This window comes from Camelus dromedarius, chromosome 25, assembly GCF_036321535.1.
Source record: "Camelus dromedarius isolate mCamDro1 chromosome 25, mCamDro1.pat, whole genome shotgun sequence".
Lineage (NCBI taxonomy): Eukaryota > Metazoa > Chordata > Mammalia > Artiodactyla > Camelidae > Camelus > Camelus dromedarius.
The window spans coordinates 6,824,843-6,896,931 of record NC_087460.1 but is presented as its reverse complement, the minus strand read 5'-3'; the positions used below and the strand labels follow the sequence as shown (position 1 = coordinate 6,896,931).

The 72,089-nt window shown below is 36.6% G+C and overlaps 5 protein-coding genes and 3 pseudogenes across 5 annotated transcripts; 6 read left to right on the top strand and 2 right to left on the bottom strand.

Moving 5' to 3' along the window:
- Positions 1-3,503: 3,503 nt before the first annotated feature.
- Positions 3,504-4,611, top strand: LOC105094233 (taste receptor type 2 member 42). The gene has a single exon (XM_010986222.3). It carries the CDS (start codon positions 3,596-3,598, stop codon positions 4,502-4,504), a length of 909 nt encoding a protein of 302 aa, XP_010984524.1. The 5' UTR covers positions 3,504-3,595; the 3' UTR covers positions 4,505-4,611.
- Positions 4,612-10,725: 6,114 nt separating this feature from the next.
- LOC105094232 (taste receptor type 2 member 42-like) lies at positions 10,726-11,978 on the top strand. The gene has a single exon (XM_010986221.3). The coding sequence runs from the start codon at positions 10,858-10,860 to the stop codon at positions 11,797-11,799; it is 942 nt and encodes a 313-aa protein (XP_010984523.1). The 5' UTR covers positions 10,726-10,857; the 3' UTR covers positions 11,800-11,978.
- A 7,304-nt stretch (positions 11,979-19,282) lies between these two features.
- Positions 19,283-21,466, bottom strand: SMIM10L1 (small integral membrane protein 10 like 1). The gene has a single exon (XM_031444087.2). The coding sequence runs from the start codon at positions 21,280-21,282 to the stop codon at positions 21,076-21,078; it is 207 nt and encodes a 68-aa protein (XP_031299947.1). The 5' UTR covers positions 21,283-21,466; the 3' UTR covers positions 19,283-21,075.
- Positions 21,467-24,834: 3,368 nt separating this feature from the next.
- LOC105094257 (taste receptor type 2 member 42-like) lies at positions 24,835-26,444 on the top strand (annotated as a pseudogene).
- A 4,112-nt stretch (positions 26,445-30,556) lies between these two features.
- LOC116150357 (putative taste receptor type 2 member 33) lies at positions 30,557-32,245 on the top strand (annotated as a pseudogene).
- Positions 32,246-39,037: 6,792 nt separating this feature from the next.
- Positions 39,038-42,044, top strand: LOC105094230 (taste receptor type 2 member 10). Its single transcript, XM_031444086.2, has one exon. It carries the CDS (start codon positions 39,427-39,429, stop codon positions 40,354-40,356), a length of 930 nt encoding a protein of 309 aa, XP_031299946.2. The 5' UTR covers positions 39,038-39,426; the 3' UTR covers positions 40,357-42,044.
- Positions 42,045-48,415: 6,371 nt separating this feature from the next.
- Positions 48,416-49,361, top strand: LOC105094229 (taste receptor type 2 member 7-like). The gene has a single exon (XM_010986218.3). It carries the CDS (start codon positions 48,426-48,428, stop codon positions 49,359-49,361), a length of 936 nt encoding a protein of 311 aa, XP_010984520.1. The 5' UTR covers positions 48,416-48,425.
- A 19,291-nt stretch (positions 49,362-68,652) lies between these two features.
- On the bottom strand, positions 68,653-69,422 carry LOC116150358 (ferritin light chain-like; annotated as a pseudogene).
- Positions 69,423-72,089: the final 2,667 nt, after the last annotated feature.

Genomic DNA, 72,089 nt, shown 5'->3' with positions numbered 1-72,089 from the left:
TACTTTGACTCCAGGAATGTTTCAGATATAGATTCTTCTGATCCTTGTGGAGGAAACAGGATAAGAACTTTAGAATAGTGCAGTTAGAGATACTTGTAAATGGTCAGATTCCTCTTTTTAATGGTAAGGATGGAGAGCATACCACAGACCCTATTCTTCCTCTTCTGGACAATGTTCTGATCAATGTTTTTCTCACCAACTACGCTTAAGTTGACGTCTAAAGTTTATAATCTGTAAATTCTTACCTTAGGTTGTCTCCCACAGCTAAAGATACAGGCACAAATTTGTTAGGCAAAGAAAATGCAAATGGAGTGGATACCAGTCTGTGTTTACATATTAGCAAACAGGAGATTATCCAGTCACCTACCGCTTCGCATGGAAAATTGCAGCTTATAGCTATGGTGAAAAGAAAAATTATCAAGTGACTGGACTAGATGAAAAGAGCTGGTATTCATGGAGGTAGGAATGGCCACTACTATATTAGGAGTGGTTGCTTTTATTTTATTTTATTTTTCACTTTAGCCAGAAGTGGTTGCTTTTGGATTTCAGACAGATCTATGATCTATATATCAGGCAGGAAGCTGTAATATATCCAACCACACAGTCAGAGAATTTAATATCTTTGGATAACATACCTAAAATGGGAAAGTGTGTGTGATAATGGTTTATATTTTTTAAAATTTTAGTGTTTGATGATATTGAGTATGTATTAATTACAAGCTAATTATATGGCTAAGAAAGCTAAGGCCATTTCAGACTTTTTACTATTCCCTATGAAGTTTTTGCATACTTTTTTTTGTGTATGATTTATTCTTAGATACTTGATATTTGTGGAGATTATAGTAATTTTATCTTTTAAAAGAATATTTCATTTGAACCATTGATTTATGAAGAAATGGAACAGATTTTTGCACGTTTAGTTTCTGTCCCAAAACCTTGATCATATTTTAACAGTGTATTAAAGAACACATTTGGATTTCCATGTAATCTCAATCACAATCTGTGAATAAAGGCAGTTTTATTTCTTGCTTTATCGTTTTATTTATTTTATGTCATTTTCTTATATCACTGTGATTGGTGAAAACCTCCCCCAAATAGACATAGTAAGATGTTTATTCCTGATTTGGTCCCAAACTCAAGGAGAGTGATTTCAGTATATCATTAGCAGGTATAATATTTACTCTAGGTTTTTATAGACAACTTTTTATCAGGAAAGAAAAAGAATATTTCACTTTATTCCTGGTTTGCTAAGAACGTTTATTATGAATAAATACAGAATTGTACCAAACTTCCCCACCAACCCCAGCCTGTGTTTCTCCTTTAATCGTTAATGTATTTGATTATATTAATCGGTTTCCTAATGCTTCACTATTGGGATCTCACTGACTATGTAACAGATGGCAGTTTGGCTTCTATTCAGTTAAACTGTTCTTGCTGTGTTGACTAAGGATCTCCTTGGTACTTCCTTGTAAGTGACTTCTCATTAATATCAGGAAATATTGATTACTCTTTCCTTGTAACATCCCTTGCTCTCGGTTGCTTCGAAACCTTAGTCTCTTGGTTTCCCTCTTCCATCCTGACTACTTCTTAGTCTTTCTTTGGTTTTTTCGTCCTCTGGTGTTCTTCGGGGACCTGGGAGCTCATCACCTCTTATGAAATCGAGTATATGCTGATGATCCTTAAAGGTCTGCTTGGAGTCCAAATTCCTTTTCTGAGCTGCAGTCACAAATACCCAAGTGCCTACCCTCTGTTTCCACTTGGATGACTTACAGATAGTCCAAAATGTTAAAAAAAAGAACTCACCATCTTCCAGCTTTTCTTCTTTCTCCTACCCCATTGGCTTCTAAACCTGTCCCCTCAGGTCACAGGATTCCATGCATCCAGGTGCAAAAGAAGAAGCCTGAATGTCATTGCTGACTTTTCTTCCTTTTTATAGCCCCCAAATCCATCACCAAGCCTTACTGATCCTAAACGCTTCTCATGGCCATGAATTCCTCTCCATGTCTAGACATTAATCCAGTCAAAGCTATCATTGTCTTCTTGAGAATTTCTACCAAATTTCTTTTTCATTTAGCCTTGCTCTACCCAATAAATTCCTTCTTCCTTTCCCTTCTTCCCTCCTTCTTCCATCCTTCCTTCCTCCCTCCCTCCCTCCCTTCCTTCCATCCTTCCCTCCACTTTTTTCTACCTTTCTTCCTCTCTTTCCATAATTTTAAATATTTTTCCTAAATTTAAATATTTTGTTCATACCAAATAATTTACCAATAGTTCATTACACATCACTGTTCTTGAAAAATACACTTTAAAAATTAATAGAATTTAATTGAGGAGTGTGACAGTAACATTGAAAAGGGCCAAGTTTTTTTTTTAAATGATTTTATTCACCTTTTGGATGTTATTTGGCAACATTTGAACACTTAACACTAACAATAGAATATCTGCCTAAATACCAAGACACAAAGTCTATAAAGCTCAGCTCACTTCTGATGCATTAATGGCTTTGGTCAAAATTATTGCTTCTAGGGTGTAGAACAGATAGTTTTGTTTACTATTTTCCTATTTAAACTGAAATGGTTTTCTACTTATTTTCTGTCTATTAAGGCTAAATTAACAGAATTATGTCTCAGGCCAAAACAAATATATCAAGTACAAAGATAAAGAGCAAAACTGGGGAATACGTTTAACTGAGAACGTGTTACTCTGGGACACTTGAGGAACATTTAGGTTGAAATCACAGTAAACTATTAGTTAGGAGACCTGTATTTCAGAAGAGTGGTTTGGGTTTTGGTGTCTTTCTGTGAATTGTTCAATCAGTCCAAAATATGACTTGCCAGGTTCCTTATGAAATTGTGAACATCTGAAAAATCCAAGGCAAATATCACCTCCCATTCTTTCCCTGACAATAATGTTGGTAGTTACCTTTTCTATGTTCACATTACATTTTATTCTTTCTTCTAACTCATTATTTCTTTATGTGTTTTCACTATTTCATGGATTTCTTAATATTTCTTTTTTTTGAAGTAACGTAAGTTGCCTTTGGAAAAAGCTGTGACACACAGTAGGCACTCACAAGGTATAATCATTGAATAATAACTAAATTATTTAGATTATTTCTAGGGTTTCTGTGAAAAACAGCTAAGATACTTGGATCCAGATGGTACACGATTTCAGGTGAGGAGGAAAGTACAAATCAGTGAAAAAGAATCTGGACCATATTTGCATGCTAACATATTTGACTTTAACCTTTTCATTATTACCCCAAGTGGAAAATTTCAGTCTGTGCCAATGGACACACAAACCATTTGGCTTGAAAATTAGTAGCTCTTTGAAAGAAATAAAAGCATTTTCATGACAGTACTTGAGCCCGCGTACCTTATGCGATCTTTTTGGATTAAGAATGACATTACAGTACAAGCAGAAAGAGTTCCTTACAGATATATGAGACTGTAACCAGCAACAAGAGGTTCAGCTTAAGACTGGAATTGCAATGAAAGCAATGAAGATAAGTATCAGAAATGGATGCTGTTCTGCCACAGCTTCATTGTAAATTTTTCATTGAGAGAATATTAGAAATTTGGATTTTTTTCTTGTGGAAATGTTCACTGGGTTGAGTGCAATCTTCCTGATGCTGTCAGTAGTGGAATTCATAATCGGAATGTTGGGGAATGTGTTCATCGGACTGGTAAACTGCTCTGAGTGGGTCAAGAACCAAAAGATCTCTTTATTTGACTTTATCATCACCTCCTTGGCTATCTTCAGAATTGGTCAACTGTTGGTGTTTTTCTTTCAGTCCTTTTTAATGGGACTAGATCCACATTTATTTTTTACTCTTAAACTAGCAAAAACTATTAGTTTGCTTTGGAGAATCACTAATCACTTGGCTACCTGGCTTGCCACCTGCCTAAGCATTTTCTACCTCCTTAAGGTAGCTCACTTCTCCCACTCCCTTTTCCTCTGGCTGAAGTGGAGAATGAACAGAGTCATTCTTGTAATATTTGTATTTTCTTTGGTCTTTCTGTTTTTTGACTTTCTCTTGCTAGAAACATTTAACGATCTCTTCTGGATGACAGCAGATGAAAGTAATCTGACTTTATATTTAGATGAAAGGAAAATGTTCCACGTACAAAGTGAGATTCTTCTTAGCTTGACCTATCTCATTCCTGTTGTTCTGTCCCTGATCTCACTGCTGGTTTTATTTCTGTCCTTGGTGAAACACACCAGAAATTTGCAGCTCCACTTTGTGGGCTCGAGGGACCTCAGCACAGAGGCCCATAAAAGAGCCATGAGAATGGTGATGTCTTTCCTCCTCGTCGTCATGATTCATTTTTTTTCCATGCAGTTGGCAAATTGGATGTTTTTTATGTTTTTTGATAAGAAGTTCACAAAATTCATCATATTGGCAGCATATGTCTTTCCCTCAGGCCATTCGTTTATGTTGATTCTGGGAAACAACAAGCTGAGACGGGGAGCTTTGAAGGTACTGAGTCATCTTAAAATCTCCTAGAAAAGAGAAAATCCATGACCTTTACAGATTCACTTCCCAGAGTCTTCTTGAAGATAAAAATGAGGAGAATTTGAGGATCAATGTTCACTTCTGCTGTTTTTTTGTTTTTTGTTTTTTCTCTTGGAATCCTTTAAGCATTGTTGAGCATAATTGAAACTTTCCCTAGAGCAGGTTGCTTTTGATGATAATTCATACATGGTCAGTCAATATAATTTTTAAGGTAGTCATTTTTGTTTAAAGCATCGGTTACCAATATTTTAAAATCTCAAATATTCTTTCAAAGAGAATCTAAATTATTTAATTTTATATGCAAAAGAGATATGTAATTGCAGTTCATATGGGAGAGAAGAGGCATGTAGTTCTTTAGAAATCAAGATAAATCATAAACTTCACTAGGTAGAAGATGTACAAAATGTTAATTGAGAAACTGATGTCATAGGTGGGAAAAAACATTACCTCATAGCTTAGAAGCCTAACTGTTTTTTGAATAAAAAAGCACTGCATTGTTATTAGAGGTCTTGTTGATAACAAGGGAATGAGATATTTCAGAATAAGAATAATATTCACAGAGCAAAATAACATAAATTATCTTTAAGTAGAAATTGGAAACACGTGCTTGTAATGCTAGTCTTAATTTATAACCTCAAATTTAGAACATTTTTAATGTATTGGGGCCCTTCCTAATTTTGCTAAATTCCAGGATATGCATCGCTATGCCTTTTCAGAGTGGTAGAAAATCTTTCTGTCATGTTCTGTAGTAGAATTAAAACTGTATAGAAAAATTATTCCTTAATTCAAAACCACACTCATTGCTATTGCAAAAAGATGAGAATTTCATTTTGAGAAAGATTACATTTGTGTCTGTGCACATGCATTTCGTTGTAATCTGATCACCAGAGTTCTTACAGAAATGAATGGAAACAGGTCAATAGGGAAGACACAGAGAGCAAAGTTTTTAACAGAACTTCACATGTTTAGTGTACATTTTGGGCATGCAAATGTTTATACAGTGTTGTTTTGACTATAATCTAAATTTAGGTAAGGTGATTACAAATCGTAAATAAGCTTAAGGATAGGAAAGTTTACTATAAAATTTTGAATATGATGGAATGGATTATAATATTATGCAGATGCTTTACGTGTATATGTATGATGGAACTCTTTAAAAACAAATAATTCTTTGTTAGGGTTTACCTTTGGTGTGTTCTTTAGATTGTGATAAAGAAACAAAAAGTGCAATTAAGTGATGATAAACGTGTATGCTGTACGTTTATCTTGGTAAAGCCATAGGTAAGGACAAGGCTCTAGGGCTGTTCCCTGGAGCTGGGAATGATGTTAGAATTAGTAACATTCCTCCCCGCCCTCACACACCATATGTAGAAAACGAAACTAAACTGCAAGTACACGTAGGCTACATGGTGCTCTTGTGTGTCAGTAACAATAATGATGTTAATGATGGTTTTAATGATAAGAAATTGAGTGTCTATTATACTAAGCAATTTGCATTTTATAAAATAAAAGGTACATATATTATTTTGGACACTTAGTATTTTATCAAAGATTATCCTTGTAGTTATCTTGCTTTGGTAAAAAGTAATATGCAAATCAAACTGCATACATTTAGATTCAGATACAGAGTTTGTTTTGTTTTGGATATTTCATATAAATGGCTTAAAAATAATTGTATACTCTTTATAAGATGATAACCAAAAATATTAGTTTTTTAATGTTACTAAACTTTTCTTTGGTAAGCAAGATAAAGCAATTGAGCTCACTAATGAGCAACCCTTGCTTCTGCTAAGTGGGCCTTCATTGTAAATGTCTAACCAGGAGTAAGTGTGTATTTCTGCAGCAACCTTAGGGACATGGAACTCTAAGGAACAGAGTCTTACTCTTGTCAAAGATGTACACCAAAGGACTGGGGAAAGAAGAACAGGCCGTGGGCTGGGGTTATGGCAGCTGATGTATTGTAAGCTGCATGTTTGAGTGGCGGGTGAGATCAAGTTCTGCCCTCCCACTTTCCCCATAACAAGAGCCTTTGTGGGGGACCCAGCAGCAGACAAGCCACAGTCCAAGAAGAGCCGCTCCCAACACGTGTGTTGCCAGCCCCATATGGTCTGGAGGAGAAAGACTGACATGATTATATCCTACCCTGGGCAAAAGCGTTGAGGAAACAGGGAGATTATCACTGGTTTGCTAACCATCCTTTTCTCACCCACCAAATAAATACTCATTTTAAGAATCTGGGTGTGATTGTGGTTTACTTTACTTCAGTTTGTTCACTCAGGAGATTTATGGGACAGGAACAAATAACCTGTTTTTTACTGCTGAAGTCGTCTCATCATTGATCCCTAGGTCTAGTGCTGAAGTCATCTGACAAGACATGAATCAAGCCCATCGAGGCATGTTTTCTTGACCCCTACTGAATGTATTTATCAGATGGACACCCCAAACTTTACTGATCTCTGAGAAGGAGGCATGCAGAGTTCCTAATGTCTCATATGGTTTTTCTGCCGTCTCTCAGTGGTTGGCATCTCCTAGCAAGATCTTGACTAGACCCCATGTCCTCTGAGCCAGGGACATCCTTTAAGGGGCATTTGCATCATCACACAGTCATTCCCAGTTCTGTCATTTAAGACACTGAATATGTTGTCTAGAGCAACCTGCGTCCTATTCAGGACTTTAAGACCAAGCCTCACAAAAACAAATTGATCTGAAAATTTGATGAATTTGAGGAACATAAATAGGCAAGCCTTTTTGTCTCCTTGGACACCAATATAAATGCAGCCTCAGAAGACTAAAAAATGCACAGACATGCTTATTTTGAGCATGAGATGCTAATGCTTGCCAGTGTGGGGACTGAGGTTGGTAAATTAGACTGTTTTAGGTTTGTCATGGGGAAGAACCAGGGGATATATTTGTCCTTTAAGGATTTGTGGGAAGAAAAATCCTGTAGCCCTCAGTTACAAAAATGAAAGGAATATGCTAAGTGAAACAGAAACCTACCATGAAACAAGAAATGTTCATGGACAGCAGTGATTAAACTGGGCAAACATCTTCCAGGTGTGAAAGATGAAATGGTTGTCCCTTCAGTGTGACCCCGGCCGAATGCTTCTTGGCCTAGGGAACTGTCAAAGAAACATTAAAGTTCTCTTCCACCTAAAAAAAATATCACAAAGGCCAGTACTTTAGTTAGTGACTAGCAAAAGAGTTGTTGAGTTCAATAAATTAAAGTTTGATGTTGTGATTCAAAGAGAACTGGAGGGCTGTTTCTTTGATTGCAAATAAACGGAAAATCTTGCCATTAATAGGATCAGTGAGAGCATCACTAGGGGAGTATTTGTTGCTGGCTTCTGAGATTATCGGGAGAGCTAAAAGTGCGGGCTCAGGGAGGGGAAAGAAAACAGAAAGAGAAGTATAGAAAGCTCACTGGTGATGTAGCAGACTCGGGGAAGAAACAGGAAGAATTCAGGCCAAAAAAAGATAGTATTAATGATAGGAATTCATAAGATCTTCAGTTGAATCACCGTGTTTATAGTTACATAAGCAGTAGTTTGTTAACTACATTAGTGTTACTCAGTATCACTCCAGAAATCAGGATAGGCAAAAGTGGACTTCGGAATGTATTTTCTCTCTATTTCTTGGAGGAAACGCCATTCTTTCTACTGATAATTATAAAATCAATGTTCATAAGTTTTCTGATTTCAATTATAGTCATCGTTGTATGTTTAGACTAATTACTTTGGATTCTTACTAAAACCTACAGATAAATTTAATCATTATCTGACTAGGCATTTTGTAACAACATTCCTTTTATTGATACATACAATAACGCTCTTTCCTTACCGTGAATAAATCAACCATTTTAAGAATAAAGCATATAAAGGCAGTTCTGATTTGAACAAGGAAGCAGTTGGTTATTTCAAGGTTAGCACAGAAATCTCTCAAGAATTCATACACAGGTTATAAAATTGTCTCTGGTTTTAAGGGGTTACCATTTTTTTTTTTTGCTCTAATATTAGCTTCACAGTCAAGTCTTATTTCTTTTCTCTTTTATGTGTTCCCCGTAGAATTACCAACCAGCTCAGCACCCACTGACTTGACAAATAGTTATTGAAGGCCTACCATTTGCCAGGCCCTCCCTGTTCTAGGAACTGGAAATAGAAATAGATCAGTGGACAACAGCAACAGAAAAGTAGTCCCTCCCCTCACGGAGCGAATGTGGTTGCCTAGGTGGCTACGGTTGTGTGGTGTAAGTGCCTGACAATAAGCTTTTGATTGCCAAGGCATCCATTTCAAACACGTCCATCCTGAACAGATACATTGCCAGCTGTCTGACACAGCTACTAGTAAAACGCCTGGATAAGGATCCAGATTGACCCCCACCCGTGAAGTTCCCCTTTTAGAAAAATCCCAGGTAACCTAGATAACTGACCGTTCCCTCAAGGGACCCCCCCTTTTCCCTTCCCAAGCCCTAATTCCCACTCTTACTTTTAAGATTCGCCCATAAAGAGTGAAACCACAAGTCTCTAGACACCCTACCCTAAACCCCAGTAAAGACCCTAAACCCCAGGTCTGTGCTTTCCTTCTCTCTCTCTCTCCCTGTGACCACTGTGTGCCCCTGACTGTACCGTGTACCCTCCAGGACCTGTGAGTAATAAGCCTTGTTTTTTTTTAAAAGCTCCCTAATGGTTGTTTGCTGAGGTGGGACTTGTAATCACAAAGGACCACAAGGGCCGGTCCAGCCACAATTCCGGCTCTGGTGGGAAAATGTCTGCAAGGCTCCCACAGTCGTTTGGGCCCCGGTGAGGTCTCAGGCATCCCTGGCCAACAGCATCACTATCGAGAGGCTGAGATTGACATGAAACTGTTAATTTGTCAACCAGAGTCAAAACTGGCAGAATAGGGAATGAATGCATTGTCAGAGGACAGTGGGCAAAATCCTGTCTTGTTCCTGGAGAACCTTCATAGACTTGCAGCTTGTGGGTACACAGATTTTTGCCTGGGCATTTTTTTTTAATGTCTGTTTATTTTTATTTTTTATTATTTGGGGGGAAGGTAATTAGGTTTACTTATTTATTTATTTTTAGAGGGGGTACTTGGGATTGAACTCAGGACCTTGTGTATGTTAAGCATGTGCTCTACCACTTAAGCTATACCCTCCCCCCTTAGGAGATAGATAGGTTTATATATATTTAAAGTTCCCTAGGTAACTCTAGTTTGCAGTCAAGGTAGATCACTACCTGCTTGTTGAAGCAAAATAACCAAGCTAAAATATATTTTTGCTACAAATTAGTTTTTATGAGACAAAGAATTTAACCAAATGGAGAATTAATGAAAAGGGGAACCTCCCTCCTACCCATCCAGCCCCTGCCATTTTTTTGTTTTTTTGTTTTTTTCTACCTTATTTTTTTTCTTACTATTTTTTTCCCTCCCCGCTGACAATAGCTTACTGAGAATCACGTAGGCAGTAACTTATTGGAAACAAAGCTCCAAAATTCAGAGTAATAGCTCAGATAATCAGATGTGAATTTGGTTCATTTCCATATGCTTTTACATCATTCTGGAAAATCATTTTCCTTTTTACCTATTTCTTCAAGAAATCCTACAAAGCTTCAAGACCTAAGCCCATTGTCACTATCTCCAGGAAACTAGAAGTAACTACTGACTGCAGATTTTGTAGCACCCTCCTCCTCAGTGTTATAATTGCATTTTGGTCAAACTTTTGTCATATTCAATAGTAATCATTTATTTAATGTTGCTTTTCCCACTACTCTGTGAGCTCCTTGATGTTGCTTCCCTTTGTCACTCTTGTTTCTTGTATAACATTATGTGAAATGTTACAGATTTTATTAAAGGAAATTGATAAATCGTGCCTGTGTTGCAGAGGTTATTCTTAGAGAATTCTATTAAAATTAAGAAACTTGAATCCAAATGGTACTGAGTTTCAGTTGAAAAAGAAAATACAAATCAGTGTAAAGAAGTCCGTCTCACATTTGCATGTTTGCACACCTGACGTTTCCAGATGTCCTCACAAGTGGAAAATTGCTGTCAGTGCCCAGGATGAGTGGACACGTTTACTGTTTAATTTGGAAATCAGCAGCCATTTGAAAGTAATGTTAAAAGTTTGTCATTAAGAGCTGTGAAGCTGCATCTCCTCGCACAAGTTTCAAACCTATGGCTGGAATAAAAGAGAAAGCTCTTCATGAAAACAAGTGAGATAGTATTGGAGTTTCACTGAGCACTTTTTAGTATAAAAGAGAAAAGTGTCAAACTGGATATCATTCTACAACGTTTTGACAGCAAAAAGAAAAAGAAAAATAGTGTTTGCTTTCCGGATTCTTTCTATAGAGATGCCATCTGGAATTGATAATGCTCTTCTGGCAGCCATAATAGGAGAAGTCATAATTGGAACGTCGGGGAATGGGTTCATTGTACTAGTTAACTGCATTGGCTGGGTGAAGAGGAACAAGTTCTCATCAGTCGACTGCATCCTCACCGGCCTGGCTATCTCCAGAATCAGTCAGCTTTGGATAACGCTGTTTGAATCATTTTTAATGTTGTTTTGGTCACATCTCTATGCCACTGATAAACATTTAATAAGTATTGTTGGCATTTTTTGGACATTGTCCAATCACCTAGCTACCTGGTGCGCTACCTGCCTAAGTGTTTTCTACTTCTTACAAATAGCCAGTTTCTCCCACCCCTGCTTCACCTGGCTGCGCTGGCGAATTCACAGGGTGGTACTTGTCCTTCTGCTGGGGTCTTTGTTCTTACTGGTTTTCAACTCTAAATTAATACATTCGTTTGGTGAATCCTGGACTAGTATCTATAAAATAGATCAAAGAAACTCAACTGCGTCCTCGGGCAAAATGAAAACTCTGTATCTTAATGGGTTGATTGTTTACAGCTTGATTTGCTTAATGCCCTTTCTTGTGTCCGTGACCTCACTGCTTCTTTTATTCATCTCCTTGAGAAGACACACCAAGATTTTGAAGCTGAACCCCAGCTCTAGGGACTTCAGCACAGAGGCCCATAGAAGGGCCATGAGAATGATAATTTCTTTCCTCCTACTCTTCTTGGTCCACTTTTCTTCCATTCTATCGGTGGGCTGGGCATTCATTATACTGCAGAAGCATCAGGTCAACTTGGTTGTCATGTTAACTTCAATAGTTTTTCCTTCAGGCCACTCATTTACCCTAATTTTGGGAAACAGCAAGCTGAGACAAAATGCCTTAGGACTTCTGTGGTATCTTAATTGTCACCTGAAAAGAGTGAAACCTTTAGCTTCATAGACTCTTCCAAAATTTTCTGTGTTCCAAGAGAACTGAATTAGTGAAGAAACATTGAAGATCCATTTTAACTTCTGTTCTCCTCACTGAATTCTTTTAGATACATTGAGCATCACAAACTTTCCCTAGAATGGCTTATAAACTAACAATCAACTCACCTAGGTGAGTAGATTTTTTAAAAAGCAAGCATCATTGTCATCACAATGCTTTTTAGTAACAAGAAACTGTGCATATAAAATATATAATACAGTATGTATTAATTTTACGTGTGCTAGAAAATATTTGCTATAGTCATAAGTAAGGAAAAAACCCCAGGATTATTTAGAAATGAAAATCCTTTCCAAGGTGGAGTAAGTGAAATATTTGTACAATATTAAGTTAAAATAAATCAAGGAATAAGAATACTAGAAGCACAGAATCTTAGAACAGCAGACGACTTTTAGAACAGAGGACTAGGCTATATCATTAGGAGTGCAAGCTAGAATAAACACTTATCTTTGTAGAATGAGAAAAAAATCAACTGAATTTATAAAAAGGAATTGAGTAATTATCCCTCAGTGTAGAATGATACTTATATGTCTACTTTACAAGGATCAAAGTCATACTTTGACACCAAATTTGTGTGTGTGTGTGTGTGTGTGTGTAAGGATTATGTGAACAGTAATGTCCCTGGTCAGGGACGATTAAAAACAATGAACTCACCAGAGATAAAAACATCAAGGGAAGTTTACAAGGGAATTTCAGCCATCTGTAAAAGTTTTAGACATGTTTGTGTATATATAGTGCTGAGTTGACTTTTATAATAATTAAGTCACAGCAGCTGAAAATGTATATCCTTCTTAAGGCTAGCATGTGGCAGAATTGCACTTGCTAATGATATTACAACGTTGAATATGACAGTTTGTAATTTTACTAGTAATTTTAGAGATTGAAACTGTAAACATATTTCAAAAAACCATAAAGAATGAGGAAATCTTTGTTACGATTTACGATTGCCATACTTTTTCGATAGTAGAAGCAAACAAAAAAACCAAACACTAACTAGAAAATAAATTGTTGAAAATATGTGGGTTATAAGTTAATTTTGATGGAGCAGTAGATCTGTCTGGTACTAGGAAGAATATAAGAACCATAAGGACTTTGTAAAGTATATTCTTACTCCAGGGAACTGTGCTATGTATTCATGACAATCTAATATACTCGCCCTATATGTAAATTAAAAAAAAATGTGCCATATATTGTGTATATGTTTTTACATGCAGTATATTGTATGTGCGCAAACTGTAACAAATCTACCTGATAAAACTGAAAAATGAAAAAAAATCTAATGTACTCATGATGATGATGTTAATATATGTATATCCTGACCAATATAAAGATTTAGATTTCTAAACTGCATTCATTATTTTGGACACTACACAAGGAATTTTCTGGATGGGGGTGGAGGAATTAGGTGAAGGAGGTCAAGAGGTACAGACTTCCAGTTATAAAATGAGTAAGTGCTGGAGAAGTAATGTACAATGTGATGGCTATAATTAACACTGCTGTGTGGTATATTTGAAAGTTGCTAGAGAGCGGATCGTAAAAGTTCTCATCACAAGGAAAAAGACCCTTTTGGGGTGGCTATACGAGATAATGGATGTTAACTACAGTTATTGTGGTAATTATTTTGCAGTGTATATGTCATTATGCTGTACACCTTAAACTTATACAGTGATGTATGTCAACTATATCTCAATAAAACTGAAGGAAAAAATTTCTTAAAAATTGTCACTGGGATTATCTTGTTTTAGGAAACTCTAATCACACTAGCTATATTTAGGTTTAATACCAAGGATGATTTGCTTTAGAACGTATCCCTTTCAGTAAAAAAAAAAAAAAAAAAAAAAAAAAAAAAAAAAAAAAAAAAAAAAGGTTAAAAATTACTTTGTGGTTAGAAATAAGCATAGTTTTAGTTTTTAGCTTTATATTTCAATGTTACTAAACTTTTCTTTGATGACCAAGATGACAAAAGATTTAAACAGCTATGTCTAAGCCCTTGGTTCTCAGGAGTGGAATTTAGCAGTAAATGTCTCATTAGGATTAAGTCCTCACTTCTCATGTACTAATTTTGGAGAGATGAAGCTATAAGAAGCAGGGGGCCTATATCCTGATCATAGAAGCACTGAAAATGAGTGTTGAAGGATGAAGGCTGGGTTAAAGGCCGGGCAGTGACTACTGATGAATTTATTGTGTTCTCCCTATTAAAATGGCATTTAGAAATTAAGCTCTGTGCCTCCCTTTGCCATAACAAGAACCTGTGTTACAGACCCCAGACACGATCCAAGAAAAGCTACTACTGTCACATCCTTACCTAATCCCATGCAATCTGGAGAGAACTGGATCCTATTCTGGGACCAAATTACTGAGGACATAAACTAATTATCAATGCTGATCGCTTCCCCCTAAAATAAACTTTTTCTAGTCTTGGATGTAACTAGTTTTATTTTTTTCAGTTTGCCCATACCTGAGACCAGGAGGGTTGCAAATAAAAACCTGTTTCTAATGTCAAAAGAGGCTTGTGCCTGAGCCCTGCCCTAGGCCTAGAACTTAAACTAGAAAGATATTTAAGTGTTTAAGTCATGTCTTGAAGTTTACGGAAGGAAAAGCTCCCAGTGGAAATCTGCATGGAACAATACAGATATCAGAGTGGGACAGTGTGAAATCTCTGATGGCTCAGGTATTTTGTCTGCTGCTTTGACCAATCTCATGTCTTCTGAGCCAGGGGCTCAGGAGGGAATGGGCAAAATCCATTCGTTCACTAGTCCACTCACCTGTGACACTGGTTAATGCTGTCTATGGCGAACTGTGCCCTGTGGATTGCCCAGGATAAACTTTTATTTGAAAAATGGATCAGATGCTTGGTTTGATCAATTCAAAAAAAGATGATTTTTTTGGAGGGCAATTATTTGCAGAAAAAAAATCAAGAGGTGACAGATGCATTATTTTCAATTTTAGTAATTTGGAGGGACACCAATGTAGATACAAGTTCATAAGACAAAGGCAATCCCCCCCTTTTTTATTGAAGTACAGTCAGTTACAATGTGTCAATTTCTGGTGTACAGCACAATGTCCCATTCATGCATATACATACATAGAATGTAGATTTGTTCTCATATTCTTTTTCATTAAAGGTTATTATAAGATACTGAATATAGTTCCATGTGCTATACAGAAGAAACTTTTTGAAATCTATTTTTATATATAATGGCCAACATTTGCAAATCTCAAACTCCCAAATTTATCCCTTCCCACCCACCTTCTCTGGTAACCATAAGATTGTTTATTATGTCTGTGAGTCTGTTTTTGTTTTGTGGATGAATTCATTAGTGTCCTCTTTTTTCTTTTTTTTCAGATTCCACATATGAGTGGTATCATATGGTATTTTTCTTTCTCTTTCTGGCTTCCTTCACTTAGAATGACAGTCTCTAGGTCTATCCATGTTGCTGCAAACGGCATTATTTTATTATTTTTTATGGCTGAGTAGTATTTCATTGTATAAATATACCACAGCTTCTTTATCCAGTCATCTGTCGATGAATATTTAGGTTGTTTCCGTGTCTTGGCTTTTTATGTAGTGCTGCTATGAACATTGGGGCAAATGTATCTTTTTCAATTAGAGTTCCCTCTGGATATATGCCCAGGAGTGGGATTGCTGGATCATATGGTAAGTCTATTCCTAGTCTTTTGAGGAATCTCCATACTGTTTTCCACAGTGGCTGCACCAAACTGCATTCCCACCAGCAGTGTAGGAGGGTTCCCTTTTCTCCACAGCCTCTCCAGCATTTATCATTTGTGGACTTTTGAATGATGGCCGTTCTGACTGGTGTGAAGTGATACCTCATTGCAGTGTTGATTTGCATTTCTCTGATAATCAGCAATATGGAGCATTTTTTCATGAGCTTATTGGCCATTTGTATGTCTTCGTTGGAGAATTGCTTGTTTAGGACTTCTGCCCGTTTTTGTATTGGTTTTTTTAAAATTATTACTAAGTTGTATGAGCTGTTTAGATATTCTGGAAATTAAACCTTAGACAGAGGCACTCTCTTAACTTGTATGTCAGTCAGTACCTCTACTTTTGGTCCCTTGTTTAAATGAGTTAGTTTTAAAAATAACCTTCCATGTGTAGATCTAAACTGACCTCTGAATTTTAAGGCTTCTATTAATTACATTCCTCTTTGACCTCAGTTTGAGATGCTTTTTCTTTTTATCAATTCGAAAGCTAAAATAGTCTTTTGAAAAATAGCTTTTTTTCAGATTAAACATCTTCTTGTTTCTTTACCTGTCGGACATGTCTATTACTGTGCCAGTGATTTCAGAGCCAAGACATTCTAGGTACAGCATTTTGTTAGTTATTTTTGCCTTTCGATTCTGTGATGATTGATTTTTCCTCATTTTGGTTCATATGAAAAGTTATACCCACTCTCCCTCACTCAATATATGAAAGTCCTCCATTTTTCTTTAGTATTCATTGATGTACTCCACCACCAAACTAAGTCCACATATTTGGTGCTTGAAAACATAAGGATAATCAAGAATTTCTAATGTTCACTGCAGATCCCTAATTAGGACAGAAACTGGCAGGAATGCCCTCAGGTATACTGCAACTGAGATGTACTTTACTAAGAATTCCAGTTTCTTCATTTGCTGTAGGCACTCAAGGATGTTCTTTGGCCTTTCTGTTCTCCCAAGAGCATTGCTGAGATTTGTATTGAAGGAGTGGGGAAAGTGAGGACTTGGCTTCAGCTGCAAAAAAATTCAAAACCTGAGCTGGTGGTAATCCTGCTAGGCAACAGGTTATCAAGTGTTCTTGCTAAAATTGCAAGAAAGTTCCCACACTCATGGTAATCCAAGAAGTGGACTGATGTGACTCAATCCAATCCAGCTGTTGGAAATTCTGATAGTTACTGCAGGTTTTTTCCCCTTGGTCCACTTGCCCGGAACCTAAGAAATCTACTTGTCAGACCACCTTTCAGGTTCAAGGTTTCTGACACTTCCTCTCCCTCTCCTTTGTGCTTGTATCTCTAAACTTTCCATTCCTACCCTTTTACATCCATGCCTAAGTCTTACTTTCTTTCTTGACTCAATCAGATGCCACTGATACTCCACCAGGAAAAGTCCCCATTAAAATTAGGCTGCAAAATTTTGTAACAAAAAATTCAATTAGGCCTCCCCAGGACAGCGATGAATTAGCTTCAAAATTCATGATTATGTCTGATCGCTATTCTGTCACACAAAGGAAAGTGTTTTCTTTCCATCTTAGGGAAAATGTTCTTTCCCCTGTCTCCTCCATCCCCTTCACCCCTGTCCCCTGCAAATAAGCCAAATGACTTTTGGTATCAGAGAGTATACAATACTTCAATTTACATGTCAGATCATGTTAAATAGCTATATTCTAATACAAAAGGCCCTCAGTTATTATGTTTTAAAAAAAGATATCAAGTATTACCCAGGTAATATTTCTGTTTGAGAAAAGCAATGGGATTATTCAGAGTTATCTATACATTAAAAAAAAAAAAACAACACTGAATCCCTCATCAAATGTATCATTAGGAATAAACTTGAGATTCACTTGTGGTTTGGCCAGTTACTATGACCTTGGGGAAAGTTACTTAACCTCACTAAATCCTAGTTTCCTTACCTGAAAAATAATGACAAAAGTATCTTAGGGTACACATGAGAATTATGGAGATAATGTAAGTAAAGGACTTTTCACAGTTCTGGTAAGTATTAAAAACTCAATAAAATAAATAAAAATGCTGATAGTGATGATATGCTTTTAGTAAAGTAATCACATGTATTTTTACCTCGAATTAAAGAAAACTCTTAAAAAAAAAATCCTGTCCCCTAAATGTGAGGTTATATGCTACTATGATCACTATTTCTCTTTAAAGTGTAACAGTCACCATCCCCCAGCATTTTTTGGTCAGTTAAATGCATAAACAAGTTTTTCCTTTATTGATCATAATTATGCCACCTCTTTGCTTCTTCAAGTTTGAGATATCTCTGGACCAGTCAAAAGTCATCATGGCCTGAAAAAGCTCGGTTTATGGGTGATAAAGTAGATGACTTCAATATCAGGGGCAAATGTATCTTTATTTCCTTTATTGATTGCTATGTGCAGAAAAACCAACTAATCTGGCATTCATTCAACAGTTATTAACTTATCTACTTTGCATTAGAAAGTTCTCTAGGCTGGGGATAGAGCAAGGAACCAATCTTTGGCTTCATGGATGTGACTTGAAAGGATGCCAAGAGGGATAAAATTACTTGTAAATGAGAGTAAAAAGTGGTCAGTAATAAGTGGTCAAGGCAAAAATCTTGTATTCTGCTGTGGGACGCTCCATTGAGTTGTAGGAGAAAAAAATGCATCTCGTCTTAAGAGCAATGGTGAAGAATAGATGGTAAGTCATGGAGCTTTCTTTAGGTTCCTACTATAAACTTGCTGATACTACAGCCTGTAAAATTTGATAGGATACGGCATCTTCCCTCAGAGAGCTTCTAATCTAGCTGGAAGATGTAACAGTAAATCCGCTGAAGTGCCTTAGTTTCTTCAGTGTAGCAAAAGACTAATGTTAGGGAAAAAGGTTGAAGAAGGCACATGTTCACTAGCCACTCAAACGGAGCATCCCAGCATGTCACCATTCCCAGGCTAACGGCAGCCACATTCTTTCGTGTTAGATTGGGACATTAGTGCTTCTAGGAAATAGGGATGCCCACCGTGTGTCACCCTGTTGGCAATACCACATTATCTCATCGGTCCAATTGCACTTCCAATATTTTAGACTAAAATGTTTTAGTTCTTGTGCTTTCACAGCAATACATAATTACCAAGGAAAAGATGACAGTCCAGGAAACCTGTCTTCTCAGATATTGTTTAAAGTCACATTTTGATAATTAATGCACAATTAGGCACAAATAAGGCAGCCTATGAAAATGGCATGGGTTGATATTAACACAGCTCTTAGAAAGATTAAAAAAAGAACTCTAATATGGTCAGGAGCATCTGTGAAAAACTTAATGAAAAAAGTGGTCTAAGTTTAGCCTTAAAACACAGGTAGAATGACCACAGTGGGGGAAAAAAAGTAAAAAAAAACAAAACAAAAAACTACAGAAGGAAGAAGAAAGGAAGCCTGCAAGCAGGAAGAGGAAGATGTGCTCCAGTTTGGCTGGAGATAAGAAAAAGCCACACATGGTGCTGGAGGGGGCTGCCAGCGGGTGCTGGAGAGGGGCACTTACTTTACAACTCTAGAGAACACTTGTTTGTTGGACACAGTGCGTGGAATACAGAATACTACAAGTAGTTTAAATCTTTACCTTGGCAAATGATTGTCCCTTTAAGCTCAAATGTCTCACATGAAATCTGGGTCTTCCCCACATCTTGAGGGTCAGTACCCTGCAAATCTTCAGGACTAAAACCCTCCACTGGAAAAGCAGGGGCTCCATATGAGAGTTTGTAAGTTTTATTTGCAAGTTAATGAGATATTTTATTACAAGTATTCTTTATTGTGTATATGTCAAGCACTAAGTCAGGTTTATTTTTAATTCTCAGACTGACTTTTCAAGGTGGGTAGTTTTACTCTCACTTAATAGAATTGAGGACACTGGAGTTTAGGCAGATTAATGGACTCACCTGGACCACAAAATTGGTTTGTATTTTAACCCAGGTCTGCCTGATACATACATTACACACATGGCTAAGAAAAATCAAAAAGACTGGTAGTGAAAAACAGCAGTCCTCCACCGGTCTCTGCCCATCCCAGATTTTCCTTCTTCAGAGACAATCACTTTTAACTCTAAGCTGTTTCTTATTGTACTTCTAAGCAAATGTTATACTGCTTTTTAAAATCAACTTTTCTGTATCAAATTTTGATTTGTTTTCCATTACATACACATCTCTCTCCTCTCCAACTCCCCCACAGTGATACCTAGTAATGTTATAATGTGTGTTGTGTTTACATAATTATGACTGACTTTCTGACTAATGTTATTCATGGTTGAGTTAAGCGGGTGTAGTACTTGAAAAGCTTTTTATTTTTCCTGGGGTTCATAATTACCTCAGTTTTGCTCCCTTAATTAGAAAAAAACTTGCAGACGACTAATTTGTCTCCAGACTCTCTAAAATAATCTCTTGACTCTATATTCAACACAGCTGGTAATCTAACATTTTTCTTTTTGAGACATTCCACCTGAACTCTCATCTTAGGCACTTCTTACTGACCTCATGCTGTTCTCCCTTCCTCTCCTTCCTTTCATACAGTTATATTACTATTTTAGCAACTTTATGGCTACTCTTTAAATAATAAAATGCCCTCTTCACCTGTCGACAAAAGACTGTATCTCTCATCTTCCCACTTTATAAGGACTACTACCATTCCATGTACCTTTTCAACCCCCCCACCCCGCCCCACATTCTCACTTGTAAACCGTACTTTTACATCATGAAGGCTGATAACATTTGCATTCAACTTTGTAACCATAATCAAGCATTCTCTTAAAAAGATGAAAAACATAAACAGCATTAACAGCATTATGATAATTTAAACGTTAGTCAGTACATCGCCAAGCTTTGTGCTATGACTGGATTTCCTTCTCTGTGGCTCCAAGGTCTTGAACTGCATGCTACTTACAGGGACCCTGAAACAGAGGCCCCTTTCTTACACTCCAACCCTCTGTTCAAAATCCTGCAGCATTTTACATTGTTTTGTATTTGAAGGTTGTGTTTCCTCTACAGTTTTTTTTCCTACTGAAAGTTTCTGATTGTCATTGTTTTCTTGTGTGGGATGAAGAAATATAAGCCTTCCGCAGCAAATCCTCAAGATCTTCAGCTTCTTACTCATTCAACGTCCTGCTTATTGTATTCCAGTCTCACACTCCCGAAATTGATGGATTAAATTAAAATGGACCATGAGCTCGTTGCACACTTCTGTCTTGAAAATTTTAGTAGCCTTCCCTTTTTACAACGCACCCCGTTCGTCCTGTTTTTATTTCAAGGACGCACAGCTTCTTAAAAAGCTCCCCGTTCCCGGAATCGCGAGTTTCCTCCTCCTCTTTGGGCAGGGTCTCGGTGACAGTCCCGGAGTCGGGCTGGGAGCTGCGAGCGGCGAGCGCAGCCGCGGACGGCGCCCAGGCACTCTCGCGAGACAGCGGACTTCCTCGCCCTCAGCTCCGCCGCGCCGCGGGGCCTCCTGGGAGTCGGCCATCATGCAGGCCCGCCATGCCGGCCGCTTCATCAGGGCGCTAAAAGTGTACCTGCAAGCGGATGTTGAGGACCACGGAGCCCGCGATGTAGAAGTACGGAAAGTTCATGCGCAGCTGCCAGGCCAGCTCGAAGAAGGCGAGCAGGGTGCGGGAGAGCCCCTTGCAGAAGACCCCATACGAGCTGGGGGCCGCGGCCGGGGTCGAGGCCCTCAGGGCCAAGGATGACGGAGCCGCCGCGGTGGCCATGGACCTGGTGTCGCCGCTCGCGCGCCGAGGGTGTCCGTAGACCCGCGGGCCCCGGACTGACGGCCGTGACCGGGAGGGGCCGGGGCGAAGTGGCCGCCGGGCCCACACTTTACGCCTCCCGCAGCCGCAGCTTCTTCCCGAGCCGCGCTGGGAACCGGGCAGCCGCTGGCGCTCCGCCCCTTCCTGTCTGCTGCTTAAAAATGGTGTTCAGCGTTTAGAGTTTAACTCTTGGTAGGTCCGGAACAGGTCATTTATATATACATATGCCAGACAGTTATTTTAACGGCATACACGAAAGCCATACCTTTTCATTTTAAAATGAAGGAAGGAAGCCAAGTAAAATTATGTAATTTGCCCTAAGGCACCACTTAAAGCCTGCATTAAAACTCGGGTTTGTCTGCTTTGTGATCTGGGCCAGGACTCTTACCCTTTTGATTTCGTAACATTAACTCTAGAATTAGGTCAGGATGACCTCCTTGCATAAGCCAGTTTGGGTATAAAGTCTCCGTATTAATAACATAACCTAAAGGATCACAATCTCAGGCAATGGATTTCCTGTGTCTTAGGACTTTCAATTGCAAGTGTCAGAAAGTACACAGTTAAGCAAACACACACATACATACACATATATACTTTTTTTTTTTGCAGTACATATTATACTATATACAGTATCAGATTTCCACCCACATAAACCCATGAAAAATCCAGATTAGGTATGGAGGCTTCTGTCATTTCTGCATGGAGTTTTACCTGTAAAATAGGTGGCTAGGCCCGAAGGCTTGGAATGGTACTTATATTTACTTACAAATTATTCATACCCTTAGGGTAACATCATAATGGATCGTCCATAATCACATACATTTCTGGTGTTTAAATGATGCGTTTCATTAACTTCTGTAATCACCTATGTTCACTAGTAAGCACTGTATTTTTCCTCATACACAACCTGTACATTCATGAGTTATTCAGACATGTGACCTTGATCATAACCTTCAGATTACAGTCTAGTTCTGAAAAGCATTGTTCAAAAATCCCACATCTTACCCAGCACTGATTAAATATAGTTACTATTCAAAGCACATTAATGTATCCAGGAAGACACTGTATGCATCCTACTGATGATAAGACTGGTACAGATAACATGCCAGTGTGCAATTTGTAAAACTCACTTGTGTATCCTCAGCTAGAATTTCTTTTGCTACTTTGCTGTACCAGTACCAACCCAGACACTAGACAGCACTTGGAGAAACTGATTACTGGTCACTTAAGACAACTGAAGTACTGGTATAGAGACTGAAGAATAGTGTAAGATGATTTATCCTTCCTGAAAATTCAAAGAATAATAGAGATATTCAGGGTCACAGAAGTCATTAAGTCCCTGGATCTTCCATTTCCAATTAGATAAAACTATGTGGACTCGTTCTTTTCCACCCTTCTTCTGCTTCCATGTCTCCCCCTCACCTCAGCTTTGGTTAACTCCATGAAAACAAGGTCTTCCTTTGAGCCCATGGGGAAAACAGCAAACATTTACTTATAATGTGGCTACGCTGATGTCGTGTTCCAAGTGGAAAGGAATTAGGCAAAAAAAGAGTAGTCGTGAACTTCCTTATCCATCCTTCTCTGTGGCTCCAGGTTCCACCCTCTGAATGTTCCTCATTATTCTCCTCCTTGGCGACATCTGAAGTGGATGTTGGGGAGGATACCCCCTTGAAGGAGGTACAGATTTCAAGGCTATGTCCCAATACATATTTGGAAGTCAGTCATTTAAATATCACAGCTTTTATTAAGTCAAACTCGTGATTTATTTGACAAATACAATCGCTGCAAAAATTTGCTTCCAGTCAGTTCCATGTTCTACATACAAAGATGTCCATAAAGATTTGCTTTACACAAAAGTAAATGTCTCCTTTAATTAGTTACCTGAGTAATTAATCAATTAATTAGCTTACATATTCCATGACACTTTCTCCCACTTCAATGGCAGCTATCTAGAAGCCATCTGAAGCTATGGACTTATGTTAGAAGCTTCCTCCCTTGATTTTGCTTTTGCTGTAAGAAATAGTCTCATGTTTACCTGAAAAGTCTAAATGGGCCTTTGATAGGGATTTTTCTTCAGTGTCATTACTGTTTCAGACCTAAGAGCTGTGAGATTTTACAATTCTACAAAACACAATTTCTGAACTCTTCCCTTCTTTTTCTATTTGCAAGTCAGTCAGTTTATTTCTTTCTCATCTTGTTAATATACTTTCATAAATGCTTTGGAGAATGACCCTGGCATACCATTTTAGTTCTTATCAACCACTTCCAGTAAGGCCATGAACTCATTAAATGTGGCCTGCCTCAAAGTTGTTGTATGTAACATCTTGAAAGAGTTTGTCACTGCGTCATGGGGGTCTGCATGTTTCCAGCCTTCAAAATCTGTTCATTTTTGCACCATTCAAATGCTTCTAAACAAATCTCACTTTTAGTTCCAATTTTTGCATTAGGTTGGGTAGACAAAGTGCTGCCACAAATAGGCTCCAAAACATAAAATGAGTCATACACAATATATGCTCTTACTATTGCTCTTTGACAAGTACTGATGTGTCTGAGGAGCCTTCTCTGTGATGTTACCCAGAATTCAGGTTGATCAAAAGCTTGCCGTCTTTAACATGTGGCTTCTCAGATTGCCATGGAGTCATCCCCTTTCCAGACAGTCCAGGGCAGAAAGGCATATGGAGGCACGCGCACGGGGAGATTTTGCAGGGGGGACAGACCCATAAAATGGTGCACATAATTTACACTCACATGACATTGTTCAGATTTCAGTCATATTGCCACAACCATCTGTAAGGGAGGCTGGGAAATGTGGCCACTCTATAGCCCAGAAAGAAGAGGAAAGCATGGAATTTAGGACATGGAATTTGGATGGCACTTAGTCACATTTCAATTGAAAAAGCCAATAAGCTACTGTAAAATGAAAGTCCTCCATTTAGAAGTATGGTATAATTTGTCCATGTCACGTTGATAATTTGTATAGGTCCTTACATCAGTCTTGGATTCTATTCGCTATTTCTTCATAAATTTTAAAGAATTCCAGTTCACACTGAATGTTCATTTCTTCATAAAACCGTAACTGATCCTGCTCTGTAGCATTTGTAGACTCCTTATGTATATTGCCAGTCTATTTTGCTTGTAACTTCTGATTTAGCTCCCATAATATTACATACTAATATTTATAGTTATTTGTTGTGGGATGTGGTTGTACAATTTGAACTATAAATAATTTCCTTAAATTATTCCTACAAATCATATTGCATCTACAAAAATACTTGATAGGCAGAAGGATCTTATTAATGAGTGACAAGTAATGACTGAAATATATACATTTTTTCCCTAGCAATTCCTGTTCAAAATCTAAAATATTTGAATTCAAGTGTATGGCTCAGGGGAGATGAAAATATGAAATAGTGGAAACCAGTCTCTCTAATATTTGCGTGTTTACATACCTGACTTCATCCTTTTGGTCATTAGCGCAAATGGGGAACTGCAGCCGGTGTCAAGGATAAGAGAATGTCGTCGGCGTTTACTCTGGAACTTATACAGCAACTGACTGTAAGTAATAAGAAAGAGATTCATGAAGCTTTGTATCTGTTAACAGAACTGTTTTGTTTAGCACTGGAATTTAGTATAAATAGAGTGAACTGTTCTTTTTGTGATGATCTCTGTAACTATATTACACAAGACAATTTTGGCTGTACTTTCTGGAATTATGATGAAAAGACTAAAGAAAGCATCGTGAATGTCAGTTTGTAACTGTTTAACTATACGGTTGTCAGTGAGGCGCAACATGAGAAACATTTTCACTGAAATGTCAGTGGGAATGAAAGTCTCCATTCTGGGAGTGGCAACAGGAGAACTGATCTTAGGAATGCTGGGAAATGGGCTCACTGGACTGGTAGTCTGCATGGAATGGGTCAAGAATGGGAAGGTCTCATCAGTTGATTTCATCCTTACCAGTTTATCTGTGGCCAGAATCAGTCAGCTGTGGGTAACACTATTGGATTCATTTATAGTATGGCATCTCCACACGTGTATGCCACCGGCAAACTAGTGAAAGTGTTCTTTGGGCACTAATGAATCGCTTAACTACCTGGTTTGCCGCCTACCTGAGCATTTTCGTCTTCCTTAATGTGATCAGTTTCTCCCAGTTTTTTTCATCTGGCTGAAGTGGAGAATGAACAGAGTGGCTCTTGTGCTTTTCCTGGGCTCTTTGTTCTTACTGTCTGTTACCCTCCTGATGCGGGACGCTCTTGGTGAGTTGTGGGTGAATAGCTACAGAGGACGTGAGAGAAACACGACTTTGTATTTAGATGGAAGTAAACTTTTCTGTCTTAAAAGCCTTGTTCTTCTTAGCTTGATCTGTGTTATCCTGTTCCTTCTCTCCCTGGCCCCTTTGCTGCTTTTATTTCTCTCCTTGGTGAAGCATACCAAGAATCTACAGCTCCACCTGAATGAATGGAGAGACCCATAAAAGGGCCATGAAAATGGTGACAACCTTCCTCCTTCTCTTCATCATTTATTTTATTTCCACTCTAATGGCAAGCTGGATTTTTCTTAAGGTACAAAGTTATCAGGGCATGATGTTTTGTCATGGTGATTTCAATTCTCTTTCCCTCAGTTCACTTCTATGAATTTCAGTTTTTGGACTAGCAAGCTAGGGTAGATTGCCTTGAAACTACTGTGGTACCTTACACTCTCTCTAAAAAAAGCAAAACCTTTAGCTTAATAGACGTTTTGAAAACATTTTCTGTATTCTATGGGAAAACCCCTGAATAGAAGACCTTGTAGGTTCACTTTTAACTTCAACATTGCTTCCATTGGATCCTTTTAGGTATTGTTAAATAGATGAAGTTCCTCTTACCACATGCTCCTGCCTAATCATATTTTCTCAAAGTCATCTGACATGATAATGTTCAATTAAAAGAAATATCTCTGCTATAATAACACTTGCTGGTAACAAAAAATTATTTGGGGCATGCGGAAGAAGAGTTATAAAAAATGTACTGGAATATTAATAAGTACATGTATAATATACACTGCAATAGGAATAAATGTAAATGAAATCACAGTTGTAGAAATGGAAAGAGCAATGTAATGTAAAGGTAAATTTAAAATTAGAATAGTAAAAGGATTTATAAAATGTTAAGTGTATTGTAAGTGAAATAAATCTTTATATAAATATAGAAGTATAAATGTTAGTCTGATGTTACTAATTTTGGAAAGGATCTGAAACACCAGAAATTTTTATACACTAATAATAGAATTATACATTGGTAAAACAACGTTGTGCAACAGTATGGCATTATGCAATTAAAGTAAAAATGCTTAACCTAAGGTATTCATTGCACTCTTATTTTTATACACTAAGAAATCTTTGGTACATGTGCACCAGGATATATATGCAAAAATGTACATATTACTCTTTTTCTTAATAACTGAAATTGAGAAGTTCTACAAATGTCCATCAGTGATAAAATGGATAGATAATTTGTGGCATCCTGATACAATAGAATACGACACAGCAATGAAAATGGACAAATTAGATCCATAATATGTTTTAGTTCTTTGCTAAAAAAAGTCATAGAGATAGAAAGGTAAAATTTAAAGTCATAGTACACATTTACTGTAATGTTTGGATATACGTATGTATATGTATTGCTTCTTTGACTGATGTAAGAGAATAACTCAGATTCATTTATAGTAAGTGAGAATGCAAATAGGCAGGTGGGAGAATTTTGCTTGCTAATGATGCCATTAAAATATGAAAGACAGATAATGTACTACTGTATTATCAAATAGAGTATATAGGCATACCCTTCTGAAAATTCAATAAATGTCAACTCCTGTTTGTTTACCATAATTTTTAGAATGACGTAAAGAAAAAAATAGCAAGTAAATCATTATAAATTTGTTGGTTTTAATATTCTTGACGAAGTAGTTAGTAAGGGTATTCTTTAAAACTAGCCCTGATGCTGAGAATGATGTTAAGTATTCTAAGAACATGGAGAAGAATAACAGTGTTCTCCTGTGGCAGGGAATTCTGACACTTAGAAACCTGCATGACCACACATCTGTCAGCTAAAGGTCTTCCATTTAGCTACTAACATCATCATCATAATTATCACATTTAATGATTTATGTGGATTACACCATATATAATGATTTGTATTTGAAATGTTTACATACATAAGTGGAAAAATGTCTAAATGATTTTCTAAAGATCATTATGGGTACGTCACCTTAGTGAATAGCAAAGTTCAAATCAAGCTGTATACATTTAGAAATTGAGTGTTCTTTAGTTTAAATGTATTACTTGAGCAAATTATTTATAGATGATCTTAAAATTACAGAGTTAAGGCACAAAGCTCTGTTTCTAACATTAGAAGTAGGGTATAAGGACTCCTGGAAAATAAAGTCATGGAATAGGGACACTATCCTATTCCCAGGTGTAACCTTTTCTCCACATCCTTGCCAGAACTTGTCTTTTGTCATTTTGATAATAGCCATTCTTACAGATGTGAGGTGATATTTCATTGTGGTTTTGATTTACGTGTCTCTGATGATTAGTGATGTTGAGCACTTTTTCATGTACCTAGTGGTCATTTGTATGTCTTCTTTGGAAAAATCTTTGTTCAGATCCTTTGCTTATTTTTAAATCAGATTTTGTGGGGTTTTTTTTTTTTTTGCTATTGATTTGCACAAGTGTCTTACATATTTTGGATATTGACCCCTTACCAGATCTGTGATTTTCTTCTGTTTCATAGGTTACCTTTTCATTTTGTTGATGATTTCTTCTGCTGTGCAGAAGGTTTTTACTTTGAAGTAGTCCCACTTGTTTACTTTTATTTTTGTTGACTTTGTTGGCAATCCAATAAGTCATTGCCAAGACCAATGTTAAGGAGATTATACTTATTACATTTTTCCTAGGAGTTAATGGCTTCAGTCTTTAATACATTTTGAGTTGATTTCTGTGTATGGTGTTATACAGGAGTCCAATTTCATTCTTTTGTATGTGGATGTCTTCTTTCCCCAAAGCTATTTATTGAAGAGACCATTCTTTTCCCCATTGTATATTAATTTCTTTTAAGGGCAGTCTAGTGGTCTTGAACTTCTTCAGCATTTGTTTGTCTGGGAAAATCTTTATCTCTCCTTCAGTTCTAAAGGGCAGCTTTGCTGGGTAGAGTATTATAGGTTGGTGGTTGTTTTATTTTAGCACTTTGTTTTTGTATCACCCCACTCTCTCTGACCTTCAAGTTTTCTGCTGAAAAATGCTCTGATAATCTTACGGAGGTTCCCTTGTACATAACAAGTCTCATCTCACTTTTACTTTTAAAATTCTCTCCTTGTCTTTAACTTTTGACAATTTAATTATGTGTCTGAGTATGGGTCTTTAATTTATCTTTTTGGAACTTTTTGGGCTTCCTGGATCTGGAGATCTGTAATGCACATAATTGGTCTGCTTGATGGTGGCCCACAAGTCTCTTAAGGAATCTTCACTCCTTTCATCTTTATTTTTGCTCCTCTGAGTGGATGACTTCTTCTGCCCTGTCTTTGAGTTCACTGATCCTTTCTTCATCTTGATTAGCTTTCTGTTGAAACTTTCTATTAAAATTTTTAGTTCAGTTATTTTATTCTTCAGCTCTATAATTTCTGTTTGGTACTTTTAAAGTATTTTCTGCCTTTGTGGAAATTCTTATTTTGTTCATGCCTTGTTCTCCTGACTTCAATGAACCTCTTTATGACCATTATTTTGAACTTTCCATCTAGTAAATCACTTATCTCTCTTTCATTAAGATTGGTTTCTATAGATTAATGTTGTTCTTTTATTTGAAACATATTCCCCTATTTCTTCATTTTCCTTGATGGTGTTGGTTTTTACACATTAGGTAAAACTGCCACCTCTCCTAGTCTTGGCAGATTTGCCTCGTGTAGGAGACGAACCTTATCAACCAGCCCTGCCTGAGAACCTGGTTGCTTCTCAAACCTGATAAAAGGTGTATACCAAAAAAAAAAAAAAAAAAAATGCAGGAATATTATACTTAATAGTAAAATGTAGAATCTTTTACATCAATGCCAGGATTAATAAAAACTTTGTATTAGGAGTATTAGCCAATGCATGAGAAAAAATAAAGACATAACTCACATGAGAATTTGAATAAAATGACAAAACAGATTATTTTTTTCTTGTAGGCCACAAATTTACCTGTGGATATTCCACAAAGCAATCTACAAAGAAATGAATAATAGGTTTATCAAATAAAATAAGTAGGCTTAGCAAAATTGCCAAATAAGATATTCATGTTTATCTATTTACCAGTAATAACTAGTTAGAATATGAATTTGAAATAAAAATTTTTCATAGTAGCTACTAAATCTATATAAGGTGCCTGGAAATAAGTCTCAGAAGTTATATATCATATTTGATTGAGATGTTTCTTAAATTGTATTGAAAAACATAAAAGGAGATTTGAGCAAATGTAGATATATTTTATGTTCTTGGGTAGATGGAATCAATTTCCTAAGATAGCAATTATGTCCAAATCCTTATGCTCCATACAATTCCAATCAAAATCACAATGGAGTTTCAGGAATGCTAATAAAATTGCTGAATATTTAATTAAATAATTAATATTTTAATGTTAAATAGACGCAAGAGAGAAACCTTTATAAAAGAACTAAGTATGAGAGATATACCTGATAAATATTAAAAATTGGGTTATAAAACCTGATGTAAGAGAAGGGGATTTAAATCTAGATGACCTCCATAAGATTAATTTTTTTCATTTTGGAAATATGGAACAATAATATGTGTGATACAGTTCCTCAGAATTTTTCAGGAAACCAAGTGAAATATTAGCTGGTGTGTGTGTGTGTTTATGAGCTTGTAAACAATAAAGCTATTTGTCAGTACTAGTTAGCAGCACCCAATTTTAGGAAGTATTAGCCTTTCTGAGGGTCCTAGGGAATGTGAAAAGTTTTTGATAGGAAAAACTTAGAAAACCTATAGATAAAGTCCTTTAAATCATCCTATGAGGATCTAATGTTTTTGTTAAAATAAATCTTCAGTGATAAAGACTTATTACATCATCAATGAATTGCTAAATTCCATCTATCAGTTTAGATATTTGCTGCATGTTCTATGTACTAGATTTAAATTTTTACTAGCTAACATCAAGACTTGATGAATTCAAATTATGTAGAGCTTAGACAAGGAAAACTATTGCAAAACAATGAAAGAGAATATGTCTTTATTTGCATGTTAGCAAATGAGAATTTAGCTCTCATTTCAACATCGTCTATGAAATATTTCAACCTATTGCAAGGGCATAAGTGTTTGAATAAGAATTCTTTTAAATTATTTTGGAAATTTTTTTTGTAAAGACATATTTAAACAAATCCAGCAGCGCCCCGTGGTTTTTTCCTCCTTGACACTGATCTCGGAATTTAAAAGAAAACATGGACTTTACTACACACTAAGAATCCAGGTACTGGTGGAACTTTAGGACACTAAGGAGTCAAAAGCAGTGATATTAAGTTTGGCTTTTTTCCCCTCAGACATGATGAATTTACTACCAAGCATTTTTTCTATCCTGTTAATAGCATACCTTATTCTAGGGAATTTTGCCAGTGGCTTCATAGCATTGGTGAACTGCACTGACTGGGTCAAGTGACCGAAGATCTCTTCAGCTGATGGAATTCACACTGCTTTGGGACTCTCCAGAATTGGCTTACTCTGGGTAATATTAATAAATTGATACGCAAATATGTTTAATCCAGATTTAGACAATTTAAGAGCAAGAATTACTACTATTGCCTGGACAATAGCAATCATTATAGCATCTAGTTTGCTGCTGCCTTCAGCATATTTTATTTGTTCAAGATAGCCAATTTCTCCAGCCTTATTTTCCTTCACCTAAGGTGAAGAATTAAAAGTGTACTTCTTGTGATAACGTTGGGTACTTTGTTCTTTTTGGTTTTTCAGTTTGCGGCAGTAAGCATAGATGAAAATATCCAGACAAATGCATATGAAGGAAACATCACTTGGAGGACCAAATTGAGGGCCATTTGACACATTTCAAATATGACTCTGTTCATGCTAATAAACTTCATACCCTTTACTATGTCCCTGATATCTTTTCTGCTGTGAATCTTTTCCCTATGGAAACACTTCAAGAAGATGCTGCTCAGTAGGAAAGGATCCCAAGATCCCAGCACCAAAGTCTATATAAAAGCCATGCAAACTATCTCTTGTCTCTTGCTATTTGCCCTTTACTTCTGGGCTCTAATTTTCTCAATTTGGAGTTCCAGTAGGCAGCAGAACAAACTAGTTATGATGGCTTGCCAGGCTTTGGAATCATATACCCTGTAAGCCACTCATTTATCCTGATTTGGGGAAACAAGAAGCTAAGACAGGCCTTCCTGTCTTTTCTTTGGCAGCTGAGGTGCTGGCTAAAAGAAAGGAAATAAGTGGGCGTCATGTATCTTCTAGCAGAAAACAAACTGAGTCTTTATAAGCTTTGTGTATGTGTGACTATAAATATAATGACTTGGTACAAATAAGGAAGACTAAATTTAAGACAAGTAGGTGAAACACTTAGAAAATTCAAGTTGTATTAAAACGATGAAGAAGAAAAACAACATGAGGAAGATAAACCATGGCCATTCCCTGTGGTTAATTGTGTTACACATTTCTTTATGATGGGATTCTTATTAAGTGAATATATACAAATTCAAAAGTGAAGAGTTACACAGTATAATCTTGTTTATCTATTCTACATATGCCTGTCAGTATCTACAAATTTTGTACTCCCATTCTATCCCTTCCCACCCCTCTCCCCTTGGCAACCAATTTGTTTAAGGCTTCTTAGAGAAATTTTAACAAGTTGAAGTCTTTTTCTTTTCTGTGACTTAATTTGCTTTTCCAGCCCTCTTCCATTCAGATTCATTTATTTACATTTTAATTATGAAATATGAACATATATGCATTTATGTAAGATTTAAATACAAAGCAGAAAATTATTACTTATTTTGTTGAAATATAATTGATTTACAATGTTGTGTGTTAGTTTTAGGTTGTACAGTAAAGTGATTTAGTTATACATATACACACATATAATCTTTTTCAGATTCTTTTCCATTATAGGTTATTATAAAATATTGAACATAGTTTCCTGTGCTATACAGTAGGTCCTTGTCATTTATCTACTTTATATATAGGAGTGTGTATATGTTAATTCCAAACTCCTAATTTATCCGTCCCCTCCATTTCCCTTTTGGTAATAATAGTTTATTTTCTGTGAGTCTATTTCTGGTTTGTAAATAAGTTTATTTGTATCATTTAAAAAAAAGATTCCACATATAAGTGGTATCATATGATATTTGTCTTCCTTTGTCTGCCTTACTGCACTTAATATGATAATCTCTAGGTCCATCCATGTTGCTTTAAATGGCATTATTTCATTCTTTTGTATGGCTGAATGGTATTCCAGTGTGTGTGTGTGTGTGTATGCCACAACTTCTTTATCTAGTCATCTTCAGTGGACATTTAGGTTGCTTCCATGTCTTGATTATTGTAAGCAGTGCTGCTATGAACATTGGGGTGCATGTATCTTTTTGAATTAGAGTTTGCTCCAGATATATGCCCAGGAGTGGGATTGCTGGATCATATGGTAAATCTATTTTTAGTTTTTTAAGGAACCTGGAAACTGTCCTCCACAGTGGCTGCACCAATTTACATTCCCACCAACAATGTAGGAGGCTTCCTTTTACTCCACACCCTCTCCAGCATTTATTATTTGAAGACTTAAATTATGGCCATTCTGACAGGTGTGAAGTGATACCTCCTTGTAGTTTTGATTTGCATTTCTCTGATAATTAGCAAAACTGAGCATCTTTTCATGTTCCTGTTGACCATCTGGATGCCTTCTTTGGAGAAATGTCTATTTAGGCCTTCTGCCCATTTTTTTAGATTGGGTTGCTTGTTATTTTGATATTAAGATGTATGAGCTGTTTGTACATTTTCAAAATTAGTCCCTTGACTGTCACATAATTTGCAAATATTTTCTCTCATTCTGTAGGTTGACTTCTTGTTTTGTTGATGGTATCCTTAACTGTGCAAAAGCTTTTTAGTTTAATTAGGTCCCATTTGTTTATTTTTGCTTTTATTCCCATTACTCTAGGAGCTGGTTTGAAAAAAAAATATTGCTGTGATTTATGTCAAAGAGTGTTCTGCCTATGTTTTTCTCTGGGAGTTTTATAGTATCTAGTCTTACATTTAGGTCTTTAATCCATTTTGAGTTTATTTTTCTATATGGTGTTAGAGAATGTTCTAATTTCATTCTTTTACAGGTAGCTGTCCAGTTTTCCCAGCACCACTTATTGAAGAGACTGTCTTTTCTCCATTGTATATTCTTGCCTCCTTTGTCCTAGACTAATTGACCATAAGTTCGTGGATTTATATTCTGGACTGTTGATCCTGTTCCATTGATCTATGTGTTTGTTTTTGTGCCAGTACCATGCTTTTTTGATTACTGTAGCTTTGTAGTATAGTTTGAAGTCAGGGAGCATGATTCCCCCAGCTCCGTTCTTCTCTCTCAAGATTGTTTTGGCTATTCGCGATCTTTTGTGTTTCCATACAAATTTTAACTTTTTCGTTTCAGCTCTGTGAAAAATGTCATTGGTAATTTGATGGGAATTGCATTGAATCTGTGTATTGCCTTGGGTAGTATGGCCATTTTAAAAGTATTTATTCTTCCAATCCAAGAACATGATATATCTTTCTATCTGTTTGTGTTGTCTTCAGTTTATTTAATCAGTGTCTTACAGTTTTTGGAGTACAGGTCTTTTGCCACCTTAGGTAGGTTTATTCCTAGGTATTTTATTCTTTTTAATACAATGGTAAATGGTATTGTTTCCTTAATTTCTTTTTCTGCTATTTTGTTGTTAATGTATAGAAATGCAACTAATTTCTGTTTATTAATTTTGTATCCTACAACTTTTCTGAATTGAATGATGAGCTTTAGTAGTTTTCTGGTAGCTTCTTTAGGATTTTCTTTGTATAGTCTAGTATCATGCCATCTGCAAACAGTGACAGTTTTACTTCTTTTCCAATTTGGATTCCTTCTATTTCTTTTTCTTCTCTGATTGCTGTAGTTAGGACCTCCAAAACTAGGTTGAATAAAAGTGGTGAGAGTGGTTTGGCCTAAGGCATCCCAGCACTTAAGCCTACAGGCTGTCAGGTGGGGCCAGGTGGTGCTAATGACCCAAGCAAGACGTCAGCCTCCAGGAAAGTTCATGTGGATGAATACTCCTGGAATGTCTGCCACCAGCTTTTATGTCCCCCAAGTGAACCATAGCCACCCTCCACCTCCCTAGGAGACCTTCCAAAACAAGCAGGCAGGTCTGGCCCAGGTTCCTATGAAATCACTGCCTCTTCTTTTGGTCCCAGCACATGCGAGATTATGTGTGTGCTTCCCAAGAGAGTGAAATGTCTGCCTCCTCCAGTCCCGTGGAGCTCCTGCAGTTAAGCGCCTCTTGTTTTCACAACCAAATGCTCTGGGGCTCCTTCTCCAAATGCCGGAACCCTAGGCTGGGGAGCCTGACGTGAGGCTCAGGACTCCCACTCTTGTGGGAGAGCCTCTGCGGTATAATTTTTCTCCAGCTTGTGAGTCGCCTGCTCAGCAGGTATAGGACGCAATTACATTACGAGTGCACCACCCCTGCCATCCCACTGTGGTTCCTCTTTAGGTTTCTAGCTGAAGAAGATCTTTTTTTGGTAAGTCTGAGTCTTTTTTAATTGTTGGTTGTTTACTAGTCAGTTGTGGTTTTGTTGTGATTGTGAAAGCAGGCAAGCTTGTGGTCCTACTACTCTGCCATCCTGACCAGATCCATATAGCATCTAATCTTATTGTTGGGGACAGGCACTCTTCCATATCCTTTGTGCGCTGCGCACTGTTTCCTCTAATTCTCTTAAATGACCTTTGTTGACTGTCAGGGAGTGGTACTATCAAGTGATGGAGAGGCACAAAATGAGGCCAGTTTATGCCCTGCAGATGATCCTCTCCTCTTTTCAATACTGCCCATATCTGGCTTTAACTGAGAGACTGTTGTGGGGTGAAGACAGAGTTCTATCACTTGTCACAAGCCCTGTAAATGGTTTTCACTGAAGTATTGAATAATACAAAGATTAATCATGTTTTAAAAATATCTTGCTATCAAATATGATTTTTGACATCAAGAGAAGCTTGGTAAATATTAATGAAGGAATGAAAGTCTGAATTATTAGAGAAAAAAGCAAGAGGTTTTGAATCCAGATGATTTCTCTCTGAGCCTCATTTTCTGTTGCCAAAGAGAAGACAATCATTCCTGGATAATAATCCCATAAGGTTGTTCCTCAAGATATATGTTTGTGTGTATGTGTGTGTGTGTGTGTGTGGGGGGCAATTGCAAGAAATTCATTGACAAATAGATATAAATTATCAGCAGCTAGCATTTGGGAGCTGTGGCTTTGCTGGATTCACTCAAGAAACTAGAATGCTTTGGATAGGAAAAGCTTTGGATAAAGTATGGAAATGTCCCTTAGTCTTCCTTCATCACAACTCAGTGGCGACAATTTTAGTGATTACCAAACTCCATCTACTAATGTAGATATTTGCTGTTTGTTAGAGCTCTGTGCATTATATTTTTAAGTGTTACTGGCCCACCTCAAATTGGTGAACAAGTTAAAGATTAAATAAAGCAAGCATTGCAAAATAATGAAAGAGAATATATCTTTATTTGCATGTTAGCAAACGAGAGTTCAGTTTTTCTTTCACCATCAAGTATGAGAAATTTCACTTTATTTTGAAAACACACAGTGAACATAGAGTGCAGCTAGCTGTCTGGGAGAAAACAATTCTTATAAAGAGAGCTTTGTGCTCATCCATTAATACACCTTAGTGTTTCTGCTTTGATCTTAAGCCTACAATTTTTTTTAAAGGAGGAAACTAACTGCGTATCTAATAAATAAGTATATATATATATACATACCATTAAAACATAGTAAATCAAGAAATTGTCAATATTGCAATTTGAGATTGAAACTCTCTCTTTGAGGACATGGTAAATGTCTTGAATATCATCTTCATCATTTTAATACACTCAGAATTAGTAACTGGTATTTTGGGGAATGGATTCATAACACTGGTGAACTGCATTGACTGGCTCAAGACTTGAAGGATCTCCTCAGCTGATCGAATCCTCACCACGTTGGCAATCTTTAGAATTTGTCTGATTTTGGTAATAGTGGTGAGTTGGTTTACAAGGGAAATTTCTCCATCTTTATATTTGAATAGAAAGAATGTTATACTTATTACTATTATTTATTACCATTGCATGGACCTTGGCCAACCATTTTAGCACCTGGCTTGCCACAGACCTCAGCCTCTTTTATTCTCTCAAGATGGCCAATTATACAAATCCTGTTTTTCTTCACTTAAAGCATAGAGTTGAAATGGTAGTTCTGGTAATGTTTCTGGGGGCATTAGTATTGTTGCCTTTATGTCTTATTATGATAAGTATTCTTATTAATATCCAGATACATCCATATGAAAGAAATGTGACTTTGAGTTCTAAAAGGAGTGACACGGAAAACTTTTTGAAACTGATTATATTCAGTATGGGAGACTTCATACCCTTTATTATATCCCTGATGTTTTTCCTCCTGCTAATCTCCTTATTGAAACACCTCAAGAAGATGAAGCACCATGCAATGGGATTCAGAGATCCCAGCATCAAAGCCCACGTCAGTGCCATGAAAATGGTGATATCTTTCCTCATGCTATTTGCTGTTTACTTCCTGTCTATTCTTATGACAGCCTTCCATTCTGATATGACTCAGAACAAATCTACCCTTATGCTTGGTCAGGTTCTTGCAAATGCTTATCCTTCAGTCCACTCATTTGTCCTAATTCTGGGAAACAGTGAGCTATGGAGGGCTTCACTTTCGGTGTTGTGGCAGCTGAAATGCAGTTTAAAAGCTGGGAAACCTTCAGACTCATAAACCATTCTGGAGAGCATCATATGTAATCTACAAGAAAAGGTTAAAGAATTTTATTTCACCTTTCTTCACCATTCTTCCGTAATGCGTGATGTGAATATATTTTAATGTTTATCTGTAGTAGGCTTTTTTCTATGCTTATGAAATGTTAATTACGTGTGTGTGTGTATATATATATATATATATATATATATATTTAGCACATTCATACAAATGAAAAATTAACTGGATTATCTAATTATAAGAATGTCAGCAACAAATGCCATAGGTGGTATTTCAGTTTTTACTTCTCTGGAAAATTTTCATTAAAATGTCAAAAATATACATGGTAGACATATACTTACTAAAATGTGAAAGTTATATTTTTAATGCTTATTGGTTTTCAAGTTATGAGAATCAATTTATAAATATTTGTAGATTTTCTCAGAATCAAGAAGCAACTTGTATTTCGCTTACTTGTTCTACCTTTTCATTCAGTGATTCATCATATATATATTTATAAATTATCAGGAAGCCACAAATTTCCTTGGAAATTCACTGGTTTATATTTCCCATTGTAATCTTTAAATACATATGCACAATAGACTGTGATGTGTAAATTTCCAACCTTTTTTCTTATAATTGTCATTGAGTTTGAAGTCTTAATTTCTGGATTTCTTTAAGTGTATATTTTATTTATTCATGCACTTCTGGGTCACTGGTGAGTGAAAAAAAGAATGGACATAAGAAAAGATTAGAGAGAAAAGTTTATGAGAAACAAACGTGAACTTAAGATACATGTGACTTTTACAGGATTGATTTAATCATGGAAAGAAGATTGAACTTAATCTAACATGTCAAAATTTACTTAAAATCAAGTTCGAGTTGAGACATAAAGAATAAACTTGCCCAGGGGCAAAGTGTTAACTTATGAATACAATGAAATGCTATTACTATGCTACTAAATGCTATTATTATGGAGACATAATAGAGGCTCAATAAATGTTAAATTTCACTTTCAAATTTTGAATCAATATATTGGTTTAAGTGATTTTTCCCTCCTTCTTCCACTGGAATGTAAACTCCATGAATTGCACGAGCTTTGAAGTTGTCTACCGTTATCTTCCCTCGGTGGCCAGACAAGACCTTGATAAACTTGGATGCTCAGTAAAATACTTGTTGAAAAAAATGAATGAACGGATGCCGTCAAAGTGGAATATGTTAAGTGAAGGGATTGTTCCTAAGAGCTTTTCATGTCAGGAGTGGTCAACATAATCTGCATTCATTAATGGAATAACAATGAGTATAACAACACTGCAACAATTTGGTGAGATAATATTTGTGATGTTTACCATACCCAGAGTTGAGCTTAAATTCTAATTAAAAATTAAAAGATAAAACATACTGAGTAACATGAAATTAACTGCTTTAATGCAAAGTGGCAATTGTTCAGTATTCCTATGTAATTGAGTCATAAACTATTGTCTCCTTTATATTATAACTTGAAGTGTGCCCTGCCTGAATAACTTGAAAAATGAAAAAAATGTGTTTCTTTGTCTAATTATTTAGAGTAATTATCTACAATGGCTAAATCCATTCATCTCTTCTTTATACTATTTCCTCTTTATATATCTCAACCTTCATCATAAACACTTAATATAAATGACGATGTTCATGTTGACATTGAAAAAGGTGAAGTCCAGTTTTTGTTTCTATTGTGTTTTGCTTTCTGCGGGTATATGTTTCCCACTCCTACTCCAGAATTCAGGTTAACAAATGCAAAATAGTCTCAGAAGGACAGGTAGGATCCATGAAACAGAAACTTCCATTTGCATCTTAACAAATTGCAGGTCAGCATACAGTCTGGACACCCATTCTGTAGAGAAGCTGAATTTTATAGACATAACTGAAAGGGTCTCCATGAAGCTCTTTTGGATTCCATCACAAGGCATTAATTGGGGCAATTTTAAGTGTTTATGTAATGAAAGAGACGAAAATCATTCTTCCATCAAGCAGCAATATATGCCTCATTCTGCAGCAGGTAATTCAAAATCGATGTGACAAAGAAATATTAGGGATTGTCAGATATGCTAAGTGTAGGAGAAGGCCTCCTTCTTTTTGTAGCAGTTAGTGAGTCAGTACTGGGGGTTTTAGGGAACGGATTTATTGGACTTGTAAACTGCACTGACTGTGTGAGAAACAAGAAATTCTCTATGATCAGCTTTATTCTCACTGGCTTAGCTACTTCGAGAATTGGTCTGTTATGGTTAATAATTACAGACGGATTTGTAAGGATATTCTTTCCAGAAATGTATTCCTCCGGTAACCTGGTTGACTATATTAGTTACTCATGGATAATTCTGAATCAATTAAGTGTCTGTCTTGCCACCAGCCTCAGTGTCTTCTATTTCCTGAAGATAGCAAAATTTTCCCACCACATTTTTCTCTGGTTGAAGAGAAGACTCAACAGGGTTCTTCTCATTCCGATGGGATTATTGCTAATTTCATGGTTATTTACTTTTCCACAGATGGTGAGGATTATTAGTGATAATAGAATAAGAAATGGAAGTACAACTGGGGTAGCCAACATGCACAAAGATAAATTCCTTACATACCAGATTTCTCTCAATCTGGGGACCATTCTCCCCTTTCTACTCTGCCTGATTACATGTTTCCTATTGATCATTTCCCTTTGGAGGCACAACAGGAAGATGAAATTGAATGCCACAGGATTCAGGGACCCCAGCACAGAAGCACATATCAAAGCAATGAAAGTCTTGATATCTTTTGTCATCTTGTTTTTCTTATATTTTGTAGGCGTTGCTATAGAAACATATCACTATACTCAGCCAGAAAACAAAGTGCTGTTTATTTTTGGTATGGCAACCATAGCCATCTATCCCTGGGGTCACTCATTTATCCTAATTCTAGGAAACCGCAAACTGAAGCAAGCCTCTTTGAAGGTACTGAAGCATGTAAAGTGCTGGGAAAGAGAGAAACTTCTCAGAATTCCATGATGGGCATGGGGAGAACTGGATGTTCCAAGAGAACAATCCAGTGAAGAAATCCCTGAAGATCTGTTTCACTTGCACTACTTTCTTGCATTGGTTTTAACGGTGTTATTGCACATCACTAGACTCTTCCATAATTATTTTGACTGCATCTCAGATTTTAACTAAATCTCTCCAATGAGCTTTTAATCCCACATACAAATTGAGTGGCTCAGTCAGCTTCCCTCCCTTGCAATTGCTTCTTCCCACATCCCCCACCCCCAGAAGAAAAACAGCTGTTCACTATGACGATAATGACGGTGGAATAAGTATCTAAAGATTTCTCCTTGTGCTTTACCTGACTTCTTGAAGCACTGACAGCCCTTCACCAAGAAAACCCAAAGGAAAAGAAACCAAGACAGTTATGATGAATCTTGACATTTAGAACATGGAAGTGAGAGACAGAGAAAGAGGTGCTTCTTTTGAGCATGCGGTTTTAATTCTTTAAAGGACTGCTTTTATTTTTACTACTTGAATCCTAATGTCATTAAGAAAAAAAGCTAATGTGTGTTGTGATGCAGTAGCAATAGTCATAGCATGGGGAAAGATCAGAGCGCCGATGAAATGAGTCTATATTTTTCAAATCCAGTAATTTGAGATAAAAGCTCGTCTTGAACTTCTTAAATTAACTTATGTGTCTAATTTTTTTGGCTCTACTAGTAGTGCAAATTTGGTCCCAAATATACATGTGTTCAAGATTACTATCAGAAATTTTCAGAACAACAAATCTCCTTTGCATTCTCCCTTCAATTCAGTGTCATGGTCGAGAGATAAGTACCTCTAATTTTAACCTTCTGCTGAGCATATATTATTTTCTCGTTTGTCCTTTAACAAATTGCCTTTCAAGGTTCCTGGTTTATTGATAGTATCCGATCTCACTTCCAGCTTTCGAGAGGCCAAAGCTAGGGAATGTCCCATATGCTCACGATCCTTTAAAACTTAAACTCTAATTTAGAGGAGTTTGAAAATGCCCCTATTTTCATTACTTTTTTTCTCTCAAAATCTGCACTTTCCCATTATTTTTGGCATCTGAGGAATCTTTTCTTTATTTTTTTTCCTGACAGCTGGGCCATGCATTTAAAATAATTCTGAAGACTTGTTTTCCCATATTTCTTCAGATATCTGGTTGGCCATATTCTTTTTTCCCCCAGTTTTGTTGAGATATAATTGACATACATATTTGCCATACTCTTAAAAACAAAGATTAGTTGTTCTTTTCTACCTTCATTTCAATTTTTCTTTTTTTTTAAGTAAATGTATTCAAAGCTGTATATTTTCTGCCTAAATATTGATTTAGATACATTCCACAATGTTGACACGCAGTTATACACATATTCAGTTCAAAGAGTCTCAAAATACCCTTTGCAATTTCCTCTTAATTCAAGGGGTACTTAGCAGGATAATTTTCTAGCTGTATGAACAGGTTTGTAAAGGTAATTTTTCATACTGATAGTTTATTTTACTGAAGTTGGGTTAAGCAACATATTTATGTGATAGCTGGCCTAAGATAAGATTTATTTGGTCCAGTATATGATCTATCTTTGTGAATGGTCCATATTTTCTTGAAAGAGGTCTGATAATGTGAAAGTCAAATTTACATGCATTAGATGAACCATATTAAATATATTTCTTCTCTATATCCGTATTTATTATGAATCAATTTGAAACAGATAATAAATGTGCATTCAAAATTATTAATTTGTCTCTGCTCATAATTCTTTCATTTGTAGCTTTATTTAACTTGAAACAATACTGATAATTATATTTGTTATTATAGCCATTACTTTATTATTACTATTAATTACTGATATTAAAACCCTCTGTCATGCAGGTTTTTGCTTTAAATTTTATTTTGTCCATGGTAAAAATATGAATTCTGTTACTTTGCTTTATAGTTCATTATCATGTGTTTTCCATTTGTGTGTATTTCCACTCGTGTATTTTCAACATTTCTACATGTTTCTTTTATTGTCTCCTATAGAAAACAAATCTCTGATTTTTGATATTGTGATATTAGAATATGAAAATTATGATCATTTAGTAAACATTTTTATACTTGTAATTACTGTTACATTAATTTTCTATCTTATTTCTCTTTTTCTATTTGTCAAGCCTTCTTTGAGATTTTTCCCCTCTTTTCTTACCTTTTATTGCTATCAAATCTTCATATACTGGTTTTAATATGTCATTATCATTATTCCAAATAAAACAATAAATTTAGCTTGTCTTATCTACTTCAAGTATTTCCCAAGCCTCATGTTTTTATGGTGTGCAGTTTTAAGTTTTCAAATTTATGTATTTAAAATATGTTTTTATTGTGGTAAAATATATATAACAAATTTTGCTATTTTAACCATTTTAAGTGTATAATTCTGTGGTATTAATTATATTCACAATATTGTGTGGCCATCACCACTATCTATTATGTCTGCCTTATTTTCTTGAGTTTTTCACTATAACAATCCTAGTGGGTATGAAGTGATACTCTCATTTGATTTATATTTCTCTAATGACTAATGGATGTTGAATATCTTTTCATGTGCATCTTGACCATTTGTAAATCTTTGGAGAAATGTCTATTCAAGTTCTTTGCCTATTTCTTTGAGGTATTTGTCATTTTGTTGTTGAATTGTAGATGTTCTTTATATATTCAGATTATTAAACCATTCTCAGATATTTGATCTGCAAATATTTTCTCCCATTCTGTAACTCATCTTTTCACTTTATCGTAATGTCCTTTATGAACATAAGATTTTATTTTTGATGAAATCCAATTATCTGTTTTTTCTTTTGTTGCTTGTGCTTTTTGTATTATATCTACAAATTCATTGACAAATCCAAAGTCATGAAGATTTACCCCTAGATTTTCTTCTAAGTATTTCATAGTTTTTGTTCTTATATTTAGGTCATTGATCCATACTAAGTTTTGTATGTGGTATAAAGTATGGTTCCAACTTCATTCTTTTGCATATGAATATCCAATTGTCACAGCACCTTTGTTAAAAAGACTTTTCTCCGGCTGCATTGTTTTGGCATTCTTTCTAAAGATCAATTCACCATATGTATGAGTTTATTTCAGGAATCCCAATTCCATTCTGTTTGTCTATATGTCTGTCCTCATGCAGTACCATGTGATCTTGATTGCTGTAGGGCCATATTTCATGATTTCAGGTAACTATTATGAACCTTGAAATTTGTGCAAACATAGGGAATTGTAATTAAGATGCATCAATAAAGGCTCTATAGGAAAACAATTTGTTAAGAGAGTCATGCCAAGAAATTCAATAATAATAGTATCTTAAATTTGTTGAGTATATAAGCACTTTTGTGTTCTAAGTGCTTTCAATTTAAGACTTCATTTAATCCCAACATTTCTACAAGTCTCTCCTATACAGTGCTTTCAATCTTGCTCATGTAGAAATTATAATATTTATACCCCTCTCTGGTTGGTGGATATCTATGTATGATTTGATTTTTTGATTAACACATGTTCTTTTTATTGTATAATTACAATAATACAAATAAAATGCAAAATTTTAGGGAGGATAATACTGAGTTTGTTTAAAACTTCTAATGTATTTTCAAATTTTTACAGAAAGTTGAAATATTTCTCAAAGTGACATTGTTTTAAATATCAACAAATACTTATGTTTAAACTGTTTTATTCTTCCAGTTTTATTAAGATATAATGAACATATGACACTGTACAAGTTAAAGTGTATAGCATAATGATTTGACTTACATCAGTGATTTGATTTAAAATAATTACCGTAATAAGTTTAGTGAATGTTCACCATCTCATACAGATACAAAATAAAAGAAAATGAAAAAATATTTTTTCCTTGTGATGAGAACCCTTAGGATTTACTCTTGTAACAATTTTCATATATAACATACAGCAGTGTTAATTATATTAATCATGTTGTACATTACATCCCTAGTACTTATTTATCTTATAAGGTAAATTGTTTTAAATAATGATCTCGTCAAATTCTTAATTTTTATCAATTGTTCTAGGGGATTATAATATACGACCAAATAGTATTTTTTATTTTTTTCTCTGATGGAAATTCTATTCTTGTCACTGATTATAATTTGAATGACTTAACTGCCTTAAATTATATTTCAAGTGTAACCATTTAAAAAAGTAATATCTTTCCCTTTCATTGGAAATAGAATGTGAAATTTTTAATAATAATAGAAATTAATTTCAAATCCATTGAAATATTTTCTTTTTAAACATTTCCATATAATTAGAGCTTTTTCTCAAGAACATTTTGCATTATTATAAATAATTTTTTCTTATGATTGAAATTTTGCTGTCAGCTAATTAGCACTAGTAAGCTACTTAGTTCTCAGAAAATCAGTTACAGAAAACACTTCTTGGCACTAATAACTATCCTTTACCACGTACACAAAGGACAATAATTCACAAGAATTTTTCATTTCAGATATTCTTTTAGTTCATAAACTCTTTAAAAACTGGCTAGTCAGTACATTTCAGTATGAAACAGCAATAGATGATATTCTGATCCATCTCAAATAAAACTGAAACAAATGAAGTTCTTTTGATTTTTTTCCATTGGATTTGATTTTTGTTCTATTCTTAGAACATAAATTCAACCTCTCTATATAAGAGTTTCTCAATGAATAAAACTCCATAGTATTTAATCTCAGTGTTTTCCGAGTGAATTCTAGATGTAAAAATCTTGCTTAAATCTATTTTGTTCAGCCACAGTACACACAGTTAGTGTTTTCATAGCATCTTGTTCTTTCTAAAATAGTTCTGAAAGACATTGACTACTCCACCTGTATTTTGTTATTTTTTCTGAAAATTAAAAAAGAATTTGTCTGAGCTTTTCTCCTTAAGGTTCCAATTAATGCTATCAACTCGGCGCATTTTTAAAGCACCTGTATATTTATCAATCTGAAATAAAACTTTTTATTTGATAATCTTTTGTCTTGTCATAAGTCATCAATGTTTTAGTGAACATAGTGAGGAGTCTGGTGTAGAGTGGGACGTGAAATGACTCCATGACTTTTCAAAATATGAGTTATCTGAAAATAGGACCAGCATGGCAGCATTCTGTTCTTGATTTGTAAATGTGGAGAGCTTCATATAAGCTAGTAGCTAACCTAATTTAAAAATTGTGGTGAGGAATAAAGCACAAATATACAACTTTAATTCTTTTCAAAGAAATGTTACAACTTGTATGAACTAGATAGAAACATATCTTAACTAACTTCAAACTCTAGAAGAAAAGAAAACAAACATACTGATTTGCATAAGGGAATAAGAGTTACCATGAAAAAATTGCTCTAAGGTCAGATGAAAAGAAAATTCTACCAAACCTTTGAAGAACAGGTAATTCTGGTACTATTTGAGCTGTTCCAGAGTATAAACAGAAGAAAACAGTCCATGAAAAAATTTTTATGAAGCAAGTTTTATATTGATAGCAGGGCCTAACTGACTCTAGAAAACTAGTCTAATCTACTTCTCTTTGCGATGTGAATACCAGTATAAAAATGTAAATAGAATAATAACACACAGAAATACCAACAGTTTTCCTAAAATAATAGTTCACCAAGACTAAGCAGAGCTTATGTCAGGAATATAAGAATAAGCCAGTATTAGGAAATCTGTTCAAATGATTGACTAGATTTATAAATCTAAAGGATAAAATATATTGTCATCTCCATGAACTTGTAAAAGATATTTCACTCAAGAGATAGCAACATCCAATAAGATGGGAATCTATAGATATGTAAGTAACATATTATTAATAGAATTTAGTTACCTGATGTTACTGAGTCCAAACTCCTTCTGCTAGCCACATGACAGGCCAGTAAATCGGGAGATGAGGTGTTGGGGCAAGGAATAACAACTTTATTTGAAAAGCTGGCAGACTGAGAAGATGGGGGACTAATGTCCTGGAGAACCATCTTCTCCAAGTCAGAATTTAGGCTTCTTTTATACCAAGGGGGTGGGGAATATGGTTGGTTGTTTCAAGGTTCTTGGTGTCAGAATCCTCATTCTTGCAGCTGTCCATGTAGGTCAGGTCATGGTGTCCCTGTAAACTCCAGCAAGACAAGTGTTATTTTCTCTTCTGCATCTTTTTATCTTTATATGAATGGGAAGTGTTATACCCTTAAAGGTCAGAGCTTTGAGAATAGGCCATCCTGTATATTTCAGGCTATAGGCAACATTTTGACTAAGCACAGGAAATAGAACACAGGGTTGAGCCAAAGGAACAGATCTAATATGGAGTCAGATTTGTTCTTCCCCTTTATGTAAACACTGATGCTTCAAGTCCTTCATGATGGAGCTAATGTTGGCAACTCTCCTGTGGTATTATGCTGGTAGAGCAGGAAATTCAAGGGAGTCCACTTGGACTTCTGACCATTTAGCTCTCACTCCATGAATATAAGAAACAGTGTGGGGATTTTTCTGGTTTCATGGATGTCTATTCCAATTATATATTTAGGAAATGTAAAAATAACTACTGAATAGGCCCATGAGACCTATTTGATTCCATTATGATTTAATACCTGACCAATGTAAGCCTCTGTTTTTATTGGTTAGCCATAGTGATATTTGGAGTCCTCAAGAATTAGTGTCAATTCATAGTTAATGTCCACCAACCCCTAAAAGTTCTGGGTATTTTTCAGAGTCATTCTAGTAAATGGCAGCAAGGGAAATCTTGGAAGAAGATCCGAAGTGCTGCAGGGCCCTTCATTGGTCAAAGGGCTCTGGATTTGTAAAACGTGATAGGACTAGAAACCAGATTAAAATTCCATGTGGCAGCTTGTGTCAGTTTTCTGATCCATCAGATGCATAATTTCTCCTGCTATAAAGATCAAGTCGAATTTTAGTAGGCTACCCTCTCTTTCATTCCTAAAGACATCATGATCAACTAGGCTGAAATTATTGATGTTAACTCTCTACACTTTAAATTCGTAATTATTTTTGAGCTACAAAACCTGCTTTTGTACAAAACGAACCATGGTTTTGGGGTACTTTGCAGTCATTAGACAGGGTAATGATGCCACATCTCCAAATTAAATTTTAGCCATATTTTCCAAGTAATTGATTCCTTTTGTGAAGCTCTTGTCAATGACGTAGATTGATGAATCTAAAATGCACAGAGCTTAAAATGAGAAAGATTGTGCAAATCCAAGAAATGATGATCATTAAATGTCACGTGACTAGTAATGCATTATTCTGAGGCCTGTGGCATACAACTGTTCATCTGAACAACCAAGATAAATGAGCTAAAAAAAATTTTGGAACCAAATAAACTGTATTTTGTGTTAACCTTTTAAGTTGCCTGAAGATATATAGCTCTCAACGTTAATCCGAAATTTGGATTTTTAGTAGTAATCAATATCATCATTCAACAAAATGAAGATTTTTCTTCAAATTTCAATTTTTGTGCATTTTCTAATTGCAAAAACAAATCCTTGAGGTTTAAGTTTGCCAGATAAAATACAAGACACCCAATTAAATTTGAATTTCAGTACTTCCCAGAAGTACTAATCTCATGTCATTTGGGACACTCTCAAAAATTATTCATTGTTTATTTGAAATTCAAATCTAACTGGATGTCTTGTATTTTTATTTGCTAAATCTGGCAATCTTATTAAGATTACTAGTGTGCATTACAGATTAATGAATCCAAAATTTGCAAAACGTAGCTTGAGAAAGTGCCACACCATGAAAGAGAATCAGCCTAATTTGCATCTTAGCAAGCTGTAGCTCAGCCTAAATGAACCATATGTGGAAAAGTAAAATCTGCTAAGAAGGTAAATGGACAGAGGGTGGCCAGGCCAGGGATAGCCAACCACATTGCTTGCTCAGGACTAATTAGGATTTAATGAAGGTAGCTACCATCTTCGTTTATCATTCCAGTCTCCATCCCAAGACAGACGACAACAAAAAGAGGTGAAGAAAATTACAGCAAAATCTAAGAAGTAGGTGCAGATATCAAACAACATCAGTTCAACTAGAAACGAATTGGATATTTCTGCATTTTAACATGCCAGGTAAGGTGGAGAACACCTTAATCCTCATAGCAGTAGGAGAATTTTCACTGGGGATCTTAGGGAACGTGTTCATTGGATTGGTAAACTTTGTGGACTGGATCAAGCATAGGAAGATCGCCTCCATTGATTTAATCCTCACAAGTCTGGCCATATCCAGAATTTCTCTATTGTGTATAATACTATTAGACTGTTTTATACTGGTTCAGTATCCAGACGTCTATACTGCCGGTAAACAAATGAGAATCATTGACTGCTTCTGGACACTAACCAACCATTTAAGTGTCTGGTTTGCCACCTGCCTGAGCATCTTCTATTTCCTCAAGATAGCTAATTTCTTCCATCCCCTTTTCCTCTGGATGAAGCTGAGAATTGACAATGCGATTCCTAAGATCCTGCTGGGGTGCTTGGCCCTCTCTGTGTTTTTTAGCCTTCCTGTCTCTGGGAATTTGAATGATGATTTCAGGTTTTGTGTCAAGGCAAAGTTGAAAACAAACTTAACTTTGAGATGCAAAATAAATAAAGCGCAATATGCTTCCACCAAGATATATCTCAACCTGCTAACACTAGTCCCCTTTTCTGTGTCCCTGATCTCGTTTCTCCTCTTGATTCTCTCCCTGTGGAGACACACCCGGCGAATGCAGCTCAATGCCACAGGGTCCAGAGACCCCAGCATAGAAGCCCATGTGGGAGCCATGAAGGCGGTCATCTCCTTCCTCCTCCTTTTCATTGCCTACTACTTGGCCTATCTTGTAGCCACCTCCAGCTACTTTCTACCAGAGACTGAATTAGCTGTGATGGTTGGTGAGGTGACAGCTCTAATCTGTCCCTCAAGCCATTCACTTATCCTAATTCTGGAGAACAGTAAATTAAGAAAAGCATTTCTAAGGGTTCTATGGAAAGTAAAGTATGTCCTAAAAAGGAGTTGCTAACAACATAAACAGATCTGAAGATCAACTATCACTTTCTAGGACAAAAGAAGACAAGATCTCTCTTAATTATCGTTAGTTCTTGCCTTAATGTTGGTTTCATATGTTCAATTACTCTTTTTCTTAATTATCTTTAGTTCTTGCATTAATGTTGGCTTCATTTGTTTAATAGCTCCTAAAATGTAGTCTACTTATAATTATAACTTAGAAAATCTCATGTAGATCTGATTTTGCCTTTCTCTCTCTATCTCTCTTTGCCTCTGTTTTTCTCTCTCTTCTCTCCCTCCCTCTGTTCAGAGTTTTTTTTTTTAAATATGTTTCAGAATATTAAAAAGTTGATATCCTAACAGTAAGTGTGAGAGGAGGGCGTATTTTCATAGTTAGTTCTAAATTGTTTCTCCAGATGCAAAATTGTATGACTAATTTAGAACAACTGTAATAGTACCTTGCTGTTATTTGCGTTCGTATGAAAAGCAGCTCACTCATCCTCGTGATCCTAGCTAGATTCTTCTTCTTAGATTATCCAACTCAGCTCCACCTTTGGGCAAATCTCAATAAGTTGACAGTTCTTAACCAAATGCTATGCAATTCTATGAATATAACAGAAATTTATACTGACTTTAATTACAATTAAGACAAACATTATGACTGAAATAAATATTGTCACAGCAAGTTTAAAAACTATTTTAGGATTGTAGACAATGGAAGAAAGACATTCTATAAGAAGGAGAGAAGGAGAGTTTTTATAGAAAGTTTTTATAAAATAAACTTGGCTAAAGAAAGAGCCTAAATAGAACTATTTAATGCTCATTGGAGAGTTTTTTTTTGCTGCAAAAGACATGTGAAAGTTTGCTTTTAGCAAATCAGGACTGCACCAGGCATTAATTGTCAAGATACTATAAGATGAGACCTTCAAGCAAAACCTTATGTACTGAGATGTCAGAACTGTCAAAGGAGACACTGATTCGATACAGATGATCTCTACATATATGGAGAATATTATTTGGATGACACATAAGCCATCTGTGACATAGCTCAGTTTCTCAGGTAGGTTCAATCGAGAGGGAGATAATAATAACACAGGAGCGGGGTAGCAGTCGTGGAGCAATTATGTCAAAATCACGGCACTGACGTAAAAAGGTGGAACCCTCAGAACTAGAAGTATGGAAATTCCAGATTCCTGGAAACTTCAAAGCCACCTGAAGCAGACCTCTACCCCTTACTAGAGCAGAAGAGCCTCCCCCATCCTCGAAACTGTCAATTGACTCAATCTGAGGCAAGTTAACATTTGTTCTCCTCAGGATATGCCCTACCACTCCTCATTACTTCAGGACACAGTTTCAGCACAGCTGCGATCAGTCACGTACAGTTTCTGTTCCAAAAGAAAATAGCTTCAAGTTAATACTACACACATTGTTAACATTATCAGTGGGAATAAGGGGACATGATGGAAATGGGGCTTGAGGGTGGTGGATCGAGGAGTCCTTTTTATTTTGTCTGTGTATGGAGAATTTATTGACATGCTGACATAATGACTTGGTGTCATAATGAATTTACTGCCTCAGTAATGGCTTTGGACTCAATGTTCTGGCAAGGGCACGTAACTCCAGTCTTGATACTCTGTTGGGACAGGTCCATGAAGCTTGGGCACAACGATAGCCTCATACGTAAGGTGGAGTGGCTGCAATTTCCTTGACATGGTACTAAGAAGGGTCAGAAAGTTCAGGGATGTCATAATGTCAGAAAGGACTGACTATATAGGACCCAACACCTTTATAAGAGCACCTCCCTATGGTCCCCAGGAGATCCCTGAGGATATCCGTTTCATGGAGGCAATAAAGAATGCTCTGGTGAAGAAGCACTGGCATCACTGACAGCTCTGATGGGATGTGCTCTGTAGTTCAGAATTGTCTGGTGGGAGAGGCTGCCAGGAAGCTGGGCTTCCTAATGTCGTTGGAATTCTCAACTGCAGCACTTAACCATCATTAACCATATTGGACTGCAAGTCTAGCCAGAGTGCCAGTCGCTATACATTGACCCACAGAAAGCTGTGTTGAGAACTAAGATAAATATTATTCCTAGGATTCAGGTGGATAGAGGCACATAAGGTGCTTCTTGAATTATGTAAGGGAAACATGAAATGCCAAGAAGTCACCTCAGTAGAAAATTGCTATTCCTTCTCAAGCTTCCAGCTCTAAGTCATTTCATAGAAAGTCTATATTACTTGGAGAGGAGACCAGTTATTACTGAGAAATGACCTTGCAAAGCCACTGAAGTTTTCATGGTAGATATTTTCCCAATCTTCAACTCTCTTCAAAGGGAACTCTTTTGACAGAGTAATTGTGAACTAGGGGAAAAGGGATCATTAGATATTTTGTGAACTCTTAAATACAGAATTTGACCTGACACTAATACCAGAGCAACAAAAATGCCATCATGATCTAACAGTGAGAGTGGAGGTTTGGGGGGAACAAATTCTTCATTGCTTCCAGAGAGTCCACATACCCACCTGTGGCTATCTCCCTAGTTCTCAAGAATGAAATTAGCATGGATGTACTAAACATCTGTCAGAACACAACATTGAAAGTTCTTAAGTTTTGGTTGGACAGAATGTCTCACCTAGTAGACGTCAGCAAGCTTTTGTCTTCAGTCATTCAAGTTTTGAGTAGACGTTGAAAGACAGGTACTAATTGGGTGCCAGAAAACTAGAAATACACATACAGTTTGCTTCTTTGGAAAGCAATTCTTGCATAGTAAAGTGTGGATGTTCAGGTTTTTGGTCAGTCTGATTCTTGCCTCTCTGGGCAGATACTAGTGATGATCGTAATCTCTCTGCCTGCTTTGGGACCAACATCTTGGCTCCGTTCCAAAAGACAAAATATGTACAGATAACCAATTGTGAGTCTCAGTACAGACCCATCATCACTGTGTGTGCAGAAAATTCTTCCCTAAATCTGATTAGGATCTCTAAGTATGTAGAAAAGATTCAGATAATCTGGTACAGTCACCCTTCAGTATCCACAGGGGATTGTTTCTAGGATACCCCCCTCCCCAACGCAGATAAAAAATCTGTGGAGCCTCAAGTTCTTTATATAAAATTGCATAAAATTTGGATATAACCTACATATATCCATACTTTACATGATCTCTGGATTATTTATAATACCTAATACAATGTAAATTCTATGTAAATAGTTGTAAATTACATAACATTTACATTGCCAACATACGTAAAATTCAAGTTCTGCTATTTGCAATTTTCTGGAATTAAAATATACATATATAAATAAGTAATGGAAAACTGGGAAAGGTGACAACTGGGGCTCCTACCCTGCTTGCATGGTAAAGAGAAAGCTGCTAATTTCTTCTCCAGTCCTCACCCAAGTCATTTTCAAATGTTCCTACCTCAAGCTTATATATTTTCATACATTTTACATTATTTATTGGAAGCATAGGGGAAAAATGTAAAAAATAAAAACCAACCAACCTCATAGTAATGCTAGACATTAAAAATAATTGGCAATGATTTATTAGATAAGGAGTTGCTATGCTATCATTTCAGTCAAATTTTGGTCAGCCAAGCTCATGGTCTCATATCCAAATTGACACAAGAACCCTAGAAAATTGCTTGGCAGTATACACTGACATTGAACATACCCACACTCTATGACCTAGCAGTCTTGGTCTTACACTTAGATACAACTGTAATATAAGATATGTGTGTGATGGGACAGGTGTGATAGTTATCAGTCTTATTTGAAATACCCCAAAGTATAAATAACCCATATGTCTGTCAGCAGAAAAATAGAAGAATGAATTGTCACAGAATGGGATAGTATACAGCAATGAAAATGAACACACCACTACCATCCTTGTATAAATGTTCAATGAAAGAAACCAAAGAAAAATATATACTATTTTACTGCATTTTTTATAAAGTTTAACATGGTGAAACAATTCATCATGGAAAGACATGAATGTAGGAGTAATGGAGGGTAATGTCTAGGAAGGACCCAGGAATTCCTTTGGGCTACTGTGACATATTATCAATATACTATTTACTGAGCAGATTTTAATTACATGAACATGTTCTCTTTGTAAATATTTGTCAATATACATCCTTATAATTTGTTCATTTATCCATAGGCATGTTATACTTTAACAAAAAATATTTAAAGTTATTAATACAGATACTATGTACACTGTATAAACTATTTACACTGTATTGGCGAGGATATAGAAAACAGCCATTCTCTTACACCTTTGGGGGGTTCAAATTTATAGTCTTTAGAAGGTTTAAGTTGTATGATCTATCACTTGGCATTTTATTCAGAAATATTATTCTTAGAATTTATCCTGTATGTGTTACTGCATAAGTAGGTAAATAAATAAATAAATAAGAAAAAGTTATTGTAGCACTGTTTGTAACAACAAAATACTGGAAACAATATAAACGTTGATCTAACTGGTTAAATAATTATGGACTACCAATACAATGGAATATAATTCAGTCATTAAAAACAATTCAGTAGATATATACATGTGGCATGCATATGAAAACATATTCAAACAATATTTTTAAATGAGAACAAAGGTTAGCATGATCCATTTCTATATAAAAGAAAATGAATTGTCTCTATACACACACACATATATAGCTATTTTATATGTATAAAATGTTATATATAGCTATTCTATATAATCTAAAATATATTTTACATATTTATATACGTTTATATATATCATAAATTCTACATAGCTATTTATATATAATCTATAATATATCTATTTTGTATATCTATTTATATAATTTCATATATATATATAGAGAGAGAGAGAGAGAGAGCTGTGTTCAGAAAATATCTGAAAATATAGACAAAATTTTACCAGTGATTTTTTTCTGAAATGAAGTTGTGGTGGAGATGAGTAAAACCACCTTTTGCTTTTTGGCCTTCTGTAGCGTTTAAACTTTTTATAATGATGTGGGTTTTTGTATTTAAAAAATACTAATAAAATGAAGACCCTTGCCAGCCAGCTGTTGTCTGACAACATGGTTGAGGACTGCCCCACAAGTTGCCTCAAACTGCAACTTCCTGCTTCCTCATTTGCTTCTGCCAGGTGCTGATCTTGGCTTTTTACCATGACCTCAAGTCTAGGTCCAGTCAACACTGAGCCCCTTCCTTTCTGTCATCTACTAATTAACTTATTTCAACTCTTCCCTCCACTTGGCTGAATTAGGCTATGACATTTGCCTGCTCCAACCTGATAATTGACCTGCAATTTATTTCTCAATTTCAGGCCTTCCTTCCAGATGTAATTTTACTTTCACCCCCTGCTCTTTAGAATTAATAGTCATGACTTTGGTTTCAGCGACCCACGCCCATCCTTAAGACCAATAATCAGTATCTAATGATACAGAAAACTTAGTAAGCCTGGGTTCTATGCCCAAAGCATTGTGTAAGTTCTTATAGCCATTTTATTGTTTAATTTAATCCTGACAACCCTGGGAAGTAGGTGCTATTATCATTCCAATATTAAAAGTAAATAAATTGAGGCACAGGTTATAAATTTTGGAGCTCCAATTAGACTTGAGGAGTGTTTGACCCAGGCAGAATCCATGTTTTTAACTACATTAGACTATATATAAGACTTTATCCAATCTTTATTTTAATCTGCTTTATATTTTTATTTCTGTTGTGGTCCTTATTTGCTTGTAAACTTCTCAAAGGAACTTGTAATATTTAGTCATTGTTTTTGGAACACTGAACATTGCAAGTAGGGGGGCAGTTCCTTGCATTTGCTTTATACTTTTGAGGTCTCACTAACTTTTTTCTATTTTATGAGCTTGATAAAAATATTTTTATGTGATATCAGTTTGCTGATGCTATTACAGTCAGATCAAACATCATTGTAAGACAACCACAATCAAATCTCACCTCATATAAATATAGCTAAGTGATTAATGTGGTGATCTGGCAGTCAAAGACAATAGGTGCTAGCAACCTATTTTCTTCTTTCTTTTTTAAAGTGAAGTATAGTTAGTTTGCGATGTTGTGTCAATTTCTGGTGTCAGCATAATGTTTTCGTCATACATATATTATATATGTTCATTATCATATTCTTTTTCATTATAGGTTACTATAAGATATTGAATATGGTTCCCTGTGCTATACAGAAGAAACGTGTTGTATATCACATGGTATTTTTCTTTCTCTTTCTGGATTACTTCATTTAGAATGATGATCTCTAGGTCCATCCATGTTGCTGCAAATGGCATTATTTTATTCTTTTTCATGGCTAAGTAGTATTCATTGGTATAAATATACCATAACTTTTTTATCCAGTCATCTGTCTATGGACATTTAGGTTGTTTCTGTATCTTGGCTATTATAAATAGTGCTGCTATGAATATTGGGGTGCATGTATCTTTTTGAATTAGAGTTCCCTACATATATATGCTTAGGAGTGGGATTGCTGGATCATATGGTAAGTCCATTTTTAGTTTTTTCAGGAATTTTCATACTGTTTTCCATAACAGCTGCACCAAACTGCATTCCCACCAACAGTGTAGGAGGGCTCCCTGTTCTCCACAGCCTCTCCAGCATTTATTGTTTGTGTACTTTTTAATGATGTCCATTCTGACTGGTGTGAGGTGATACCTCATTGTAGTTTTGGTTTGCACTAATGAGGTGGGTTTTAAGAACAATACTTTAGAGGGTAACATTTTGGTAGAGATGAGTCATTTAAAAAAGCTCATTGATGTTCCTTCTGAACCCATTTCTCCATCCAGTATCTAAGGGAAAATAAAACAGAGAAGGGAATAGTTCAACCAAGAGTGGAAAACTGATCTCTAACCCTCAGATGACCCCATGGGATTTATACTGGCTTAGAAAAGGAAGGGGAGCAGCAGGAAACATAAAGGAGGGGGAAAGTCCTGGTTCCTTAGTGAAGGACAAAGAACACTGCTAAAATTATCAACTGCGTGAGTGGTTACATCTGTCCGTGCATTACCATATTCTCGTTGCCTGGCATATTGTGGCCATTTCAATTAATGTTAGTTGAATGAATGAATAGATAGATAGATAGATAGATAGATAGATAGATAGATAGATAGATAAACAAAATCAGGTGGAATATACCTAGAATGTTCTTGTGAGATGGCACACCCTTTTATATATCATGGAGAAAGTGGTCTAAATTCTAGACCATTCTAACTATAAATTCTGTGCTATAGTAATTAGATTATAAAATATGAGTGTGAGTTAGAAGAAAATAAGGCAGAAGACACAGAAGGTGTTTTAAGATGAGAGAACTGAAGAACTGACGAGGGGGTAGTGTTGCCTGATACTTATGGCTTAGATGGGGGAGGTGGAGTGAAAATGACAGGGTCACTGTAAGAGTGCGTGTGTCCCTCAGGCCACACCTAGATGCACCGTAGCACTTCATAACACCTTTTCTGGCATCGTCTTTTGTGCAGAGATCCTCAGAACAACATATGGAAAGTTTAGAACATTGCTTAGAGTGCTGTTTGCCAAAATGACATCTAAATTTGCTTTGACTTGTGTCTTGATTGTCGCTTTGTTGGTTTGCCTCAAAAGATTGTGTAATATATCCAGGACATATACATGGCCCCTCCTTATCTATTAAAAAAAAGAAAAGCCATGAGACTTTTTACCATCTCTGTGTTTCTGCAAGGAATTTAATCCAGATTTATCCATAGTCTCCTATGCTCTTCTGTCAGCTCATTTCTATACTTTACTATAAAGTACTACAAAGTACATTTAAGGTGTAATTATAAACTGGCTGTTAAATCAGTCTTATCTGGTTTGGGTAATACTTTGAGATATGAGTTGTATGACATATATATGGAATATATATTTTTGGAATACTTATATATATATAATGGGAAAATATATATTCAGACTATATGGATTAAGAATTTATGTGTATTTTTATAATATATATATGAAATAAATTGGAATCAAGAAATTACTCATACAATGGGGAAAGATTTTTCAACTTATGTTTGTCTATTTTAATAGAATCTTATTACAGTTCTATCTAGGATTAACAAAATATTTGTGTACCTTTATACATTTTTTAAATCACTGGAAGTGTTTAAATGCAGGCTTACTTGATATATGGTATAGGAATTCTAAATTATGGATGATCAGCAGATGTAGATACCTTTAATTTATTCATCTTTATTTAGTAATTTCTAAGAAATATTTACTGAGTGCCTACTGCATGTACCAGAGTTGTTTGCACTCGTGATATGGTAGTAAACAGAACAGAAGTTCTTTCTTTCATGGACAAAACAGATAATAAAAATAATGAATTAGTAAAATATATAGTATGTTAGACAAAGTATGCATTGTTGAAGAGAATAATTAAATCAAGAAAGGAGATCCCTAAACATTCCTTGCAATCCAAAGTCTCTGATTCTTTAATTCAGGGTATATAAGCCTTAATCTCTACAAGCCAGTTGTTTTCAGAAGCCTTTGTGCACTGTACTCCTTGTCTTTTCACACTTACTGCCATTCAAGAAGCACTGATCAAACTTTTACCACCACTAACAGGAGTCTACTTCCCATGGGGTCAGCTGGGTTATAGATGGTTAACTAAAATGTAAGTAAGTATCCTTAGGAATTAGTGAATGCCAGGAAGCATTGCAAACTTTCATAATGATTCTATGGCATCTGACACTATAAAAAATAAAATGTAATTTTATTTTTTAGTGTGTGAGACTAGTAATCCCTTTTGGTCATTGTACCACAGAATCAAAAAAACACTGCACACAAAAGAGTAAACGAAAAATTAGAAAATAGAAAATTAAAAAAACTTACTTGTTGGTATGAGTTAACTTTCTAAAGGAAAAAGGGGGAAAGTAGTAGAATTATAGAATCAACCAAGTATTAAGTTCAATTTAAAACCCACTTTCCTTTTTCTTTATAACTTTTGTTTTCCTTTGGTAGGGAGAGTAACAGAATTAGAGGATTTAGAGTTTGAGACCAGTTTACAATCCTTTTTTATGAAAGAATTGTAATTATTACAAGATTTTCTTTCATCAGCCTCCTGAATCTTGGTAATTCACCTCACTGACTATATAGCATAGAAGTTATAAATGATATAAATGTTCTTTTATGTTCTTTATTTTTCACTGTTCATAAGGAGTATTATTTCATGCATGTATAATATGGAAGAATGGATTTTCCTTCTCCACAACCCCAGTGCCACACTTCTGAGTCTAAGGAAATAGAAAAGCATTTTTAAAAAAACTTTTGATTTGGGGCTAATTTTAGATTTCAGAATAGTTGCAAATGTGCCTGCACACCCTTCACCTAGCTTCCCCTGATGCTTCCATCTTACATAACCGCAGTGCAGTGATCAAAACTAAGAAAGTAACCTTAGTATAATACTCTTAACTAGATTCAGACTTTATTCAGATTTCCCAGTTTTTTCACTAGTGTTCATTTTCAGTTCCAGGATCATGGCATTTAACTGTCACTTCTTAGTCTCCTCGAATCCGTGAGACTTCCTCGGTCTTTCCTTATCTTTTGTGATCTGATACTTTAGGTCAGGTATTTAAAAGACAGCCTCCCAGTTTGTATTTGTCTGATGTTTTCTTATAATTAGACTGAAGTTCTGGATATTTGGAAGGAATATCAAGAGGTGAAGTGATCTGCTTGCATCATATTGGGGGGACCTGACGGCACTGTGTCTTCTGCTGGAGATGTTAATTTGGTTATTTGGTTAGACTGGTGTCTGCCAGGTTTTTGTCTTCCGTACTTGAATGGAGTCTTTTTAATGTGAGTCAGTATTGAGACAAAGACAGAGAATTGTCTAGCCCTAGCATATTAGCCAGGGGTACTCCTTGCATTGAAAAGGTGTGAGACTCTCAGACTCTTGGTCTTAAGGCAACAGACAGTGAATGTATGGGTACCTTGCCCTGATCCCCTTCGCTGATGGGTGCCCCCAACACCTGCTTGTTGTGACTATTGGCTGCTAGCACTCAGAGTTGCCCCCTCCTGCGGTTAATTGCCCTCGGCAGTGACCCTCTGACATGAGGGTACAAAAGGCCAGTCTCCCAGCCTTGGGAGGGACTAACTGTGGAGCTACTGGGGCTCCTGAGCTTTCCCTGTGGGGTCAGAATAAGCTAATCTCTGTGTAAGACCACACTCTTGCTTAGCTTTATTCCCTGCCCTGCCCTGCTTCCCTCACACACCCACCCCCAGGAGAATAAACGTTTTGAAAACATTCCCATTTCAGACTTGACTTCTAAAGAACCTGACCTAAGATAATAATACATCCCTTTGAGTTTTTCCGTCTTCATAGTCCCTCCCCACTGCCACACGCAGGTTCCACTGCCCTTCTCTCCCCACACACCCCACCCACCCAACAACAGAATCTGAAAGGGCAGAAAATGACTGCCTGCTCACAGAGGTCAGACTCAAGAAGGGCAGTGGGGACCAGTGAAGGGGTTAAAAAGACAGGGGGCTGTGATGGGCCTGAGACAGAAGACTCAGAGGGGATGTGCTCTGCATCTGCATCTTGTGCTTTCAGGGACGAAAACCTTAAATCTTGAGTGGAACTTGGAGACAAAGTATTCACTGCCCAAACCCCATGATCCAATGCAATCAGTATTGGCTGGATTGTGCTCCTTGAACTTGAAGGAGAGGATTGATAAAACATCTTCTGGGCTTCTGTATATAAGACTTGCTAGCTGACAGATCTTTTTGTTGTAAAATTCTGAGGGATGCTACTGTATTCAGAAGGGGCTGAGGAAGAACTAGTGAAATAGACTGAACAGAAACAATTTAACAGTAAGAATAAATTCAGAAGAGAGTAGCGTCACCAAGGGAGAACAGAAAAGAGTTTCCAAAAGAAGCAGATGAACAATAGTGTCAGATACAGGCTTATTTTGAGGCTCACTGAAAGCTACTTTTACTAGATGGCACTGGCAATCGTTGCTATTGGCCGAAAGGTAGTCACAAAGTGGATTCTACAAATGAAGGATATTTGTTCAAGAAATTAAACAGTGAGTTAATGATATGTAGCAACTTTGAGGATTTGGTAGATTTTCTTTGTAGATAAGGGGAGGTTTGACCAGGGGCAAAGGGCAGTTGCCAAGGGAAGGGTAAAACGAGATACGAGTCAAGAAAAATCAAACATACACACAAATAAGAATAATGTTTAAAGTCTGGCTTCTCTTGACAACTTTCATGGAGGGAAGAACCTGCAATAATTTGAGCTAGTTTTCATTATATCGTGATGATGCTTGTAGATGTAGTAGTATTGCCATGCATGACTCTAGGATGCCACACTGTGGTCTTTGTAAATATGGCTTCTGTATCATGTCATATGTTAGCATATTTCTGGATATCCATTGCAACAGTTTTCATGTTTTTTTTCTTAGTATGGCTTCCTATTTTAAGTTTCTTTTTGAGTACTACATAGCATTAAGAAGTATAAGGCCAAACAAACAATGCAACATATAAAAAGGAATGAGGGTAAAGTTACAAAAATCAATAAGTGGGTTATAAGACCTAAATATACAATTTTAAAATTTAGTTGAAAACCTTATAATGACATCTGAGATTAACTTGTAAAGTAGATTAACTTTGAAATTATGTTACTTTTTTTCTCTGTTAAAATAGAATATGACTTCTTAGAATAATGGAATTCATAAGGATACAGAGGTTCAAATAACTACAATGGTTATTTTCAGTCTTATTCCAAGCATGACTTCTTTTGTATTCATTCTGATAACACACATTCTACAATAACTGCAAACCTAGCTGTGGAAGAATCATCCAATCAAGTATACTCCGTTCTTGTTCATTTCATCTAGCTTTTTAAATCTCTTTTTATTTGAGTCTAACAACTTAGTAATTGTCTTGGTACTCCAGGTCTGTGGGAATCTGCATCACTTGTTTGTATCATATAGTCTAGCAGTAAAATGTTGAATGTAGTACTTCTTTATTTACTACCTCCCTAAGTGTATTCAAGACTTCTTCTCCCCTGCAGATTGTTCCTTGAGGACAATAAGCCATGTCACATATTTCTTTTGAAGCCCCTATGTAAACACATCTTTAAAGTTAATAGGTTGTGGAAGGCTGTATTTCTAAAATTATATTTTTAAAAACCCCATTTGATCAAATTAATTATTTAAGATCATAAAAATTGATTTGCATTGACCAAAGTGACAAGTAAATCAATAAGAAATTCTCTTTTGATTGATTGGTTCAGTCAATCATTAGAAATACTACTCAAAATAAACCCATCTTTCCCTAAAATTTCAGTACCACGTAACTGAAGTAATCGGGTACAACTCTGGGGAGGGAATCAGAGAAACTTTAGAAATGTTAGTCTGTATTGGTTAATCTGTCCTAATGATTAGAATAATTGGCATTCTAAGTAATTAACAGAAGGATCAACGGACTTAAAGAACAAACATGAAATGGAATCACTGTTTAACAATTATCTGCTGAGTAAATTGTTCCTGGTCAGTTGCTTTTTTTGGAATGGGGGTTGATATATTGATCTAATTCACAAGATTCTAGATATCAAACATGACACTCCGATTAGCTGAACCCCTTGGTGGTCTTGGGAGGAAGGGGATATATTTTGAATGTGGGGATTATTTGAATAATTGTGGCCAGGGAGAGAAATATGGTATATTATTCTTCCCTCTGTACCTAAGCCCTTTGTTCTCTGTTTGCTGTAAAGAAAAGGAAAGCAAAACAAAAACAAAAACAAAAACAAAAAAATCCCAAAAAACTGAGGATAGACAGTCTTAATGCTCACCTGTCTGCTCATCAAAACCTTACCACAGAAAGAGACTCACGGACACAGAAAACAAACTTATGGTTATGGGACTGGGGTGAGGGAGGGGAGAGAGGAATAAATTGGAAGTTTGGGATTAGCAGATACAAACTACTATGTACAGAATAAACAACAAGGTTTATTATGCTCCCTACTATAGAGCACAGGGAGCTATATTCAGTGGCTTCTAGTAACCTGTGGTGAAAAAGAATATATATATATATATATATATATATATATATATATATATATATATATATATGTATGTATGTATAACTGAATCACTGTGCTATACACCAGAAACTAAAGCTAATACAACATTGTAAATCAACTATACTTCAATTACAAAAAAAAAAAAAAAAGAAGAAGGGGAAGAAAAATAAAACCCTTACCACACCTGTCACCATATTGGACTTACCATCCTGGGTCTTGAACTTTTTGCTGGGCTTTGCTCAAAGGCAGCAGGGTAGCTAAAAGAAAGAAGGGAAGCATCTTTAAATCAATTATACTTTCCTTTTTCTGGAGAAATGTGAGGTTTCTCACTTATATAGTTTATAAAAAACAATAAAAGCTATGCTGTTACACAAGAAGGACCTCTAGTATTTTATCCTGCAGGGTTGCTTCAACTAGAATATTTCCTCCAGATTTATCACCAACCTCACTGTGTTCTAAGTTACTCAAATTGTCACATGATAGTATAGGCTTCTGCTGTCTTCCTTATCTGCAATGAGAATGACAAAGAAAAGAAGGAACGATTAAGAAAACACAGATGTAATTGCTTGAAGGCCCAGGAACTACTTTGGGGGAGGATTTAGAAAGAACTTTCTGATTTGTCAGCAGAGCCAGAGGGTCATTAAATGATGCCAGGACAGAGGTTTGTAAAGGAGAGACCCACATGAATAGACAATGTCGGATGCAGGATTAATTTAGTTCATGGAAAACTGATAAGTGAAGATAAAGTGTATGACATCAGATTCTCTTCACAAAAAAATGTTGGAAGTGAGGAGTTGGAAGTGGTGGAAAGTCACTTGGTGGGGCTGGCACTTACCACAGCAACAAAATGAAAGGAGTTGAAGACAGACTGGCGTCAACGGAGGGGAATTCTCCGTTAAAAAAGAGTTGACTTTCTTGCACAAACAATGAAAGGTCAAATTAATGATTTCCGTGAACTCAGGACTTGGCTCCTCCTTTCATTATCTCTTTGACCTTGAACATTAAAACTGAAGTAACTGAAGGAAATGCCATACTTATCTCCATGCTGGGAATCTGAACGGAGTTTTTAAGGATAGAAGCTACTATTTTATCCATTTGCGGTGAAAAATTACCAAAAGCAAGACTATATTATGGGCACAAGGAAAATGCTTGATTGAAACAATGCACCTAAAAAATAAAACTTTCCTTTGGTTCTAAGAGATAGACTAGTTAGATGGCATTTGTGTCCTGAAGTCAGATGTGGCTTCAAAATGTCTTTATCACTTATTAGTTGTGTAATTTGGGCAAACTAATTAACCACTCTAAGCCTCATCCTTTTTACCTATGAAAAAGAAGTAGCAGTAACTAACATAACATTTTGTGAGCATTGAGTAAAGTTACAAATGTAAAGCGCTTATCCTGGCATATGGAACATGTTTGATAGGTGTTAGTAATGAGGAAGCTGGTGGTAATGACCCGGAGGTTCTTTAGAGTGCATGAATTCCTTCTTAAGAGTGTTTATAGCTGGATGAAAGAGTGGATTCCCTCGCATCTACTGACAGCATGTATATAAGGAAGGGGGTAGTGAATTGATAAGAAAGTCAGAAAGAAAATTAAAACAAGAAGAGAGTCAAGGCAACGGAGACAATGCGTTGTGGCGGCAGTGGTAAGGGACGGGTGTCATTGGCAGAGAAGAATCAGAGCCATCACCGCCAAACGGAGGCAAAAATGAGAAAACCCGTACAATAAAAGGTAAAATTTGAACAGACTCCCAGTCACCTTGGGAGCAAGAAAGACACCTTCTCTAGGGGACAGGATTCTTAGGCATAAAGAATGTCTCTGCAGAAGGTAATAGTGACAGGCTCTGTGACATAGCGCTGAAAGTTCTGAGGTTCCTGCTGGGGGTGAAGATATACACCTTCCGGAGCAAAAGATGAATGAAGACTAAGGTGCTTAGACTTGCCTATTACAAATAAGGGTACCCTGCTTAAAAAAATACTGTAGAAGAAAGACTCCATTTAATATTGTGATGCTAGGAACATGAGGTTCAAAAATGAAAAGAAAATTTAGAGGTTTATCATAAACTAATGGGAAGAATTCCTTAAGTAAACTTTAGACAATGTTTATAAAACTTTGGACAGAGTTTCACCTCCTCCCGCCCCTGACAGAGAATACATAGATAAGGCATGAAATCTTTATTAATTTCTTAAAGGAGATATTTCTTCTGGTTGATTTTTAGCTCACAGTGTGTGGACTGTGGACATCTGGTAGAAGTTGACTGACAGTCTAGGTTGAAAACAACCACATTCTCCTTGTTTTTGTTTTTCTTTTTCCATTTCCCTACCACTGTGGCTGGCAATAGTAATCAAGAAACATTGCTTTTGCTCATTAAATATTGCTCCAGGCAGATTTTATAAACTTAAGTATAGAGATATTTTTTGTAATATTCATTTATGTGCAATTATCCTTTTTCTTTTTTGGGAAATAGGACGTATAAGACACTGTGGGTGGAAAGCAAGGGGTTATGTTTCAACTTTGGAGATTTAAGGACTTATAATCACTGAAGTGAAAGATATAGCTAAAGGAAAATACATTCTAACGAGGTATCCAGATGGTTTAAATAAGATGAACAGAAGAGGACACTGGAGAGCAGAGCATTTTGGAACTTAGTTTTTTTTTTTTTTTTTTTTTTTTTGTATTTGTATTTGTAAGGCATAGGAACATTTCATTGAAAAATTAATAATAGGAGGCTGTCAGCCGAGGGAGGCTGATGTGGGGTTCTAGGAGGTGAGCAGCCCAAACGAAAAAAATGCACGAGGAGTTGCCATACTGCTGGACAGACTTCAGCCGGAGACACCATGGGGTTAACAACACTTTATTGCCACAGGGAGGTGCACCCTATGATGCACCTGTCCTGCTTTTATCTGTTTTCTGTCAGCACATGCACGGTCTGAGTTTCTTTGTTCATTAGGCTTACAGAATATCTCTAGCACATGCGTACTACCATTTTCTTTGTTCTAAATCTTATATAATTGACGCATGCGTACAGCAGTTATTTACTGCATACTACAAACATGCTCTGATCGTGGCCTTGGGTCCCACGGCCTTAACTCATCTCAACACCAGCTCACAGAGGCATTTCATTTTTAAATTTATTTTCATTCTTTTTGTGGGGGGAGGGGGAGGTAATTAGGTTTACTTATTTGTTTACTTTTGGAGGAGGTACTGGGGATTGAACCCAGGACCTCATGCATGCTAAGCATGTGCTTTACCACTTGAGCTGTACCTTCCTCCCTAGGAGACATTTCTTTTGGTGGTATTTTTCATTGTAAATTTCGGGTTCATTTTGTAACTATAGGACAATGGCTCTGCCATGGAGGACTTCTGGGGAGAGAGGAATCTTTACCCTTCTCCACACACTTTTGCCCTTCTTCCCATGTTTCTAATCCTTTCCCCCATCCTTTCTCCTCTCTTCCCACCTCCCTTTATGCTCCCTCTCAGGAGAGGAGGATTTGCTAATCTGCTTGTTCAAGACCAAGGATATTAGGCTATTAGCTGGGCTATATTGTAGGGTAGGTTTGCTTTTTCAGAATCCATAAGAATACACTCTTGTTCATCTGCATCCTGGAGTAAATCCTGGCTGGGTTTGCTCCCTTGGGGCAGACGGATCATTTTCTCTCCCCATCATGTGGCTAAGTCAGTCGGTCATTTAGTTAAGTCAATAAGCAGGCAAGGGTCCCCTCTTGTGCTCAGCCCTCTAGAGAGAGAAATAGAGAATCAGAGGCCTCACTTCCTTCTTTCCAATCCAGTTTGTCCCAGATAGTCTGCATCTCCCTGAGCCTCCACAGACAATTACAAATGTTACAATGAAAGATTGCCATATACACATTTAACTTACTCAAATACTGTATATAATTGGCCATCACTTATGCTAAGTACAATCAAAGATGAAAAGATTTGATATGTGTTAGCAAACCGAAGGAAATAGCATGCAACTGATTCAAAGGATTATTGAGATAGAAAGAAAAAGACAGGGGGAAGGAAATGCCTGCTTCATGTGGCCAGACATGTGAATGGTGATGGATTTGTCGATATTCTTGAGGGAGACATTGAAGAATTAACTAAGGACATAAAAAATTGACTAGCAAAGGGATATAGGATGTGAAATATAGTTATAAAAATAAAAACAGGGGCCAAGCACTTTAACCTGGGCCGAGTATGGGATTGTTGTGGGTAATTCTGTCCATACGTGATTTTCACCTTGTATTCTGGCCTTGGTTCTTAACTTGGTGTCAGACGCAGCCCCACTGCAGTGCGCTTCTCTTTGGTCCACTGTTCCTTTCATGTAAACTCCTTAGTCAGGAGTCCTGAAGCAAACATCTGAGTGGCAGCACCCAGGATGGCTGATTTCAGGACATCTAAAGCCACTGAATCTCGCTCCGTCTTCTAAGAAGACTTCCTTAACAGTCTTTCCCTTCTCAATCCGTTGTGCGGGCTTCGACTCCCGTGACTCCGCAACATCACTCTGGAAAGGTGGTCCACCTTCTCCACGTGCCCTGAATATTCTGTCTGGAAATACCAATGGCCTATGATGCTTGGGACAGGTAGTGACTGCCTGGACAACAGACCTGGCTGCAAGTGAACCCCCAGTGTCATTGCTTGTAGGGGGTAAACGGTGACGATACCTCGGGTCAGCAGACATCACGGAGACAAGCAGGAGGAACATCTCAAATATCCCAGCCTTCCCTTTCCTTGATGGGAGCTTCCTTAGTTGGAGTTTGCCCTCAATTCTACCCTAGAAGATGGTCCTGCTCCCCCTCCCTCTCTTTCCACAAAGACAGGGTAGGTGGATATTTTCCACTGAATTATTTAACGTACCCCAGGAATAGAGATCTTGGTGCATTTTGCTCACTAGTATGCCCCAGATGCCTAGAAATGCACCTGAGACACAGTAGGCAGTCAGTATGTATCTGATCACTTTATGTAATGTTAATCATTAGAACCTCAAGGCTATTTCTTATTGGCTCGATTGGGAATAAAACATAAACTAATGACAGATGTAATGAAAGAATTTTTGTATTCAGAGATCGCTGATCAATACATAGGCAATTTTTACTTTGTATTGGTCTTAGTTTGTTCAGGCTGCTATAACAAAATATCACAGACTGGGTAATTTATTGGCAACAGAATGTTGTTTTTCACAGTTCTGGAGGGTGGTGGCAGCCTGATTGGGCAGAGGCCCTCTTCCGCATTGCAGAATGCCAGTATCTCACTTTTATAGGAACATTAGTCCCATTCATGAAGGCTCTACCTTCTTGGCCTAAGCCCTCCCAAAGGCCCCCACCACCTAATGCCACCTCCTAATACTGTCATCTTGGGGACTAGGATTTCAACGTGTGAAATCTGGGGGACACAAGCATTCAGACCACAGCAATTTCTTAACATACTACTTACAATCCATGAACCCATTAATGCATATTTGTTCTAGCCACTTCCCCCCAGAACCCTGCAACAACAGAAGATCTGTCCTCTTCATAATAAGAGTACCTGTCTCCGAAGACCTGAATTACTCCACTAGATTCTCTTTTTTGAATTCTTTTTTTTTAAAATGGAAGTGCTGGGGATTGAACCCAGGACCTCATGCATGCTAAGCACACACTCTACCACTGAGCTACACCCACCAATGCCCATCAGATTCTTTGTTTCCCACACTTGAATAGTAAAAGATGAAAAGGATAAAGTTTTGTTTTCCATTCTTTTAATAAAAACCATGGATATTCTGCCATAACACTTTTTTGCCAGCAATTTAAAGAGCAATTACTTTTCAGACATGCCTTCAGGGAGATAAAATTCCAGTCATTGTAACTGAACTTGAGTATTTCTAAGTCTTTTGAGCAGTACATTGCCAAATGACTTCTTGCTTTAAAGCCCTCAGTACAATTAGAAATGATTTTGTTTAAGTATAATCACTTCTTTAACATCTGTCTCCTCTTCTGGTATGTAAGCTCATTGAGAGAGGATTGCATCTGAATTGTACAACACTATTTCCTGACACATATTATATTATCTAGAACCAAGAAAGTACCAGGTGGAGTTACCACTACACATGGTTAGAGGATACTTACATACACACACACACACACATATGTGCTTGTGTGTGTTTGTGTATGTATTTTGTTGTTGTTGTTGCAAAAAACTTTATTGTTTCCATTTGGTCCAAGGCTTGGGAGAGGGCTCCAGGATGGTTAAAAAGCTGCCTGGTGTCTGCAGAGAGGCTTCAGGTGGAAGCCCTGACACCAGAGGGCTCTGTAAAGGCTGCTGGGTTGCAGGGGCTCCTAGTCGTGCTTGAGGGTGAGCCTTTCGAAGAGATACTCGCCCAGCCCAGCCTGGGGACCAGAGAGCCTGCGGAGGTGAGTCAGGTGGTCGCCCGTCTTCTTGATGAATTTCACCTCCTCATTCCAGGAAGTGGCTCTCCAGGAAGTCACAGAGGTGTGGGTCTTCACGGGCAGAACCCAGGGCATGCAGATCCAGAAGGGCCTGGTTCCGGTTCTTCTCCGGGACAATAGCAGCTTCCGTAGCGTCCTGGGTTTTTCCCCACTCATCTTGAGATGGCTTCTGCACGTCCTGGAAGAGGGCGCGGCTGCTGCGCTGGTTTTGCATTTTCAAGAGATGCTCTGCGCCCTCACGCTTCTCCTCAGCCAATTCGCGGGAAAAGTGGCCAACGCCCTCCAGAGCCACATCGTCGGGGTCGAAATAGAAGCCCAGAGAGAGGCAGGTGTAGGAGGCCCGCAGATGCATGTTGACCGGGTGGTTGACAGAGGCCTCAACCTCGCTGGGATAATTCTGACAAATCTGGGAGCTCATGGTTGATGGGTAATAAGGAGTTAAGCTCACAAAACGGAGTTGGCTGGTCCCAGAGGCTGAAGGTAGTGGCTGGTTTTGACCAATGCGACTGAAAAAAAGGTTGAAGGGTGTTCGGAGGCTGGAGCAAGGGGCGTCCCTGGGTCTGTTCCATCCAAACACTGTTGAAGCAAGAGACAGATCCTCGGGACCTCTGAACGCACTCGTGTTTGTGTATATTTGCCCTTTTGCAAAGTTCTGTTTTTTTTTTTCTGACCTTATCTCTAAATTCAAAACTGGTCTTACATCTAATGATACAATGTAGTAAAAGTTGCCGGACATGAGTTCAAAACAGCAGCAATATAGTAACAACAACGACAGTGACTATTTATTGAGTGCATATTATGTGATTGGAACAGTTCTAAGCTCTTTAATCTCCACTACAATAGTTTGAGGGCAGTACTGTAATTCACAACATTCGCAGACGAGAAAGTAAAAGAAGGGCAAATTAAATCATTTTCAAAAGAGGCACGACTAGTTGGTAATTGAGGTGAAATTTGAACCCAGACCATCTGGCTATAGATTTTGTACTTTTAACAGCTCTGCCTCCCTGAGCAGTGACTCTTTCCCTGCTGCATACTAATGGTTTGAATCTCAGTTAATCCTTGGACACACTTTTCTCAACTTGATATTATAATGATTGTCTCAGACTCGTGGAGATAATTGGTGGTATAAATTATAAATGTTTCAGAAAATGCAAGATGGTATCAATTCATACAGGATAGGCTATGGTAATTATTAATTTGTACTCAGTTCAGTGTTTCCCTGATCTATGCATTGATCAGAGGTTGCTGAATACAAATTTTTTTTCATTACATCATTCATTTCATATTGTTAATATATGTTTTACTAGCAGTTGAGCCAATGAGAAATAGCTAGAAATAAGGAAACCAGTAAGTAAGTATTACTAACAGAATGGGCAAATGCAACAAACTTCACCTCACAACAAATCTTTGAAAATGAATTTCCTTTTTTCTTTTTTTTTAAATTAAAGTGTAGTTGATTTACAATGTTTTGTTAGTTTCTGATGTACAGCAAAGTGATTCAGATCTATATGTTTATATTCTGTTTCATATTCTTTTCCATTATGGTTTATTACAGAATATTGAATATAGTTCCCTGTACTGTACAGTAAGTCCTTGTTGTTTATCTATTTTATATATGGTAATGAGTGTCTGTTAATCCCAAACTCCTAATTTATCCCTTCCCAACCTCCTTTCCCCTTTGGTAACTATAATTTTCTTTTCTATGTCTGTGAGTCTATTTCTGTTTTGTAAATAAGTTCATTTGTATCATATTTTAGATTCCATATATAAGTGACATCATATGGTATTTGTCCTTCTCTGACTTACTTCACTTAGTATGATAATCTGTAGGTCCATCCATGTTGCTGCAAATGGCATTATTTCATTCTTTTTATGGCTGAGTAGTATTCCATTGTGTGTGTGTGTGTGTGTGTGTGTGTGTGTGTGTGTGTATGTATCACATCTTCTTTATCCATTCATCCTGTCAAAGGACATTTAGGTTGCTTCTGTGTATTGGCTATTTTAAATAGTGCTGCTGTGAGCATTGGGGGGCGTGTATCTTTTTGAATTAGAGTTTTCTCTGGATATGTCCCAGGATTGGGATTGCTAGATTATATGGTAAGTCTTTTGTCACTTTTTAAAGAACTCTCCATACTGTTTTCCCTAGTGGCTGCACCAGTTTACATTCCCACCAACAGTGTAAGATGGGTCCCTTTTTCTCCACTCCCTCTAGCATTTGTTACTTGTAGACTTTTTAATGATGGCCATTCTGACCAATGTGAGGTGATAGTTCATTGTAGTTTTGATTTGCATGAAAATTAATTTTAAAATAAGGAATAAGTCCTTAACCATACTGGATTAAAAAAAAGAATGTCATTAGGAAAACAAAAATGTTTATATATGTCTAAAAGATAGAAATCTGACAGGATTGAATTGAGGAGGGAAATCTGGCTCAAAGGTAGACACCAGATATAATGACCGATATGAGCAAGATTAGTTCTTAAGACTCTTATAACTCATAATTAATTAAAATTACAAGGAGTAAGGAGCCAAGGACAATGAGTAGTGTGACTGCTTAGAGATGGAATGTAGAGCAGTCAAGCAGGTTGGCCCTGCTTCCACCCCTCCTACACAAACACAAACATTCACGAGTGCACACGCACACACACACACACACACACACACACACACACACACACACACAGCCAAGCAGTAAACAGTTCAGCATCTGCTTCCAGGCTGGAGAAGTCAGCATGAATAACTGGGTCACAGAGGCAATACAGTCTTCCAGGTGGCTGGCAACACCCAAAAGGAATGGAAAAATCCTAACAGAAACTACTGGAAGACTCTGTGCTAGTAGGTTCCAGCCCTCTCCACTGCAGCAGTGGAGGCGGGCGGGAGTGCATTTGAAAAGTGTCCGCAGTCAGGGAAAGAGGAATTCTCGAAAGCAAATATAAGCCTGCAATCAAGACTAACAAAACACACAGGGAAGAAACAATTTCATTAAAGAGAGGGACCAACTACAACAGCAATAAGAAAAAAATGAATAAACAAATAAAAGGCACAGATATTATAAAGAAAGCAAGGAAAGAGTCAATAACTGTAGGTGATATAATTGCCTTTACTGAAAAATTCAAGAGGAGTTAAGTGACAGACTATTCACGTTAATAAGCAAGTTCATCAGGTAAAAGATTACTGAAGGATTTGCTTATTTATTTATTTTAATGGAGGTACTGGGGATTGAACCCAGGACCCTGAGCATGCTAAGCACTCACTCCACTACTGAGCT

Excerpts from the sequence above, each read along its gene's own strand:
- LOC105094233 (XM_010986222.3), top strand. The coding sequence starts at position 3,596 with ATGTTCACTGGGTTGAGTGCAATCTTCCTGATGCTGTCAGTAGTGGAA.
- LOC105094232 (XM_010986221.3), top strand. The coding sequence starts at position 10,858 with ATGCCATCTGGAATTGATAATGCTCTTCTGGCAGCCATAATAGGAGAA.
- SMIM10L1 (XM_031444087.2), bottom strand. The coding sequence starts at position 21,282 with ATGGCCACCGCGGCGGCTCCGTCATCCTTGGCCCTGAGGGCCTCGACC.
- LOC105094230 (XM_031444086.2), top strand. The coding sequence starts at position 39,427 with ATGCTAAGTGTAGGAGAAGGCCTCCTTCTTTTTGTAGCAGTTAGTGAG.
- LOC105094229 (XM_010986218.3), top strand. The coding sequence starts at position 48,426 with ATGCCAGGTAAGGTGGAGAACACCTTAATCCTCATAGCAGTAGGAGAA.